General features: G+C 52.7%; 1 protein-coding gene across 1 annotated transcript; it reads left to right on the plus strand.

Moving 5' to 3' along the window:
* Positions 1-33,206: 33,206 nt before the first annotated feature.
* MMP17 (matrix metallopeptidase 17) lies at positions 33,207-56,740 on the plus strand (the record flags this gene model as incomplete). The annotated part of the gene is made up of 9 exons (XM_082007560.1): positions 33,207-33,261; positions 35,160-35,286; positions 42,502-42,785; positions 45,749-45,925; positions 46,060-46,159; positions 48,371-48,453; positions 52,396-52,548; positions 54,886-55,143; positions 56,412-56,740. The coding sequence occupies exons 1-9, from the start codon at positions 33,222-33,224 to the stop codon at positions 56,738-56,740; spliced, it is 1,551 nt and encodes a 516-aa protein (XP_081863686.1). The 5' UTR covers positions 33,207-33,221.
* Positions 56,741-70,318: the final 13,578 nt, after the last annotated feature.

The following is a 70,318-nucleotide window of genomic DNA, read 5'->3' on the forward strand; positions in this document are numbered from 1 at the left end:
GCCTATAATTACGAAACACGTGGAGCTCTGCTTGGCTGAAGGGTGTAACACAAGAAAATGCTCCTTTTGCCCTACCGTAGCTCTTGGGAAACTTGGTTATCGGATCCCAAGGAAAGCATAAGGAGCAAAAAGATATCATGACTGCTAGAGATAATCCCACCATGACTGCAGATCTAATTACCTATAAGCTCTGGAGTTGATGAATTTAGCCTTTGGGAAGGGGTGTCAGGTCTCATTTATCACTGAGCAAGAGAGAAACAAAGCAGTCTTTCCAGTTTTTCTTGAGCCCACCATGTGGGATCTCCTCTGGAGATACTACATCCACTCAACATTAGCTATGTCCTAGCTGGTGCTTGGCTGAGGCTGTGCCTTTGACAAAGCACGTGATGGGGAGCTCCCACCAGCCCGTAGGCTTGTTCCCACCTTGTTTACTTGTGTTTACTTGTTGCTGTTCCTTCTTCATGCTCATAGTGTCCCTCCGGCACGTCCGCCAACAGAAGGGCAGAGTGATGCGGCTTGAGAATCATCTTTGCTCCTTTGATAAATTCTCTGCATTAAATTTGCTTTTATTTTTCTTGTTTGTTCTCCATTTTGTTGCTGCTCAGCAAATTCCCTGTTGCTCTGTACCAAGCCGTGCTGTCTCTACCTTTGCATCCTTCATGTCAGAGATGCATTTTTGTTCAAAAGCAAGAGGAAATTGGGTTCACAAAAGGGAAATCCCTCATAGAGGCATTTGTGAAATGGCAACTTGCTTTATATAAAGGCGCCGCTAAAGAGAGGTAGGTGGTTTGGGACTTTTGCCACATTTTGTTTATGCTGCAGAAATGTATCCTCCAGGTCTGATCAATGAGACTCCGAAATGAGGAATAATCTTGCATGGCCTCAGCTGCCACTAAAGTGTACAGCTATCCCATTCTCCCTCCTGGGCTGGATGCATGTCATATTTCATGACAGAATGACAGCCCCGTCAGACAATCTGTTGCTCTTTTGGCATTTCTAATACACCTCGTGCTTTGGGACGCACTCACTCAGTGTCCAGCAAGATCAAGATAATCTGGATGAAATCGGCTGTCATGCTCCAGGGTCCCATATGGGCGGTGAATGCAGCAACAGTGATTTGAGTAGTCTTCTACAAGCTCACCCGGGTTAAAAATCTCCCCTGAGAAGATACTAAAATTCTCTTCCTAAAACCCAGAACACCAAGTGCCCGATTCACCAGGCTCTGAGAGACGAGATGTAGTATTGACAAAGCAACTGCATCGTGCACTGAAAGGTAACCTGAGCTCCGGGCACCAGGTCTCCAATAGGCAAAGGCTTCCCTTCGTGAAGGGTATCCAATCCAGCCTGGAGTTGGGTGGCTTTCATAGGGTCCCCTCCTTTGACCACCGCTGCAGGTCCCTGGGGCACAGCTCAAGGGGCTCCACGTGAGAGGCGGTTGCTGGGTCGGTGCTTGGCAGCTTTATGTATTTCAGCTCTTAAGAGCTGCTTTGTTCCCCATCAAACCGTGGCGGTGCGGAAGGTCGCGCAGTGGAGGAAGAAGTGCTTGATGTATTTGCTCGGGGTTGCGGTATGCATACAAATGCTGCTGCGTAGGCGCTGGTGGAAGTTTGCGTGTGGTTAGGCGGCACCTCCGCAGGGTTCTGGCAGCGCTGAGTCCGGTCGCCGCTCGTGACGCTGCTGGGAGCCAGAGGCGTTGGGCACCTATGGGAAGTGGCCTGCCCCGGCAGCAGCTGCGGGATGCAGGTGTCCCAGGTGATGCCCCGGAGTGACTTCTGCCTCCTGGGCACTTGCAGGTCCACTGGCTGACCCCGGGCTGGGGCAGGCGGCTGCCCCACCGGCCTGCTTGGCAAAGCCCATCTGCTGAGCTGGGCTGGCTTTTCTCGTCCACGCTTCTCCTGCTGGGGGGGTTTGCTTCCGCTGCTCTCTCTCTTTCCAGCCAGGTCTTTCCCTGCATCAGGGTTTGCCAGGAACCCAACAGCACCCTGCGGACAAAGCCTCTTCCCCAGAGGAGCAGCTCTTCTCTTTGCTGTCCGCAAATCCAACTTCAAATAGTGCCTTGGGCTTTGGGGGTTCGTGCTCCCTGCCTGGGCTGCACGCTGCGATGCAGAGGTTGGAGGAGAGGCGGTGGTGGTGGGTGCCTGCCCACCCAACCTGGTGGAGGTCCTCTGCACCCACCCGGTGCCCGGTCCCCTCCCGCAGCCCCTCAGCATTAGCAAATATTCTAGAAAATCACCTTTCTGAGCAAAAGGGGTTTCTTTCTGCAATAGCAAATGTCTTGGTGAGTCAGGGCTCCAGAACAGATCTCCCCGCTCCCAGCCTTTGCGGGGGGCTCGTACATCGCCCGCTTTTCTTCTGCAGCCAAAACCCCGGGCGAGAGCCGGTCCCGGGGCCCCGGGTGCCCGCGGCGCGGGCGCCGCTCGGGGCCACCCGGGCGCCCCCGTCGGTGTCGTGCCGGTGCCCTCTTGTGGACAGCGGGGAAATAGCCCAGGAAAGGTGCTGGCGCGGGGCTGGGTGCGGGGTTGGAAACCCACCCGTGGGAGCAGGGTGGGGTGCTGGGCTCTCCCCCGGGGCCCGCACCGTGCCCAGCGCTCCAGACTGCTGCCTGGGTGCCTTTGTTATCGCTGTTGTTAATAGAGGGTGAGGGAAATGATGCTAACTTAGCCTGGGAGGCAGGGGCTCCCTGCATTCCAATCCTGCCCCTTGGTGCAGGCCTTTGGTCACTAAAGCACTGCATGGTGACAAGTTCTCCAGGCTTTAAGTGGGTAAAAAGTTAAAAGTTTTAAGTTTGCAAAGTGCTTTCCGCACCTCCTTGCTCTTATTCTGCAGCAACTGCCTTTACCTCGTAGCAAATACCTGTATCAACAATTGCATAAACTTTGACTTTCTTCTTCAAATAGCGTAATGGCAGGGCCGAGCCTGCCGAGAAGTTCCCACAGCCGCAGAGCAGGCACAGACCCACTGTCACCCGTCTGTGGTGGCTCTGCCGCTCTCCTCGGGAAGGCGTTACGCCACTTTGGCCACCTCCTGAAAACGTCAGCAGGCGAACGTGCCCATGGGACCGCAGTGTGAACGTGCTGGCTCTCACTTTCGCAGCCCGCCGCCACCCCTCCGTTGCGCTGGGGCAGCCCCGGACGCAAAGGGCAACGGTTAATAGCTGCCCTGGATCAGACACGCTGGTGCCGAGCGTCTTCTGACCCCGCCAACCGCCTCGCTTCCGGGCCCCTTTGTCATAGCTGGCAGAAATCGTGCTATGCTGTGTAGGACATGCCAGCCTGGCACCGATGGTTTGTTTTCCATCCTCTGTTCTGGTTTCCCAGCCCCGGGGGACCCTGGTGAGCCAGGTGCCCGTCTCCCACCTCCACCATGGGAACAGCTCAGGGCTACGGCTCAGGAAGCCCCAGTCCCACAGCTTCCCTGAGTTAAAGTTCTCCTTATCTTCTCCGCGTTTCCCTCCTATCTCATTAATATCTCATTAATATCCACTTCCTGGAAAAAGAGTCTCTGTTTTAAATTTCTAAAGAATTTTAACTATTAAAACAAACCTGTCTCCTCCTGCGTTTCCCAGGCGCTTGGCAGCTCCTCTTCCTTCCATGCTTTCCTGGAAAGCAGCGTCTATAAAAGCCCAGCCGTGCTGGCGGAGGTCACCGGCGCCAGCCCGAGGCAGGGGCTCTGCGTCGGCAGAGGCGAAAGGGATCCGGAGTTGCGGGAGTTTTGTGTTGAATTCATCCGGAGTCCTTGGGTTGACTTGCTGTCCCTCCTGCATCATGCCTGTCGGTGTGATCACAGATACTCGTTTTTGCTTGTCTTTTCAGAGGAATCAGTTCTCCGAGCAAGGACATTTGCTTTTTTTTTGTAGCTCTGGGATCATCTCTCAGCCTCCAGGTTATCTAGACCCATTCCGTGTCTGAACCCTGACAATCCTGAATTCATTTCCTTCTGGTGAGAAACTGTTCTGTATTTCTGATGTTGCGTACAGGGAATTCAGTCTTGGGAAGCTGGGTTTGAACAGGGATGAGGAGCTGGGCCCTTCCTCACGTGCTCAGAGAGGCTCGGATCTTATTCAGAGCCAAGAGATACAACTGCAGAAATTTAATTAACGTTGCAAAACCCTTTAAAGCTGAGTTTCTGGCAAAATTGCCAGCTCTGCTGTGCAAGTGAGTAGGATGCCTGAGCGGCCTCCACAGGGAACTGTCACAAAATAAAAAATGTTTCTTTGCCCGGATGGTGGTGAGGACAGCAGAGGAAATCGATATGGCACGCTCTCCTCCACCGGGGGAGCCTTGAACCCTAAAGAGAAAACTAATTGGCAGCCAGCTCCCCGGCACACCACCTCGGGATGCTCCCAGGAGCTGGAAGTTGCTGGGTAGCAGCTGGGAGCAGGGTGATGTGATGGCTTAGACCACCTAGGGAAGGGTGTGGGGTCTGGCCGTGTCTGTGGGTGATGAACTGGCACTGGTGTGGAGCCCTGCGCAGGGGCTGGTGCAGAGGCCGTCACCTCCCTTTGCAAATTAGACCTTTATAGCAAACAAAAAAAAGAGTGACTCCTGCAGTCATGATTGAGCCTGGAGAAATAATAATAAAGGCAGTAGCCGGTGGAGTAAAATATACACCCAGTTGGTTCCTCCACGAGGATGAGAGGGGCAAGGGGAATTGCTCTGTTGAGATAATCCTGATACCTCCATTTTTCAAGGGCTTACAGGTCTCCATCCACATCGTCCTGGAGGAGGAGCTTGTTCCTTGAGGGGCCCACATGCCACGGGAGCAACACTGCTTTCTGCCGCGACTGCATCATTGGCGTCCAGACGGGACATGCTCAAGCTATCCAAAAAGGAGGTGACCAGAACTGGCCCTTCTCTGGGGACTGTGTAGAAATAGTCTGTGTTAGACTGAGGGTTCGCTGCCTGTTCCCAGCCAGCCTTACCTCCAAGGAGCATAAGGGCCTACGAGCCAGAAAAAAAGCGAGATTGTGCTCCTCATTAAGCATAAAGGAAATTTATTGTTTCCACAACATCAAAACAGCTGAAGGAAGCTGGTGGACTCCAGTCTCCCTGGGCCTGACTTGCTGGCACGCGGCGGGGCGGGAGGTAACCTCGGCAAGAGCGGCGACCGAAGCAGCTGCAAACAAATCCTTTAAGGATCCTCCTGACATAAATAAACATGGAAAATAAATGATGTCCCCGGCACTCTGCCCTCAACTGATGGGAAACAAGCTGCATTAACATAGGAGTTCAATAACCTGGAAGAGCTTCAAAAGAGACCTGCTTGCCAGCCCCAGGAGGAGGGGGAGCGCTGCCTGCGAGCTTGCAAAACAAGGTTATGAAATGTGGCAGAGCACGGAACGATGGGGTGAGAAAGTACTGGAAAACTGAATTATGAGTGGTGATGGTTTTGCTATGAGGAAGAGCAGAAGGGAGAGGAGGCGTCTGTAGCCGGTGGTGGATGTGCAAGGTGAGGGCAAGGGTGCCAGGCTGGTACCCTGAGCTTTGGAGCTGTGACCGGGGAAAGTCGCCTGTGTTTTCCGTCCATCACACGAGTAGTAATCTTACTTTTTGTGGGAGAATATGGTGAAAGTTAAGATGAGGGCGCATGAAGTCTCCTAGAGGACTTAGTGATGCAAATCCCATCCCCAAAGGTGCAGCAGTAGGTGCCTAGGCAGAGGGGGCTGCCGGGGTGGCTGCTCCCGCCGCTGTGGGCGGCTGCCCCGGCTCTTTGTGGCACAGAAAAACTTGAATTTCACCCCCGGCCCACCCTGCTCTTGATCTGGGCTCCTTCCTGCTTCCCACCGCTTCAGCCCGTCTCCTGCTTCATCCTTTAATTAGACATGACGGGCATTGCCCTGGTATTCAGCGCTCCCTGAAAGCTTCTCTCTTGCGGCAGCGTCGGAGGAGTTACCGCTTCTTTTATTCAGACTGTTGCGTTTCTCAGGCTTCTCTAGAAAATTCCCTTTGTTCATTAAACGACCTGTCTGTTAGGGCCCAGATGGCTGCTTTTCTCTCGGCTTTAGAAATCGCCTGCTTAATTTCCCTGGTGCCCTGCCAGCCCTGCGCCGGGGACGGGGAAGCGGAGCGTGCGGCGGCCGGCTCAGTGGGCACCGACGTGCCGCAGCCCAGAGGCTCTTGCGGGGCTTCCCGGGCGCTGTCCCTGCCCGCGGGGACGGCTCTGGGCAGGGCGGGGAGGAGCAAAAACTACCGCGGTCTGGTGGAGCGACGGCTGGAGGACCCTTCCCGCTTGCTCAGGGTCTCCTGCTGATCCTGTTTCTCCCCCCTGCCCTACAGAAACAGCACCCGGGGGGCTCGGTCCCGGCGCTCACATCTCCGACAGCCTCTTGCCATTTCCAGCGCTGTGCTAGTGCCGTTCCTTGTGTTTCGAACTCTTTGATTTAACCCTGAACGTTAACTCTTGGTTTCGGTGCGCTGTGCGTGTGACGCCAGCGACCCGTGCCTGTGGCAGGCAGCGGGTGCAGGGCACCCCGGGGTGCCGCTGCCCGCGTGTGCCAGCAAAGGGCCGGGCGCCCCGAACGCCCCGCGCCATGGGAGTCAGGACGAGAGAACCGGGCACGGCTGAAAGCGGTGCAGGCGTTTTAGGCAGGTGAGGGGAGCGCTGCGACCCTGGCTGGGTTTGGGGGGATGCAGGGAGGCTTCGCAGGGACCTGCGCTGCTCTGCTGCAGATTCAAGGGCAAGGAAACCAGGCTGAGGGTTTGCTCGGTGCTCGAGGGAAAGTGTGTACGATCAGGCAAGGCCTAAATATTTTTTATACGCTGACTTTTAACATGCAGCTCCATTCCAGAGAAAACGTTGTTTTGGGGGGGGGCCGCCTGAAAGCAGCGCTCCGTCAAGGCGGCCGACAGCAGTGCCTCCCTTGCTGCGGAGGCTGCCGCGGCAGCACCGTGGGGCTTTGCTCACTCGTGCGTTTTGCAGCCCCTTCTGCTCTCTCCGAAAGCTGCTTTTGCAGGAGAGGTTCCTCCAGGAAGGCGAGCCGGCAAAAGTTGGTTTGGTGACTCAACCGACGCGCGCTTGTGTCGATGTCTTAACTGCAGAGGGAGGCTCAGGACTCGCTGAAAGAAATCGCATCTTCAGTTCCTCACGGTTCTTTATTCCTTTGCTGCAGGTAGCACCACAGATAAGTGGCCTCTCGGCTGAGGGGGGGGCAGTGGCTTTTAAGGAATTGCTGATTTTCACTGCCTTATCCACGTCGTGGGGCTGAGACTCCCAGCACTGTGTTTTTTGAGCTTCCAGATGCATGTTGCTGTGTTATGTAGGAAGACAAGTTTGGGCCTGAGATGGGCAAGGGATGCACGGATTGCAAACACATCTGGGGTCTGAGGTGCCGCTGAGGTGCTGGACACCATCGCCCACGGGAGGAGGAGGTTCAGCAGGGGCCTGATGCTGCTGACCCCCTCCAGTCCCCGCCACCGTAGCTGCCCTCCTTGGGGCTACCACCTCCCTCTGCATTTCGGATGCAATGCAGAAAATGCGTCGTCTTGAACGCGTCCTAATGTAGTCGTGTTAAATTTAAAGCTCACCTTGGCAGGGTGGCCCAGCACAGGAGTTGGCTCATTTTGTGTCTTGACACCCCTTGATCACGCCTGGGTTTGGATTAACCTCCCTCATCTCTCTCTGTACCTCTTTTGGGTGGTCCAGATAGCCATCCAACAGGACTGGTCATAGGGTTTGATAGGGTTTGCATCGACTTTTCATGGACTTTAAGAAGGTCCTTTACCTGCTGAGGTCTTTGGCTTCCCCCCATTGCAATAGGCTTGCAATAGTCTTCCACCCTTAGCAAAAGGCTTTGAAATCTTCTGATTTTATGAAAAAATGAGCGCTGGTGGTTACTCCAGAAGGGGTGCCAGAAGCCAGGCGGATTTTCCTGGCACGGCTCCATTTGCTGCGCCCATCAGCAAGGCGGGGCAGAGCCAGGGGCACCCGGACCAGCGGCGAAGCCTGTGCTGGACAAACCTGCCACCCGAAGCAGGGAGGGGACCTCGGCTCTGGCAGCAAAAGCCCTGTCAGGTCTACATTAACCAGCCGTCACCAGCGATGTGACGTTCCCGATAGGTGAGCGGCAAAACAGCTAATGACTTCTGCCATTTGACAAATGTTTCCTGACACTGCTGGGGAGGTCATCGTATTTCCCCCGGAGCCATTCGTCTTGTCCCCGGCGTGTTTGCATTCAAGCCGCGTCCTGCCTTCCCCGGCTTTGCGCAGCAGCCGGTGCCTGGGAGACGCTGCCTGTCCGGGGGGGCCGGGGGCGAGGGAGGGCCGAATTCAGCTCTGTGCACGCCGTGTTTGGTGCTGTTTAAAATCCCAGCTGAGAGAAGGAGGCTGTGGGAGTGATGCCGCTGCCTGCGCCCTCAGAAACAACCCTCTGTGTTGGAGAAGAGCCCAGGGGATGGTGGGGCACGAGAAGACTCCCCCCGCCGCCCCGTGCATGCCCGTCTCCCCTTGCCGCCCTCCTGCCATTGCTGGAAGCCTCCACCCTATTTTTTGAGTTGCTCCGTGGGTCTAACATCCCGGGTGATGCATCTGGCAGCTCTCGGGGGATGTGGCCGTTGTTCCAAGCCCTCTCCGCGCTGTCAGGGGGCCGCGCTCCCGCTCCTGCCCGTGCTTCCTCCGCTCGCGCCAGCCGCTGCCTGGCTCAGTAACTCACCAAAGAGCTGCCGGGCTTCGAGGAGCTGCTGCTGCCTGCCACGCTGTGCCTGTGCTGGGCTGGCTGCTACGGGTCCTGCGGGCAGGGCGCCTGCGGGGAAGCTTTCGCCCGCTGCTGATGGGAGGGCAGGAGGACAGGCAGTGAGCCGGCGGGTCGGCACCTGGAAATCAAAGTCACCCTGTGCCTGGGGGGACGAGCCTGGGCTGGGACCCGCTGCTGCTCCCGGGAGCGGCTGAAGAGCCCGGGTGGGAGCCGGCACTGCTGGGGTTGTGCCGGTGCGAGCCCAGGGCTCGGCTGCCTGGCGTGGGTGCCCTGACCTGAGCAAAACCTCAGCTTTGAGTAAAGCGTCCGGAGCTGCTGCCTGGTGGCATGTAGAAGGAGAATTAGCTTTCCGAGCACTCCCGGTGACCATCGCCAGCGTGCCTCTGCCCATCTGCCCGTACAGAGAGCCTGATGGAGGGTGGCAGCCGAAGGAATTTGCACAGATGCAAAAACCCAGATCCAGCAAGCAACTCCCTCACTACCACCAGCACGAGGCGGCTTTGCTCTGCTGACGTCCCCCTGCACGAGCCAGCCGCCCGCGCTGGAAGGAGCATTCGGGGTGTGATGCCGTGGCCACCGGTCCCGGCGCAGGGCACCGCGCTTCGTGTCGGGCAGGTCTTTGGCGAAAGGTGGAAACCGCAGCGAGCTCCGGGCAGTTTTGCCTGGGAATCCATATTTTTGGCCTCATTCTCAGTTAAAACACTAACTTCAGCCATTTAAAACAAAAGAAAAACAAGGGAATAAACAAAAGTCTGGGAGCAACTGAATAGCAAGACCTTGCAAAGGAGATCAAGTAAGACAGAGGAGTCGGGAATTTTAATGTTGGAGGAAATGCCTTTTCCTGGGTTTATTTCCCCTCGAAAGGGTGAAGCTGCTTCCAGCCAGTGCAGGGGCTGCTTTCCCGGGGGGGGACCCTGCGGTGCCGGCACCCGTGCAGAGTGCAGCAAGGAGAGGCAGGAGGTAGCCAAAGCATTGGGGAAGAGGGGAGGAAGGGCTGGATCCAGCCCCGCTGCAGGGGAGGCAGCGTTGGGTGGGTGCAAAGCCCAACGGCATCGTGCCCGAGACCTCTGGGCTTCGCGCTGAAGGCGCAGAGCGTGGCGATGCCAAAAAGGCGAGCTGAGGTAGAAGTCTTGCAAGATGGAGATTCTCTGCCAGGGAGAGCATCACCGCTCAGGAAGACGATGTGTGTTGGAAACCATTCCCTTTATTATTATTATTATTTTTTTCGCTCCTTGCTGTGCCGTGAGATGGTTGGGCTTTTTCCAAATCGCTCCCATGTGGGTGGAGAGCTGGGGGGGCTGCATTTCACGTTTCATAATCTGTGTGACTTGATTAATTTGGCCGTATGTTAAAACCTCATGAAATTGGCCAATTTTGCTGAGGTTTAAAATAGATTATATCCATCTCCTAACGTCAGTTTTGCAAATAACCACTTGGCGGCTTCTTAAAATGTTAAAGATAGGGAATAGGCTGCACACTGCCAAGGAGAAGGCACATTGAAGAGAGATATGTCTTCTGTGTGAGCTCAAATGAGGAAATAGATGTTTGCGAAGCTCTTCAAAGCATGGTTATGTCAAGAGCAAGAAGATCACATTTGTTTTTCATTTGTATGCAAGGTGAAGAAAGGACAAGCAGGTTTTTTCTTCTCCTCTGAACTCTTACAATCTTCCACCGTAGAAACTGGTGATAATTGCTGCAAAACGACCCAACTGGGTCAAAGTGTAATTTTGAACCTTGAGTATCTTGCGCTCGGCAAGAAGTTCAAATTATTTGATTTTGACACCTTGGCAACCCATCACTGGAACAAATAGGAACATGGAGAGCAGATGCCAGTCGCAAAGCAGCATCGATCCGGGCTCTGCGCAGCCCTGGGAAAGGCCAGCTGCGGCCGTTCCTGACACCCAAGAGCCTTTTCCATCGATTCACCTCTGTTTTGGGTAATTGGCTTTTGTGCATCAGGCTGGGAAGGGCTTTAGAAGCTGCGGTTCATGGGTTTTTTCTTTCCTTCTTTCTGGAAGATTTTCTTAGTTCTGAACAAAGCGAGGATGAGCTTAGAGTTGCAGGGTGAGGGTCCTCAGGACGCGGCTGTGTGCGGGAGCGGGATGCGGCGCAGCGGCCCGGTGACCCTGCGCGGGATGCGGCCGCAGCGTGCCGCGGAGCGGGGCGAGTCGTCGCCTTCTGCGTGTGCAGTCCCTCACGTAGGACAGACCCTCACGTCCCCGCTCACAAATACTGCTCCGCCAACCGCCTGCCTCCCTGGGACAGAGGAAACTCCCGTTTAATTACCACGGCTTTGATTTTTGACAGCACAAATTTCCCTCGCTGCCTTCTGAACCTTCAAGGTTTCCTGCAAGCAAAGATAAAGCCCCTTTGCAAAGGCTGTTTGCTCCCGGGAAGGTCCCAGCGCTCCCAGTCTGGATGAAAGCGTCAGGAGCGGAGGGTGACGTGTGCCGCAGCCGCGGGACCGTCATCTGACAGTCTCCGAGGGCTTCAAAACCGGGAGCTAATCCAGGCTGCCGCAAGGCCCTGTGGTCGTGCATAAACAGGGCTGGAGGGGCGGGGGCCGCGGTTTGGGACGTGCTTGGTGAGCGGCCGACCCTTTGGTTTTCGGGAACGGGGCAGGACGTGAGCCAGCAGGCAGGGGCAAAGCCTGCCCAGCCCTGCCTGCAGCAGCCCGAAACACAAGCCGTGGGCAGGAGCCTGCCTGCACGAGGCTGGATTGGGCCCTCGGCAGAGCGGGCTGGCGCGGGCAGTGCCGGGGCGACCCAGAGCATCCCCCTTCCCCACGTTAGCCCACACGCCGGGCTAGCCTGTGGGAGGGATTTGGAGGAAACTCATCACCCGGGTGATCATGCGGGTGAAGCGCTGCTGGCATTTCACCTGACACCGTCAGCTGCGAGCGTTCTGCTGCTGTGTCATTGCACCGGTTTAGATCCTTGTCAGCACCCAGAATCACTCTCAGTTTAATGCCGGCCGTGGCTTCGTTAGCCCTGCTGGCAAAATCTGATCTTACCTTGGAATATGTCTTGATTTCCCATCTTAGCCTAGAGCAGAAAGCTCGTGCAGTGCCCACGCTGCCTTCCACGTAGCACACGCAGAACTGGAAACGGCGCAGCGTTTCCCACGCCACGCGGATGCGCTCGCCTCCCCGTTGCAATGCAAGCGTCGTCTCGTCGGCAGCTGCTCCTACATCTCCCACCCACCGGAGCCGAAGACGCCCGGGGGAGCTCCCTGCATCGCTCCCCTTCCACTGAGTAACGCAAAAATAATCTGGCTGAGGAGGTCTTGCCTCAGTCGTGGGGAAGCAAAAGGGTACCCTGTGATGGCAGTCAGGCTGATCCAAGTTGATAGCTTAAAAGCACTGATGCAGCGATCAGTAAAATAGGCACATATGTACTCTCTTCAATAACAATTAATTTATTCACACACCTAAAACTTGAGCACCTGCTTATTTCCTATCGACCTCATTGGGTCTCAGATACAAATGCTCACTGCAGCAGGAGAGAGAGAACAAATGAACGAACGTGCTTCCATCTCCAGGTATCTGTTGTTTTAACCTATACATTTTTAATACAGCTTCAGTGTGGGCATAAATGTGATGAAGAAATGTAAGGTAAAAGCCTGGCTGTGTGGGTGCCTGTGGTGAAAGCCGCCTTAGTTCCGTTGGGGTAGAGATTGCATGGGGGGATTTTTCTTTAATTTTATTTTGTTGGAAGGAAAAAGAGAGGTAGGTACATGAAAAATGAAGGTGTTGTGCTGCATATCTTGTGTAATTAGAAAAGCTGACAAACATAATTAGAAAAACCTTTTTATTAAGCAAATGCTGCTTGTGGACTAGGATAACTAGCGGTGTTTCCTCCTGATGCAGCTGGGAGGTGAGGGTCTTACTTTGGCTCTCCTGGGTTTATTTCGCAGGGATCTGCTGCCAGTGCTCGAGACCATCTTCATTGCTCTGTGTGGTTTGGCACGATGAAACGACTCTTCCCCGTCCTAAACATGGTGCCAAAAGGCATTAGTAGGGGAATGTTCTTGCCCAGCCCAATGTGCGTAGCGGGCTATGGGTCTCCAGGGCAGGGAGGACCGTGCAGCTGGAGGTTTCTTTTCTTTCTCTCTGTGCAGCTCTCCTGCTAGCCTTGCAAACTCACTGGCAGGCTCTCCCGCCTTGGTGCGTGCCAGAGACCTCTCTTGTACGTTGATGATCACCAGGAGATGCTCTTCTCGCACAAGCTCCTCCGCTACGGCTTCTAAATGAGCACGTGTAGCTTGGAGGAGCCGTGTATCGCTGCCTCCTGGGCGCTCTGGTGCGACGTTAAAGCGTCAGATGCCGAGAGAGTTTCCAGTAGCCTCATTCCAGGATTGCTACTTTTGGAGGAATTGGTGCCTCGTTGGGGCTGCGTTTGAGAATTAAATTGTATATGCGGAATAGAGGTGTTCAATAATGAAATAAGGTAACAAAAAGATAAAGCTGTTATATGCATCATTAAAATGATGCATAACTACATGTCCTTTATGTAGCTGCTTCAGCATCTCGGCTAGTTTATTAGGCTGAGTAATCAGCCCCTGAAGCCTCTCCCAGGCCGGGTTTACCTCCTGCTCTTGCTAAAGATGCCACAGAGCTGCCAGGAGTGGGGCCCTGGCTGGTCCCTCAGGACCCCGGCGCCCCGGGGAAGCCGCCGCCTCTCGCCGCCCGCCTGCGGGAGGCTTGGGGGGCTGGGGGCGGCGGTCAGCGGTCGGCCATGCGCGCGCAGCCGTGGCAGCGCCCGCGGAGGGTGAGACTTGTCCCAGCGCCGGTTCCCCCTCGAACCCGCCGTCGCCCCAGACGTCCCCGTAACGCCGCTCGCTGCTGCAGGTCTTCTGTCGCGCCAGATCCTCGTCGGGGTCCCTTGCTTTTGGGCTGCCGCTCGCTTTCTCTTAGCGAGCAGTCGGTGATGTTCTTTATCAGGGTGCGCGGTGCCTCTCCGTGCCCTCTCCTTGCATTTCCTAGCCTGCCTCGCATGCTGCTTTTTCATACGCCAGGCTTTGCGGGGGTGACCCGGCGGAGCCCGTGCACCCCAGCGACCCGCTGAGCGGATCCCCAAGCCATCTTTATCTGTCACCCGTGCCCCAAGAGCTGGGAAGCTGCTTTAATGCTCTTTCTAGTACAACACAATGGCATACCATATACTCACTTAAACACAAAGCGAACGAAAAGTCCATTAAAATATGCCCTGGTGGGCTGGGGGTTACCATGGGCATCCGCCTGCTGCCGCCTGTGCGGTCACAGCTTTTAGTCAGATTAAATTGTGTCAGAGCAATCTGAATATATTTTCTTCTGTTCCTCCCTCTCCGTCCATCCATCAGAGGACGCTTCTCGCCGACGTGTTTATTCTCCCACCCGGTGCAAACTGTGGCTGTGGTTGAGGCTGGGTCTCGCTGGGGTGAGGGGTAAGGGAGGAGGAAAGCAACTCCTCAGACCTCCTCGCCTGGGTGATCCCATCTGGGGGAGAAATCCTGGCTTGTTTTGAGCCGTGGTAGCCTTGCCCTGGTTTCGGGGGAGCTGAGATTTCACCCTTCCTTCGCCTGCCCGGTTCCTCCCCAAATCTGCCAGCCCATGAAGTGGCAAACTGGAAGCAAAATGAGATAAGATTTTTGCGGCAGTAGAAGCGTTGCGTCGCGCTCGCTGCTGGCCCTCCGGAGAAAGGCACTTTATAGCCATGGAATTGAGAGAAAAATAGAATCTTCTAATTTTTGCCGTCCTCACTGTGAGAGGGACTTGGTTTCCTGCTGCCCCTCTGCCAGGAGGGCTGGGGGGAGCGCCCAGCGCCGGGCCCGGCTGCCACCCGCCGGCTCCATGCCCAGCAGCCACAGTGCTCCTTCCCACCCATCCAGCAAGCTCAATTAACCTGGTGTATTTTGGCTCCTATAGAATCGTAGAACAGTTTGGGTTGGAAGGGACCTTCAAAGGTCCTCTAGCCCAGCTCCCTGCAGTGAGCAGGGACATCTGCATTAGATCAGGTTCTCAGAGCTCCATCCAGCCTGACCTGGAATGTTTCCTCTTTGATTCTTTAGCCTCTCCGTGCTATTAATTAGCAATATTTTTTTTTCCCCCCCAAGTTGACCACAGAGAAACTCTCTCCCGTGTGTTTTCACATCATGTTTTCACCCTGCTTTCCTCTGGAGCTCTGGCACAAGCTCTGTGCCGGTGACTTTCCCGCTTTATTTGGGTGGTTTGGGCACAGAAACCTGTCTTTCCACCCAGCGTACGGCTGGGCTCGTGCATCCAAGAGGATGCCGGCAGTCAAGAGGAGGGTTGGCTTGGCGGCGGAGGATGCGGGTCAGGCCGGGCAGGGTGCCGGTGCATTGATGTCAAGCGTCCGCAGGAGCACGGGTCTCCGTCTCTGAGCCCATCCCGTGAAGGGCAAGTGCGCTCTTGGCTCCCGCCAGCCATGTCTCTAACAGTGTCTGAAATGCTGCTTCTGAAAGGAAAAAGTCCTTCCTGGCTGTTGTCAGTCAGTAATTAAGGCCTGATATATATGAACTGATTTGATTTCTTTCTTTTTCCGCCCCCCTCTCCGTGCCATTATCTGGCTTTGTATAGCTTGAAATATTCCTGATGGTCATAAAATTATCTTGGCCTTTTTAAAAGTCAATACTTGCTGCTTAGTAAAACTGCGAGCCTACGGGCTGGAAAAGATTCAAGTCTTACTGGCTTAGCTAAAAGGCATTAATTCACAGAATATATACGTAACAATGCTGTCCTGACTTGCGGTGAGTCCTGCCTGTAAGATTTCTTCCCTTGTCTACAAGATGGGCTTTGGACATCTTCTTTTATTGCTTTGGAAGCTCAGCCTGATGGATAGATTGGCCAAAGCCAAGCGAGGTCTTTGTATTAAAGCAAGAAAAGAGACAGACCAAAATTGAGTGTCGGGATGACTGAGATCAGCCTGGTCGGGGTACAGCCGCCCCTCTCCGGGTTGTCTGTCTAAGAGCAGTGGCAGAGGAAGGGGCTCTGCGCTCTGGTTTTGGCCTCTGTGGAGTAACTTCACTCTTGCAGCAGGTCAGTTGTTTCTTCTCCTGCGTGTGTTTCGCTCCCGCTGTACCTGGGTAGCGGAGGGGCCTCGTGCCGCCCGTGGCGGGGCTCATCCAGGGGAGGAAAGAGGAGCCAAAGACGGAGCGGATGCCCTTTCCATTTTTAATCGGACGTGCCGGGGAAGGGGAGCCTCGTGCCGCCCGCGTTTCGTTGCACCAGCAAGTAACGCTCGTCCTGCCGAGCGCCCTCCACGGCTCCGCGTGAAGTGCGGCACGCCTGAGGGTGCCGAACTCGTTTGCTGTCCGCGGCACGGTCGTGTGGCCCTTCTCTCGTGTCGCCCCGGTGCGGCGCTACGCCGTCAGACAGCAGCGGCTCTGAGGGATCCCCGGCCCGAGCCCGGGGCTCGCCCGCCGCCGGAGGAGAGCGCCGCTCGCCCGGGCGCGATCCCGGCCCCGCAGCCGGGTTTGCCCCATCGCCGGAGGGTGACGGAGCCTGGAGCATCGAGGAAATAAGACAGTAGCTGGGAGCGAGTGGGCGGCCGCACCGCGGGCCGGGCATCGCGTCGCGCTCGGGCACCTCCGAGAGTTGTGCGGCGAGGGTTTCCGCTGGCTTCGCTCCCCGCCTCGTCGGGCCAGCGTCCGTCCCCCGGCGCGGGCTGCGGCGTACCCCCGTCTGCAGGGAATCGGGCGACACAGCCCTCGATGGTAAAATTAAAAAAAAAAAAAAAAAAAAAAAAAAAATCGCCCGACTTGCCCACCCTAGAGCTCCATTTCGCCGGGAGCACAAGTGCTTTCACCCGGGGAGCCGCGGCCGCCCTGCGTGCCTCAGTTTCTCTGCTCGCAGCCCCCGGCCGTGGTCGCCGAGCCACGCTGACGGCTTGTTTGCAAAGCAGAGACGAGAGGGAATAGATGACAAATGGCATTCATTTAAGGGCGTAAAGGGGAGAAAGAAAAAGGAAAGGCTCTGGCGAGCCCCTCGCTATTCCCACACAGCCAGCTCTGACATAACCCCTTTAAACACGGGCGCCCGACTGCATCCCCGGTCACTGAAACCTGGTTTCCTGCGGAAAATTCACGGGACGCTCGCGTGCAAACCCCTTGCTTTTCCCAAGGGCCTTAAAAATGATGGCGTTACATACGGAAAAGGGAGCAAAGCGAGGGATACGGGGAGGGGGGGGGTGTTCGTTAGCCATCGTGGCCTGACGCGTGCTGGCGGGGAGCCAGCTGACAGCGTCGCTGCCGCGCCGCCTCCCCGGCAATGCTGGTCGGTTGCAGATACGTCTCAAAAGCTAACAAACCAACCCCCCCCAGTCGAGGTTTTCAACAAAAACGTTGTTTTCTTTTTAACCTCAGGCTTTAGCCAGGAGAAAAGGCCGGCCAGTAACGCGTAATGCAAAGCGCTGCCGTGGGTTGTTGCCGAGCGGCATTGAGGTTCGGTGGCTGGGGCATCTGCCTGGCACGCGGGGGACGCGTCGTGGTCCCCGCGGTGTGACCTCCAGCCCGCTCCTCCTCCCCGCTCCCCTTTGGCCGCCTCTCCTGCTGACATGGAGAGGTCTCTCCGGGGGAAGGACGGGCTCTGCCTGTCTGCACGTGGCCTCTCTGCACTCCTGCAGGACAGCAGCCTCGGAGCCAGAGATGCTATTGCTCGCTGGAAGGCACCGAGGGTTGTTATTTGTACCGTTGCTAGAAGAATGTTAATTTTGGTGCTGCTAGATTAGGCAATGACATAAATATGTGATGGGCAATCAATGCGAAAGCTTAAATTTGCATTAACTTCGGGGTTTACATTTTGATTTCTTTGCTTGTTTTAGCAAGAACAAGATTAATAGCTCGATTGCTGAAACTGGCCTAATTATGCTCTGAAAGTCGCATCCCTGAGGAAGGGGCTGTGGTTTTGCTCGGGGACAGCTGTCTGCTAAAGTGGGTTAATTGCACAGCGGCAGCAGATCTGCTTGCACTGAGATGTCTGCATCCTTGCTATGGAAAAAAATAAAGGATAATGTCTACACTCGTAGCTGTGGCATGTAGAGACAAGAAAAAAAAAACCAAACCACCTCTGAACAAAAAAAAGCTAGTTTGTTATTGTAGCTAGATAGGTCTCAGCATCGAACCTGCTTAAAGCTGTTTGAAAGCTCTCTGTGCTACTTTGGCATTCTAAGGGCTACAGGTACCCCAGAACATCTTCTAAAAGGCAGGGCTGGAGCTGTAGGAAGCTGCAGGTGTCTGGAAAGGTCAAATTGTCTTGTTTCCTGTATTGAAGAGGGAATAACGCTTGTTTACTGATATTTTTATAGCTCTCCTGTGCTTGCTGCCGCCTGAGCATGGCAGCACTCTTCCTTTCCCAAGCAAAGCAGAAGAATTGACGTGTCTGTAAGGAGGAACAAGGAGTCACCCCGCTCTTCATGAAAATGAAACTCATCACCTGCATTTCTGAACGAGCTCGTTGCGTGGTGAAGGCGAAACCCTAAGCAACACAGTCAGCAGAACCCGGCGCTTTGCTTCAGTCCTTCCAAGGACATACGTGTCCTATCTTCTTCGAGCTTTCCGGCAGGTTTTGTTGACCTTTCTCTGTAACGGTGTCTGCTGTAGCATCACTGCTCTGAGTCCTGGAGCCCCAGGGTGCTGCAGCCGTGGCCGTGCCCGGCTCCCCGGCCCCATGGGAAGGTGTTTGGCTCCTTCTGGGGTATTGCCCAGCTTTGTGAGCTTTGGAAATAGATGTGCTGGCGAATTGTGGGCAGTTTGTCTAGTCCAAGTGGCAGTACCTGTAGATTCTATGGCTACAGGATGATGCCGATTACGTTTCTGCACAGGGTTCAGCAGGAGATGAGATCATTCTCACGGCATTTAGGGCAGGAGACAGCAGACCTGGACGGTTGGCATCCATATAGTTAACAAATGGTACTTGATATACACGGCCAAAGAAAACGGCAGCCCACTCAGCATGCCAGCGCATGTCTCTGCTCCTGATGGAGAGCTGTCCCGGTGTTGCAAGGAGAGCAGCTCTGCCCGTGACGTGATACAGATGGTCACTTTGACATTTTCAATCAAATGCATTGACAGAGGTTGTGTCGTGAAGCTGAAGGAGTCAAAATATATGGGCCTTTAAAAAAAAAAAAAAGAAGAGACAAAACAAACCCGGGGTGATTAAATGTACCCAATTTACCAGATGGATTTTCTGCGCTGCTGTGCAGGATGGTCTATTCCAGGAGTTTCTCTGCATTTCATATTCTGCTTATGTAGGAATGTGAGACCTCTCTGTTTAATGAGTTTGGTTGGTATCAAAACTTAGTCTGCATTGTTCCTGCCGTAATAGGTCTTGGGAAGGGGCTAGGGGATGAATTTCGGCATAAATCTCATGAGCGCAGAGCAGCGGCTGCCTGTAATGGTCCTGCTATTACCACCAATACCCACAGCCTTCGCGGAGCCGAAACAATACTTCTAGCAAAGATTCGACACGATAAAAACGTCTGTTTTCCTTTATTGCTTATGCTATAGAGGCAAACCAAGCCTCGAGGGCAGGGAGGCACGGCTGAGGGTTAAGGAGACCAGCGGTAGCTGGGGCGGTTCGGGGGGACCCTTTCGCCTGGGTCTTGGCATGGGGTCTGTGCTGCGAAGCTGAACCCCTTAATCTCAGTATCTGGCTGCACTGCAAGTGGACCTAATAGGTGTATAAAGCCTGGCTGCTCACGTGTGGGAAGGTGAAGGATGCCTCCAGCTGCGTCGGGCTGTATCGGCGCCATAGAGAGGCCACAGAAGATTGGGGATATTTTCCCATTAGAGCTTTTTCAAATATGTAAGTTTTATAATCTTTTTATTTCATCATTTGCCGCCCAGTGGGGGAGAGATGATCTTTGTGCATAAACGTGCCTGTTGCCAGCTGTGCTGGGAAGGGGATGTGCAGAGATGCAGGCTGGAGGGCGGCGGGGAGAGCGGGCTCCCTTATCGCAATCCCGGAGCGGCTTTTGATGTGTAAAATCACCCGCGCTGGCTTTGATTTGCACATCCCACGCTGGTGCGACCAGGACCGCAGTGAGCGAAGAGACGCTGTTGTAATTAAGATCAGGCTTGGATCCGCGGCGCCGCGCGTGGCTGCGGTCGCGCGCGTGGCCGTTGCGTTGGGAAAAGGCTCGTCCCCGCCTAATGGCTTCGGGGCGCCGCTGCCCCCCACCCGTCCAAGCCCACGCGAAAAATAACGCAGGTTCCTGAGGTCTGCGGCCTGGTGAGAAGACGGCGGCAGCGCGGGCACGTGGCACTGGGCCGCCCAGCAGAGACCCGGGGTTGGGATGGCCGGCAGGTGCCCCAGGGGTGCCGGTGCCCCCGGGGGAGCAGCCCCCTGAAGGGGTTACCCGAAGCTGCCGGGGGGTACGTCGGGACAGTCCGTCCTTCAGCTCATGGCTACCCAATCCCCTGTCCCCTCAAATAGACATGAGTCACAACAACAACGCTTTGTACCGTGTTCTTCAAGGGAACATTAAAAGCCACCCAAGTATAATTTATTGTCTGCAGCCTCCGCACAAAGCATCACCTCTGACCGAGCGACGGCCACGCTGCCGCGGCCGGTGCCGTCAGTCACTGCAGGCACCTCCGAGGCTTCTTGCTGCTCCCGGTCGGAGCCGGGAACGAAGGACTCCCTGTCAGGGACATGGTTGTTCACAGGCAATCCTCAGCCAAGCCTGGTCCCCCCGCCAAGCCTTGGTTTTGGGGGACGCTGCAGAATGAGGAGCCCCTTTCCCTGGTGCTCCCCAGGAGCTCTTGCAAGAGCCTGGAGAAGATCCTGAGCGTCCGAAATGCAGGTGCAGCCCAAGGCTGGCACGCGGCTTCCTTCTCCCTCCAGCACATGATCCTGAGCCGCCCTAAGCACAGCAGGGTTGGAAAAACGGGGGGATTTGGGCAAAATGGAAGATTTTCCAAATGGGCAAATTGTTGGTAATGTTTCAGCCAGGGATGCTTCCAGGCGTGTTTTGGTTTTGATCCAGCTGGCCAACCCCTTGCTGTGAAATGCTCTGAAGCTGGTGGGACCTTCTGGGGATGTTTCCAAAGCCAGGTGGGATGAGTGCTGGGGAGACAGAAGTTCTTGGTACTGCAAGTAGGATGTGGTGTTTGGATCTCGTTTTCCTCTGAGCTACCTGGGTAGGACCTGGACGACAGTCCTCTCCTTCCATCTGCGGGGGGCCTGCATCCCAGGGATGGGTAGCGTGGGAACAGCAGCCCCCAGAGCCCCTCGCGCCACTGCCTGCACGGTTACGCGCTGCCGCCAGCGACCCAGCACTCGCCTCCCTGTGCTGCCCCTGCCTCAGTTTCCCCATTGGTAAAACAGGAGCTGTGTGAGGTTCCTGTGCTATGAAGATGCTCCTGATAGCAGCCATGGAGTAAAAGGGACGTGTCTCCTGGCTGCGTGAGTTTTCCCCTGTGTCGTGCCACGTGAGCGAGAGCAATTAAGTGCCAAGCGCCGCTCCTGTCGTCTTACGTAGCCCCGGCAGCGCGTGGGCTCAGAGGGAGCGTCGAGTGCCTCCCGTGTGGATTTGCAGTCCTGGTGGGGCAGGAGAGGCAATTCTCCCTGCCAGCTTCCAAACAGCAACCTGGCTTCTAGCACGGAGGGAAAACCCGGCTTTTCCGGTATCGCGTCAGCTTGCGCTTGACTGGGATGAAGCTGTGCACGACCGGCCCCGGCAAAGCCTGGAAGCAGCTGGGAGGGGGTGAGCAAGGGCAGACAAAACTGGTAGTACGTGCACAAACCAGAGCCTGTACCCACGGTTCTGTTGGGTAAAACATTGCAAAAACTCTGCTCCCAGCCTGTGCCTCGATGTGGCAGAGCCGCAGGAGCCAGCGGTGGCCGGGGGACCCCGCGCTCCCGGGAAGGAGAGCCGGGGAGCGGCCGGGCTGGTTTGCAGGAGGGGATGCGCGGGTCCTCGGCGAGAGGAGGGGTCGGCACCCGCGTCCTTGGCTCTCGCTCTTGTGCGGGAGCCAGTTATTGCGGCTTGCCCAGCCGCGGTGGTCTGGCACATGCGGGAGTGCTGCTGCCTGATTTGGTACGGCTTGTGACGCCTGAAGAGAAAACGGTGTGTATAGAGGTGCAGATTTATTATTATTTAAATTAGCATTTGGGGCGGGGGGCGTGCTGGTAAAAGCAAGTTCTGCGTTGCATGGCTCAGCTCGTTTGCCAAAGCTAGGTACTGTATAATTTGAATCCCTCTGGGGCGGAGGATAATCTGTGGGTTGGTTTGGTTTCTGCTTTGTTCTGGTGGTTTTCTACAAATCTGCTTTGGTCCCAGGTCATGATTAACACCAGTTTAACACCAGTTCTCACTGAAAGCGGAGTCATCCTGGTAGCCACAGGAGAATGCCCTGGACTAGTCAGAGCAGGTTAAATTACTCATTTCAGTTAATTATTAAAACAAACTAAAGAATTTTTGTCACACTCTGCAAATTGTCCAACACTTTGTGGTGATATAGGGCTTTTTTTTTTTTTTTTTGTTTTAATCTGCCGCTCTTCAGTGGGTAATTTCTTCCCAGGTACAGCTTGTGGGGTGCTCCTGAAGTACTTCTGCAGAGTTGCTGGTGTTTGCATCTGAGGGCCGGTCACCTGAGAATTGCGATATTATTGCTTCCTTTGATTTAATAGCCTTGCTCATGAACAGAAGGCTCTCTCTTTTTCTTTTCACCAGTTGCCCACAGCATCAATAATTGTTCAAGACAGTTGTACAGCTAATAGAAAGAGCCTGTCAACAAGAAAAGCTCATTGTAATACTGCTGTTTTAAAGAGATTGGGGGAAGCAGCAAAGCCAACCAGGTAGCAAACGTGTTGTTCCTGTAGTCGCATAGATCCAGGGACAGGAGACATAAGTGGGGCTTAATCCTCTCCCAAATGGATGCTCTATTTCACACCCCAGCACAGCTTCTGATTTATGGATTTCTTAAGTCACAATATTTTCATTGCTAAAAACTAAACGGGAAGACGCAGCTCAGACCAATCTAAAAGCCGCCGAGGTAAACGCAGGGACTGCGGCTGTTGTTAGCAGCCCTGGGACCAGTCCTAGCACAGAGCGTGGCGATAACAGCGTTTGAATTCCCAGTTTGCAGAGGACTGGAGAATTTCTGCAACTGCTTGAAAGGGATATTGAGCCACGCTGTGAGCATATTTAAACAGGCAGCCTGTGTCCTGAGGTTATCTTGAAAACCAAGCCTACCTAGCTAGAGGGAAGCGTGATGCTCCAAGGGGGAGGAAGGAAGCCACTGATCTCTAAGCTAATGAGTGGAGGAGAGATGTGCTGCTGAGCTGATTTATCAAGGTAAAATGTTGTTGGCTGCTGTAAATGGGGAAACAGTTAAGCCGTGCTGGAGGTTCAACTCTGATGCCTGGGATGGAGGCTGAGAGCTGTGAGCGAGGACATGGACAGGCCAAGGCAAACTCTGGTCATGCTGCAGAGACAAAGTCAGGTCTGGACTCCATCCTGAAGAAGACACTGTCCTGATAAAAGATCCAATAAATGGAGTTAGCGAGAGGCTTGTTTTGATGTATAGCAGTCTGTTCAGTTAGCTACCAGACGTGGTTTGTTTAATGACTGAAACCAAAAGAGTAGGAGCTCATCTCGGTGAGACCAGGAGAGAATATAGATTAACGCCACTGTGTTCTCAGTGCGTCATTGACTTTGCCTACGTTCCGCGAGCAAACGTGCCGTTCGGGTCCGATGAGGTGGACAAGCTCATTAAGCAAAACCAGGACCTCTAAAGTCACCCCCTAGGAGAGCCTTGCTGTGTATTCTCACTTTGGTAAAGAGCAATGTGTACTTCTTTTAAAAGAATTCATCATTTTCTTGCTCATCTTGGTCCCAATCCAGCTGGAAGACAAGAACATTTGGAAGTTCTCTGCACGGTCTGCTCGGGTGATGTCAGCAGCCCCATGTCGGATACTCGTGAGGCTCAGAGATCTTAATGAAATGTCCAAACATCTGTGTGCCGAGATGCACCAAACCCCCAGAGAGCCCATCTTGCAGAGCCTCCCCCCTATATGTGGAGCAGGCATCCCAGCTCCTGTGGTGCAGAGGGCTCGGGGAGCCTCCTGACATGGGGTTCCCCTTGGGCAAGGGACGCAGCAGCTGCCCTCCCTGCCCGCCCTCCTGCTGTACGGATGGGACAAGGCGGAGGAGCGCAGGTGGAGAAGGGTCAAGGCACGCTCTGTTCCCTCTGTCCATCTCCAGCAGATGTTTCCTGAGGAGCACTGTCCAGCTGGCTCTGCTCACAGCAGCCCCCAGCAGCTTTCGACTCCGGTGAGCCTTGTACAAAATCATCCAGGAAACCACGGACGTTCCCGTGTCCTGTGCCCAGAAAACCCTGAATTCGCAAAGTCTTGGCTCTGCTTTTTCTTCATACAGAGAGGATGTGATTTCAAGGATGAGGCAACCTTTCACCGTGATTTATTGCGCTGTGTTGAGCAGGGAAACCTCTTCCCTGGCTACGTGTGGACGGCGGCCGGGTACACAGGGAGGAGAGCTCTTCTGAGCTTACAGATGCTTTAAGAACTGTATCTGGCGACATCTAATTTAACCCTGTCACACCAGATCTGAGGTTAGGTTGGGTCCAGCCGTGCCTGCGGGCGTGCTCAGAGCACACCAGTGGGTGATGCCGGCGGGGAAGGCGGGTGCCTGGGGAACGTGCTCCCTGGCTCTGGGCACCTGCTGGCTGCTGGGCTCCAGCACAGAGGGGATCCAGGAGAAACGCCTGTCCTGGGGTTTTGTGTAAGCTGTGAACACCACAGATCATCATCTGCCACCACTTCAAGAGCGGTGGGTGGCAGGTCTCATGGATTCCAGTTGCTCCATCTCTCATGCTGGAGTTGGGCGCTTTTCCTCTACCCAGCTTAGCCGCTGTCTGTCCTACCCAGACTCATCGGTCGAGGCCATGCTCTGGTCTGTCCTGCCGAGCGAGCCCATGAATTACCCCAGCAGCTCCATGATGCAGACGAAGCCAGGCACAGCCCGGGTGCCAGCAGCACAGGCGCTCTAAAGCAGATTTGAAAGCACATCCGAGCTCTGCTGCCGGTATTTATGTGCCGTACGTTGCAACGGTGGTGACTTACTGTGCCTCTCAATGGCGTAGAGTATTGGGGTTGCTTAGATGGCCCCGGAAATGTTAACTGTCCTCTGCGTCCACCAGAGGACTAGAACTCATCGTGTTTTTATTTTAATGCAAACGCTGGCACTTTCCTTTGTAATGAGCAGGGCTGGGGGTGTTCAGGGAGAGCCAAAGTCCCAAGTTTGCTGTTCAGCAACCGGCCGGCAGCATCCATCACCGGGACACGGTGCTGCTGGGTGAGAGCCTCCCGTGCCCACTGCAAACAGCCTCCACCCACACCCGCACCGAGGGAGCGGGGCTGTTCATGAACCCTGCTAAGCAGTGAATTCCATGGTTTAGAGCTATTTTTGTAGCAAGATAAAAGAATGCTAGTTCGGTCATTTACCTAATTTCCCGTCGCAGTTCAACAGACTATTATACGCCAGGACTTTCTTTTCCTTCCTAAATAACTCATTGATGACAAAGGATGGTTCACCGTGACAGGCAGCATTATGCAAAACTAAGGCTGATTTAAAAACAAAAAACTATTCCTGTTGAAACTCCTTTTTGATGGTCATGTGGAGTTTCAATTACACACACATTTTTTGCATCGTTCATTGCCTTCGAGTGGAAATTTTCAGGATGTGCTGGAAAACCTCCAGTGATTGAAGGCCTCGCTAAAGCCCTAGCGTATTAAATCTCCACCAAGAAAAATACACGTTTATGTTGACAATACAGAATAAACTGTACCTTGTTTATGTGTTTTGTCACTTTTTCTTACTCTGAAAAGAAACCTAAACCAGCTGTAGTAAACACTGCTTTGCACTGCACTGTTCTGCCTCCCTTCTATGGGTGGGAATTGGTTCTTTGATCTTCAGTTCAAAGAGGTTGAAGAGGCTGTTTCTGCGGTCTGCAGAGAATTTCTTTCTGCTCCTACAATGTCTCTCGATTAACTCTGTGTTTCTGGGAAGGCTCTCGGTATCCATCCAACCACAGAGATGCTTACGCCTTGTGTAACATCTTCCACAGAGTGGATGAAGTTTGCTTCCAAATCACGATAGCCTTCCTCAGTGCCCAGCCTGCCCGGTGGAGGACATCGTCCCCCCGGCGCCCAGGGGAGCAGTAACGGGAGCAGCGCCCTGCGAGCGAGCGCTTGAGGCTACAGGCGAGACCTGATCACGCCTGACAAGACCCGCAGGCAGCCAAGCTGGCATCCAGTTGCTGACTGGGAAGCGAGCCACGCCGGAGCAGGGGTGCGCTCTCCGCTGGATCTTTAATGATCTGGATGTCCCAGCTCCACTGCCATCGAGTGGTGTGATCTGTCCCCTCCCAAGGGACCTGCTGTCTTCATGACTTGTAGGTTGTGGCCTTTCGCAACGCTGCTGCTGTTAACCTAATCGAACATTTAAAGCAAGGGGGAGGGAGAGGAAATCATTAGCAGCTGCATTAACTTCTACCCTGGATTCTGTGCGAAGCGTTCGCTTGAATTAAATAGCTGTTCGGATTCGGGCGACTCCTCTGGCGTGAGCTAATGAAACTGGTCCCGCAGTTCAGCGGTGGCGGCAACCAAAATCCTGGTTCCAATCCAAACTGCAGGTTTTTTTTTCCTAATGAATTAATCAGCTGATTACATGCGTGCGATAGCTCATTAGAGAGGTGCGTGGCAAACAAAATTATTGGCTTTGCTTGGCCTGAAGGCCGTTACATCGCAGGAGCGCGCTCCGTGGAGTATTGCGGCGCCATATGTGTTGCTCTAATTAATGGGCGTTGTTCCTGGGGTCCTTTGATCTCAGGAAAATGAAGGTTTACAGTATTCAAATTTTTACAGTCAAAAACTTGGAAGAAAAACTCAAACAGCCAAAAGTAATTTCCCTTTAATCTAGTTTGTGGTGGCGGTGATATTTTTTTTTTTTTTTTTAAAAAAAAGCTTCCACCCTATTTAATGGTAGCTGCAGAGATAAAGTGAAGTGTAATTTGGAAATTAGTTCCGGATGTTTGAGTTGTAGCTTTATTTTAGTAATCTGGGTCATTAATTTTGTTGAATAGCGCGTTTGGTTTTTCCTCCCCTGTGCGCGAAAGCGCGACCGCACCCGCGACCGCCAGCAGCGGAGGAGCTTCCCAAGCCCCCCCGCCGGGTGGCCGCACCAGAACAAAGCCCGTCCCCGGCGGTGAAGCGGCGCGGGCCGCAGCAGGCGCGGGGAGGAGCTCCCTGCGGCTGCCCCCGGAAGCCGGGGCCAGGCCGGGTCCGGGGAAGGGTTTAGCCCCTCGCCGTGACAGGTGCCTTTTTACACGGGTGAAAGCAGCGTGTAGCTTGACTAGCGAGAAGAGGCGCGGTTTGGTAAAGCTTTTCAGGGAAGATTAGAGAAGGGGATCTTTTGAGTGAGAAGACATGCTTCTGCTCAAGCCTTTGGGCTGCCCTGGAAATTTAGAAATCGGGATATAGCAGCATCCTCTCCGGGCACGCCGCGCACCCGAAGACTCGCTGGAGCTGTGTCGCAAGTCACCGCGGGCGCGGCTGCTCGCTGCGCAGAGGCGTCCGGAGCGCCGGCCGCGGCACGGGCGGGGAGAGGCGCCCGTGGGCCTCCCACCCGCAGCCCTTGGCAGGGCCTTGTGGGTGCTGCCTGCGCTCCTGACACCGGGCGCCTGAATTTAAACCCAGTTTCCACCTGCAGCTCTGGGGAGACGGGCATGGAGCCGGTCCGGGAGCCGCAGGGGAGCCGGGTAGCTCTCTGCGCTTGGCGATGGGTGGGGTGGAACGACGTCCCCGGGCGAAGGAGCGTTACAAACTCGGCGGGATTAAGCCTGTGTTTTTTGCCGTATGTTTATGCAACATCAAGTAAAAAAACAAAACAAACAAAAAAAACCAAACCCAAAAACCCACCCTGATTTGCTGGGGCTAAGCTTTAGAAACATGGTGATTATAATAACGCAAGGGCAGGCAGGAGCATGGAACTGGCATGGGTAGAGTTTTTCTGCTTATCCTGATTTCTGTTTTGCTGTTTATCCTGTTTATCCTCTCCTTGTTATCCTGAACGAGTTTGTCTTCTTGTAAACGCCAACCTATGACCCTTAAAAAGAAATCATCAGGAAGAAAACTTGCTGAGTCTTTTTTTTTTTGCCTGTGGGAGTTGAATAAGCCCATCAGCTTATATAATATTAATATTTGTAAAAGCAAACTTACAAAGCTTATAAATCTTCTGTAAAAGAGGGACAATATCTACATCTATTTTAAAATGAAGCAGGTAAGTAGGTTCTAGGACAAAAGGGTGTTGATACAAAAGAAGTAGATAGATGAAAGAAATGAAATTGCCATTTTAATCTGAAAATTGGCTCTGCATGAGTGATACCAGAGGCTTCACTGCTGCTGGAGCTGGTGTTTTACTCTGGGTCATCACTTGGCCCCGGAGAGCCACAGTCCCTGGCTACTGCCGCCGCAGCAGCAGCACTCCCTGGTATTCCATTCAAATTGGATAAGGAGTAAAAAAAGTCCAAAATTGAAGCAGATCTGTTTGCAGGGGAGAAGAGGACTTAATGAGGATTCTTTCTAACTTTGTGCCTTCTCCAAAAGGAAAAAAAAAAAAAATTATGTGGCTAAGAAAAAAAAATCTGCTGTTTTAGATGCTGTTTACCATTTTTTAAGGCAAAAGACAGGCTTTTCCCCATTAGGCAATGCCTCAGCAGTACAGGAACCCAGATGAGAAAAAATAATAGGGCTTATTTTTAGCTTCTACCCCTCCAATCTTTCTTCATTTCTTGAGTTGTGTTGTCCATGGATGGCTGATCCCATGAGACCACGGGGGACGGGGTGTGGGCAGCACCCGGGGAGCCTCCGTTCTAGTCCCTCGGTCCCGAGAGGCGAACGTGTTGCGATGGCTTTTCCCCGCTGCCCGGGATGCGGCGAGTCCCGCCACCCCACGCGGGGCGGGGGGGTCCCCAGCCCCGGGGAGGATGGCGTTTTGTCAATAACTGCATTTTTTAAGGGGTATGCATGGGCTTTGCTCGGCGCCGAGCGGTGCGAGGGCTCTCCAGCAGCTGTGTTTATCTGGTGCAGTGGAGGGGAGGTGCAGATGGATGGGTGGCTTTGGATGTTTTCGCCAGTCAGGCAGTTTTTCCTTTTTTCTTTTTTTCTTTCTTTTGTTTTTTCCCAGCCCTGAGCACAATGGGAAACCTTTAATTCTGTACTGCTCGGGGGTGGAGCTGGATCAGAAGATTCATCACGGTCTGGGCTCGGTCCCTCCAGCTTCCCCCAGCCCCGTCTTTGCCAGCTCCCGGCACCGGAGGAGAAGGCCATCGCCGGGCTCCACTTTTGGTGGCGGCAGTGAAACGCGTTGGCCGGGTCCGGCCCGGCGGCCGCTGCAGTCGGGGACGGAGCTCCCAGTGTGAGCAGACAGGACCAATAGATGGGAGACCCGAGCGGTCTGTTGCAAATATTTTATAGGTGAGGAACTGGGGGCCAGGGACGCAATGAGGCGTTTCCCACAAAAACTGAGCTGAGATCCCATGAGCCCCAGACCAGGGTAAGTAGCCCAGGCCATGGCGTGAGCTGTTGTAGTTGTAGTGCAGCCACGCTTGTTCCCAGCTCATCCCGGAGCTGGAAGATGGTCAGACATTGGCTCAATCTGAATTTTTTGGTGAAGCTTTTTTTTTTTTCCCCCCTTTTAAAGCAGGGAGTTGCTGAAGCTGAATCTTCTCATGGGATTAGGTCAATTCATTTAGCACAGCACATTTTTAAGGAAAAGTTTTTATCGTGCCGACTCAGGCAAGAAATATGTTCAAAGAATTTTAGCGTTCAGCTCAAATCACTATTTCCTTTAAACATTTTAAGTTAATGAGAGTTGGGGAAAAAAGCTTTTTTTATTTAAAAAAAAGTGGAAATAAGAAGGGAACGTGTTGAAGTTATCTCAGTGGAAAATGTTTTCGTTTTTTTCACTTATGGAAGTTTATGAGTTTAGCTTTTGTCCTAATTAAGGACAAGAAACTATCTGAAAAGCTTTCACAGGGCACACAGATAATTAACCAGACAATTCTTGCTGGTCTTTCTCATCTTCAAATCCAGCTGCATTTTCCCTAATGAAATTTTCTGCCACAACAAAGTTGGAATGTGAAAGTTCAGTGTTATGGATTAACTTTGCTTATGAGGAGAGAGCAAACAGGCCAGAACCCATACGCTGGAAAAGAGATGAATGAGAGCGATATCACGGAGGTCTATAAAATTATGGAGAACCGGAGGAAGGCATGATAAACATGACTACGTGAAAAATCACATGCAGAGAAGTCAGTGCTTGCAAGGTGGATCCGGTGAAGGGCTTGAGGTATCTGTTCCGTCTTTTGTTTAGGGAGCCCCCAATTTGCTCGGGGGTGTCCAGTTGTGTTTGTGCTTTTTCTGTCCCTTTGGGTTAAGAACGAGAGAAGATCTTGCTCTGGGTGCAGCCAGAGCAGAAGGAACCTCGCTGGACCTCACCGTGCCTTTGCTTTCCCCAGGCTTTTTTCTGCCCGCTCTGTCTCCAGGAGGACCTGAGCAAAGCCGAGTTACGTACCTGCCCAGCGCGGCATCGGCTCCGCTGTCGTTAGAGAACAAATGACACTGTCTCCGTGGCCGGGGAAGAAACCAAATTAAACCCCACCATCCTTGGCAACTGATGGGCTGGCTGCCGCGCTCCGCGTCACAGCCGATGTCTCACAGACAATCGAGGGCAAGTTGTGTCTCTAATTTCTGTCACAAGTGGTTTTGCTATGCAAAGGGACAAATAGGAGCGGGGAAGAAGAGGAGAGGGCACGTGGCCTGGCCGTCAGCCTGGTGGCGCGGGCAGGCTGCGGCGGTGCTAACGCGCTCGTAGCTCGTCGCATTAAGCAACAAGAAGTGGCAGAGGAGCTGCTTTGGCTGTAATAACGCACCCCCCTGCGAAAATGAGGCAACTGTGAGGGAGGGTGAGGAGGGAAGTGAATTGCTGGTGAGAAACCCGGCACAGGAGACCATGTTCCCCAACGGAGAGCCACACCACGCGTGGGAGGGCTGTCAGAAAGCTCTGTAAGTGTGGAATTGTTTAAGTGGGCTTGCCAGAGAGGGGCTGGGGATGCTGTGGCATTCGGGGTGGCCGCTGCAGGGGACACCGAGCTATGAGACGTGCAGATTGTAGTGATAAGGAGGTGCCAACTTTTGGCACTGATGTGACCGCAATACGTTCGTGGCATATTGACTGCGGTGGAAGTCTAGATCAATACCCATCTTCAAGAGGCTCAATGGATCAATGTTTCTTTGATACAGATAAAGAAAATAGAGGGGAGGTGTTTATGGCCTTCCCTGCATGCGGTGTTACCATTCTTTGCTGATCCTTCTGCTGAGGGAGGGGACCAAGAAGGAAGGTAAGAAAGGAGTTAGAAAGATAATTCACCAGGCGTTTAAAAAGCAGTTGTAAGAAGGAGATTTATGGCTTTTTTTTTTTTTAATCAGTTTTAGGCTGAAAAGAGGAAGATCTTCACAAAGATGCATTGTCCTTTGAAAGACAAATTCCTGTCAAATAGCAGGCTGGGTTTTCTGGGTTTTCATGAGGCGCCCGTGGCAGAGGGATCGCTGGCACGTGGCTGTGCTTGCTTAGGCTTTGGCAAAGAGGGACGCGCCAGTGTTTCACAGGTCCCCGCTGCTTTCTGGTGGTAGAGGTACCCATGCCTGGCCCTAAATGCTTTAGGGCAGCTGGCTGAACTAGAGCATGTGGAAATGTTGGAGAGGAGGGTACAGAGAGAAAAGCCATTTCTTTCTCCTCTTGAATAGATCAGCCATTCCTGTTGGGGCTGAGGTTCTGCCAGTCCTGGCTTTCTGGTGCTGCTGGGATGAGTGTGACTCTGCTGATTTATCCCCTTGAACAAATAATCTGAAGTTGAGAAACCTGTACCATTATCAATGGGATTTTCTTACAGTGTTTTTATAAAAATCCATTTATGTCTTCCCCCCCCCACAAATGACGAGGGCCATCAATCACCAGGGATGACTTTTTGGCATTGGCCAAATTTTAGGGGAAGTCTGTCGAAGGGTTTTCCTCTGCTCCCTGTCCTTGTACCCCTCCCTGCCATGGCTGCAGGGCGATGGCACCACTGGGAAACCACCAGGTCTTGCTGGGACAGCGTTTTGGCTCCTGGAGGCTGAGACCTTGCAGCTGCAGCACTCGTGTTGCCTGGGAGCTGGTGGGAAGGGACCAAGCTGAGGCCCTGTGGTGGCAGCTGAGGAAGCGGCATGTTACGTTGCCATGGCGTTTTTCTCCAGTGGGCTCCAGTTTGTGTCAGCACTGAGGTCATCCACTCCGGGTCTCAAATGACCGCCTGGCTCAGGGGCAGGTTGGAAACTTCATGGTTGGGTTTGTTTACAATCAAAAACCTGAAGTTGTGAAGGTCAAGATAAAACAAGTCACCCTCAAGCCATCGGGGTGTATTGAGGGGTCTTGGACCACAGGGACATCCTCAACCTCGTATCCCAGCTCTTCTCCGCCAGGTGAGGGGAGCCTCTCTCAAGCTGTTTGCATCCTTAATGTGCCGTCATCCCACAGCCTGACCACCCCAGCCACGCATGGACTGGAAAGCAGCGGGAGGTCACAGCGGGTCAATTAATGTCACAGCAGGTTGGCTGAAGGGACCTGGGAGAGCGGGCACAGCCCTCATGCCAGCGTGACGGGGGGGAGTTGCAAGGGGTGCTTGATCACAGAGGTATTCCCACGCTGGCGGGGAGGAGGAAAGGTCCCCTCCTGTCACCCCTCATGGGAAGCTGTGACCTTGCTGAGGTCCCCATGAGGGACAGCAGAAAGTTTTAAGCACAGCGCATATGGTCAGAGAGCCCAACTGAGACAAAGTTGGGCAAAACCCAGCTGCTCTGCAGCCTCAGCAGGAGGTCAGCGAGGATCCTCCGTGGGAGCCAGGGACCATCTCCGAGCCCCCCGTGGGCTCCCGCTGGAAGTGAGGTCCCGAGGGAGGCAGCATTGCCCAGCCCTTCCGATGGGCAGTTTTCCTCTGCTCGCCGTGCTCAGCCCTGCAACGTGTTTCCGGGAAGAGCCGCCGGTGTCCGAGGGGAGAATCGAAGGCGCCTGCGTAACCCTCGGGTCGGGGCTGCGCGGCTGCCGCTGTCAAAGATGGTTTGCAGCCGGGTGGGGAGATTAGATGTCACCCTTGGAATGTGTGAAGGTCACCGGAGCCCATCACTCAAGTGACGTACAGGTCCGTCCTGACATGTCCATTCGTTAGCGGAGGCCACGCAGTTCGACAGGGAAGCCGGGTATAAATGTGCGCGTGGGAAAAGTATTTCCAAGCGGAATGGATGGGACCTTCGGAGCATCTTTCCCTGCGTCTATATTTCCTTCCTTTCCTCTTCTCATCCCCCTTTCTCCTTGTTTCACAGGACTGGCTGACGAAATTTGGGTATCTGCCTCCTCCAGATCCCGTCACAGGACAACTGCAGACACAGGAGGAGCTCACCAAGGCCATCACGGCCATGCAGCGCTTCGGGGGGCTCGAGGCGACGGGGGTCCTAGGTCAGTGGCCTGTGAGCCCTCCTGTCTCCGGTGCAGAGGGATGCGGGGATGGCTCCTTGCGGGTCCGGGGAGGAGAGGGAACTTGGCACTGGGTTGTGGAGCAGCAGCATCTCCAGGACAAGCTCACACGGGTGTAACGTACAGCCCAGTCTGCAGCTGTAAGAGCAATTACATGGCTCAGGTGCTTTGTTGCCTTGTGCTTTCAAGAACCTGAGGCAAGCAATTATTTCACCAGACCCACATGCCCTTGGGATTCCCACCGTGTTTAAAATAGCTCAAAAATAGCTCGGTGTGCTCGGCGGGGGGAAAAGAGAAAAAAAAAAAAGAGAGAAACTGAGGCTGATAGGTTGTCCCGTTCAAAGCCTTAATTGCAACATCACACCGAGTTGAACAAAAATCCTGATTAAGCCTCCCAATTTGTACGTGTAGATATTCCGGTTTCTCCACCGCTGGGGCGCAGGGGAGGGAGGAAGACCACGTCACGTCACCCGGCGCCGCTCGCTCCCGCCCATGACGCGCAGAGCCACGAGGCGCCTGCGGAGCTGGCGAGGAGGCTCCCCTTGGCGCTCGCCACGCCGCAGCGGCTCCGGGCGCCTCGCGGCCAGCTGAGAGCCCGTCGCCCTGCCCGGCAGCTCCGGCAGGCAGCGGGACAGGGTGCTGGGTGGCCTCTGCCTGACGCGGCGGCCGCATCTGGCCGGGAGGGAGCAGCCCCGGGCCAGGCTGAAGCCACACGAGTGCCGGCGGGGCCGGGGTGGTTCCTCTCGATGTCCTCCCTGAGGGAAGGAGAACGCCAGCATTAGCCCGGCCCTCGGAAGGGCGCCCGTCTGCTCCCCTCCCCGCCGCCTGGCCGTGACCTGCCGCCGCGCGGCCAGCTCGCTTCTCTGCTCGGGACAGAATTAATGAGAAGCTGCTAATTAGCAGGCCAGTCTGCCCAGCCCAGCACCCCGGCCGCGCTCCCCCGGAGCAGCCGCCGCTCCCCCGGAGCGGCCGCCGCCCCAGCGGCGGCTGGAACTTCCCCTCTCCGCTCCTAACCGAGCGTGTGCAATTGTTCTCTTCCACCGTAACGCGAGCTGCGGGGGGCCCGGGAGCAAGGGCGGCCTCTGAATGCGTTTGCATTTTCATTTCTGGAGGGGGCGTTTGGAACGGGCCGGGGGGGCTGCCCGGGGCAGGTCACGGCTGCAGGTTTGCACCTGAAAACAAAGTTTAAGGAAAGAGGTAAAGCCAGCATGGAAAATGGGTGAATGAAGAGCTTGTCTCCCTTTCAGCAGATGAGAACAGGGACTTCCATTTGCTTTTAAAAATAAATAAGAAGGGATATGAACATTTTCCAAATGAGCTCCTAGCTGAACAGAGATATAGTTTATTTACATGCGAATGTCTCTGTGCTTTGCCAGGGGAATAATAGGAAATTCAGCAAGAGAGAATAAAAGAGAATTATTAAAAATTTATGTTTTAAAATATAATCAAAGCTGGCCACAGATGGCTTTCCACACAAGTTTTCGAGATCTGTAAAGTGTCACACAAGAGGTAACCTGCTGCATTTTCTCCTGAAATCAGTAAAACCGCCCGTCGACGCTAACAGCAGAGCTAACCCCAATCCCCGGCTGAGGGGTGTCGTCTCCCCTTGCTTCCTGGCAGCCCAGCTGGTGGCTGCTTTGAAGAAATGGGCTCTCAGCAGGAGTGGCTGCTGGTGGTGGGTGCAGCCATGGCATGGAGGGGGCTCAGCACCCCATGGGTGTCACCACGGGTGATGCTGGGCTGGCACCGTGCCCCGGTGGGCTCCCAGGCACTGCCTTCCGCTCTGCCGCTGCCGCCTCAGCACTCCCCTTCTCCCTGTCCCCCCTGGGATTTCAGCCCACCGTTCCCCTGATGTCTATTATTGTTTTTTCTGACCCTAGATGAAGCCACGTTGGAGCTGATGAAGACCCCTCGCTGCTCTCTGCCTGACCTCACCGCCGCAGAGACCAGGAGGAAGCGATTCGCACAGGCTGTCACCAAGTGGAGCAAAAGGAACTTGTCCTGGAGGTAGGAATCCATCCTCCCCTTCTGACACGTTGCAGTCAGGGGCTGGTCCTATGCAGACCTGGCCTAAATACAGCTTTGCGATGAGTTTCAGGGAGATGTGCTAAAATGTGTCCCTCCGTGCTCCCACTCTTCTCCTGCCTCTCCCAGCCTTGACTTTCTGGTCCCGCTTGGCCATCGGCTGGGAATGGTGTGGATTTGGCTGGCAGATTAGCTGGGAGTTTAAAAAGCTGCAGAGATGCTGAGAGCATCATTTCCCTTGATTTCCTTGGGACTTTGCGCGCTCTCAAGCAGCTGCCACAGCCTTGGCTCAGCGCAGATCGGGCTGCTTCTCGTGCCCCACCTGAGCCCAAGGGTTGGGAGCATTTTCTGGGTAATAGAGTCACTTTTTTTCTCCTAGCCCTTGCCCCGGGGGAGTATTTTTCCCTTGATGTCAGGGAGCGACACACGTGGGCCACTCTGAACCTGCAACGTGCAGAAGTTCAGGTCCAACTTCCAGAGTCACAGTCGTGCTGTGGGTGAGGGTGGGCAAACAAGCTGATCCCTGTCCCACCAAGACTCGGGCTTTTTGGGACTCATTTTTCCTCCCTCGAAGACCGTGTGCTGCAGCAATTGGTTAATTCCTCCAAGAACCGCTGAAGAAAGGTGAGCACCGTAAGATGCTCGTACTATCCTGAAAATGCATGTGGATGCTATGGAGAGATCTTCTTCTTAATAATAAGCTTCTCTTTGATCCTGACATAGTCCCTAGAGTGAGTCCACCTCCCACTGCAGTAACAAATCTCGACTTGGCTGTCGCTGTTGACATGTGTTGAAACTGTGGCCTTACCAGGGATTTGGTCCGTGTTCCAGCACATCCCTCTGAGACCTTATTTTCAGAAAAGATAAGCATAACTCAGCTTCAGTAAGAAACAATCTTGGCTCACAGATGGTGTCTCATAGCGAAGTGACCCTTGTTATAAAAGCTCAGCCTGTCCCCTGTCGACCAGCCCTGTCTTGATGGGTAAAAGGAGTAAACTTCTTACTTCAGAGAGGAAAAAATCCCTTTGGGTGAGTCAATAAAACCTGCCCTGATGTCCTGCGAGCGGCCAGAGCCAGCGGAGGGGGATGGCTTGTGCACAGCCCGGACCTCGGCAGCTCGGCTGGGCAAACCCGAGCTGCGTCCCGCGGCAGGGCAGGCGCGGTGGCCGGCCGGCGTGCTCGAGCGCCTGGGGCCGCCGGAGTCCGGCCGCGCTGGCGCAGCGTCTGCAGTCCCAGGCTGGAGCGATGCACGGAGGGGGGACGGGGTCAGGCTGTTCTGGGGGATGCCGCCCCGGGATACCCCCTGCCCCCTCGGAAACGCTGATGCTGCAGCAAAGATTGCCATAAAAAAGGGTTTAGGTCTGACACAATTTTATATGTATGACATAAAAAAATCCATCTCCTGACAAACTCATTTCTGCTTTTTACTCGGATCCTTTCCAAGATCTTGGCTTTTGTTCAAGAAAGGGCTGTATTTTATAACTGGAGGTTGTATAAGCCAACAGAAGGCTGTAGCATTATAGAAACTCCAACATAGTATTTACATCCAAGACTTGAGATTGAAATAGCTTTTTTAAAACTGCCATGAAAATCTGCCAATAGACACATAAAGTTTTACATGCTTACCTTTTACACATTGATTGAAGATTTAAAAAAGAGAAAACAAAACCAAATTCTAGTATGCCGTGTGTTTAAAAATTGAAGAAAAGGCTGGAATAAATGGGTAAACAAAGTGTACAAGAGGATGATCTTGGGATAGGCACCTGCACTGGTGGAGAAGGCAGTGTTTGGCAAGCAAAATTTTATAGGCATGCAGGTTGCTCAGGTTTCTTCTTTTTACCCTTGAATACAGCCAGCCTGTGGGACTGGAGGGCTTACGGAGGAAAACAATACAGGCTGCATCCTGCACAGCCTGCGGTACAGCCTCAGAGCATCCCCATACAGCCTCGGAGCATCCCGGTGCAGCCTCAGACACACAGTCTTCTGTGCCTCATCTCCATGGGAAGTTTCCAGGATATTACAGCATATAAATCTTCTTTTCATGGGATTTTTTTTTTAATTATTGTTTTATTTTTTCTGCATTGTACACAAGTACCAGGACGCTCAGTAAGCGGATGAGGTGGCGGTGGGATAGATTTGGGATGTGGCCGGAGCGGGGCGCAGGGAGGGCGTGCTGCAGATGCCATCTGCTGGCGTCGGCGCCGGGAGCTGCCTGCAGCGCGTTCCCTCTCGCTTTTGCAGCCTGGTTTTTCTTTCACCAATTTGGCTTTATTGCTTCTGGTTATGCCCCGCAGAAGGGGAGTTCACAGCTGGTGTCCGTCTCCTCCCCGGCGCTCGCCGTCTCCTTGCGCTCGTGGGAAACGCAGCGTCAGGGCCGTGCCCCCTCTGCATGCTTTAAACTCCCCGGGGCAGGGCGAAGCCGACGAAGCCCGGCTTTCTAAATTTATCAGTTTTTTCTTGCTGAAATCTCAGCCTGGCGCCGAACTGAGCTTACTTTCATCCACCTTTAGTTAAGGGCGAGTCCCTGGTGCTACTTCATCAAAGTTGCCGTCGTTGAAACCGCGACGCTCAGGACACGGGGTGCCGGAGCTGGAGCAAACGCGGGCGGCAGGGGAGCAGTGAAGTCCGCCGGCCGCTGCTCACCATCGCTGCGAGCACCCTCAGCCCAGCCGGCGCGGCAGGGTGGCACTGCCTGAGCCGAGATGTGGATGGAGAGAGGCGTGGAGGGGCGGGTGCCGCTGGGTAAATGCGTGCAACCGGGGTAACCCCCAGTACCACGCTCCCATCCCCACAACCGACCTGATCCTCCGGCTTTCCTCCTCTAACCGGTGGCATCCCACCGCCGGGACCTCCCAGCCCAAGCCCAGCTGGCCACAGACAGCCGTGCCCCCCCACTGCCTGGGGTGACGGGTGCCCAAGGAGGGCAGGAGTGTCACCCCCCACTGCGGAGCTGCTTAAGGGCTGTCATAATGTGCCCGTCGCCCACCGTGGGACCCACAGGAGAAGCCCCGAGCGGCTGGAGGGGAGCGCGGGCAGCTGCCATGCTGGCGTCCACGGCCGGCGCGGGGGCACAAGGGCTGGGGCGGGCGGTGGAGCACGACAGCCCCGCTCCGGCAGCCCCCCAGAGCAGCTGCTCCTCTCACAGCCCGAGAGCTGATTTCACCCACCTCTTCTCCCCGGCACGGAGGGAGAAGCCTGGAGACACGCGTGTAACGAGGGGCAGGAGGAGGATTATCACCCAAAAACGTTGAGTGATTTTTGCAAAGCGCTGGGAGAGCTGTGGCGAGAGGAGCGATGGAGGCTGCGCACCCCCCTGCTGCTTTCCTCTTGTTGCGTTGGGGTTTCGCAGCAGCGCCGCGGTCGCGCCGGATCGTGGCCGTGGGGCCGTGGTTCACGCCACGGGTGGCCCCGGGCAGCTGGGAAAGCGCCTGTGGCACGGTGGCAAGCATCCACCCTGTCAACTGTCTCCTCTTCCCCCCACCAGAAAAATCAATTTGGGTTTATCAGGCAATCCTTAGCCTGCTGTGTTTGGTAGTTATCAGCATTTATTTTATTTCTCTGTGGTTTCAGGGCTGCAGAAGGTGAAGGAGTGCTTTCATTAACCAGCAATTGATTTCTCATACATCAGTATTACTCTTACACCTTTGTCTTTGGGAGGACAAACACCAAAAAGGAAGCCAAAAATCAAAATAACCACGGGTGTGGGTGCCCCTCCGTAGCGAACAGCGGCAGAGCAGCCCTCTCTGGCCTCTACTTTTGAACCGGCTTGGACCCAAAATCTCTTTGGGATGGACAAGCGTCGGAGGGGACTCGGGGGACGCGTGAAGGACTGGCAGCAGCCGGGCGAACGCCAGCTTTCCTTCGTCCGCGCAGCGGTGCCGCCGCCTGGGCGAGCCCCGAAAGCAGAACGGAGATCACAGACGTTCTCCTCGGCGCCCCGGTGTGCCGCGTACCACCACGTGCTGCTCGGCGGCCGCCGTTCCGCGCCGCGCGGCTGATGTCGCCCCGTCCGCCGCGGGGAGAGATGCTCCTGGGGGTGTCCCAGCGCGTGGCCTTGCGGGAGGCTCGGGGCCGTGTTGGTGGGGTGGCCGGGGGGGACGGCGCGGCCCTGTCCTCGTCGCCCTCCCGGTGGCTCGGCAGGGCCAGTCTGGAGCGGGGAGCTTTCTCCCCCATTGCTCACAGCGGGCTTTTGCCCGAGGCTGGAGCTCTGCAAGGGGAGGCTCAGGGGGGATTAGCATCCAAGAAGAAGGAGCGCTGCTCTCCGCTGGGTACCTCGGCACCATTTACTACAAATAATAATAATAATCAAGGTGGGAGGAAGCTTATCTAGTCCTGCGTGCATCCACATGATGTTAGAAACATGCCTCCCTTTCAGTGGAACTGGGTAGCGCGAGGCTGGCGAGCAACCCGTCGGCATAATGGTCTTCTCCTAATCTCATTGAAAACAATTAGCAGAGCTCCAGCAATCAAATCAGATGCTGAATTGAAAAACCCTGATGGGATTCTCTTGAAAAATATCGGTGGTAATGAATAAAAGATGGGGGATTTTTTTACTTACACCTGCAGCATGTTAATAAAATAGTGGGTCAGCTCAGAGGTGCAGGGCCTTTTATAAGCAGCAGAATAAGTATCAATGCTGTTTCTGCCTTAATCTAATGTTTCTGGAGTTAGGGGTTAGGATTAATATTTATAATGCTTGTCTCTTTAGACAGGGCTTTTCATCCACTGTCCTTTTACGAGGGAGATCTGATTTATTATCCTCATTCTACTGCTGGAAAGAGGGGGAAAGGAAAAGGAAAGGAAAGGAAAGGAAGCTCATGCAGTTGAGCAGGGCTTGAGGAGGGAAGAGCAGCTCGTGTCCCCACACCTGAATCCCTGCCCTAGGGCACCATGATTTTGGAGATAGGTCATAATTCCTGGACCAAACATGGTGTGTTTTACACATATAGTGACTTGTTTGGTAGAGATTAAAGTAGCAAAGGGTTTGCCTAAGTCCAGAGGAGTGTTGTGGAAAATGAAGACACATAGTTAAAGAATATCTGGAAACCAGGTGGCCTTTTTTTTCTTTGTATTGTAGACGTTTATATCCAGCCACAGTCTCTTCTATAAATTAAAAATTCCCTGAAAAATTGTCTTTCCTAATCCCACACTCATACTGTTTGTACCTCCATGCTGTCTTCTTTACAAATGTATTTTGTTTGAAGTCCTACGATTACCTGATGCTACATGAATGCTAACTCATTTAGTTTAGTAGATAAGGTCTTTATTTGCCCAGAATAGTTTAGGGATAGGAAAGACGTAGATATGAGTGATTTTTGCTCATCTGGCTGTGATGTGTTCTGCCTGATTCACCCATCTCACTCCCACCATCTCTAGGATGGCGTTCCCAAGCTCTTCAAGGAAACTGTTAGTGAGATTTCTGCTTCTTCTCATGAGTCCCTCTTTGTTCTGTCCTGGATTTAACCCTCACTAGCTTTGCCCAGGTTGGGAGGTGGTACCTATCTTGGGCTGCGTGTCTCTGAGGGCATGGGATATATGCAAATATCTGTGAAAGCAAGAGTACCCAACCTCAGTCAGCAAGTTGCTTCTACTCCCCTTCGCTGACCTATGGTGTCTCTCAGTACCCAAATCACTACTTGTAGGAAGAGCTTGAGTGATGTGACATCCCTTTCTGACACCTGCAATTATCTCTAGAGGTTTAGTTGGGTCATTACTTCACATTGGTGCTGGGGAGTGGTGTAACACTGAGCGATGCTCTCCCAGCTATATTATGCAGGAGGGCAAGTGAGGTGATCATAACTGTTGCTTCAGCCTTTAAAAATGTGTCAAGCCATGCATATTTCATGAACACTTTGGTTAGTGTGCTGGTACACAAGAAATAAAGTAACCATTATTACCAAGGTAGAGCTGGCCAGAAATTTTTCAGCAGAATTGTATTTTGTCAAGAATTACTTGGTCAACAGTACATTTTTCTGGAGTGTGTTTATTTTTGTCAAAATTGTCAATGAAAGATTATCTAAACATACTCTTTTAGAAGCCAAGGTACCTTGTTGTCTTTTCATCTCCTCTATTAAGTCAACAATATTAGGAATTCTTTTTCAAGGTTTGGTTATACGGGAAACACTTGACTTCTTTTCATTCCAGCTCAGAACAAAAGGGAGGTTTGAATCACGCAGCCGCAGGGCAAATGCCAGCATGTGGCCGGTCCCACCTGGCTTCTCGTCCAGGGCAAGGCAGAGCTGGGGACGCGGCGATGCTGCGCTGGTACAGAGGAACCATAACGGCCCTGTGATGTGTGCAGTAGTGTCGTAAGCCCCCGCTCATCCATGCTTTTTGTACCAAGAAGCAAGGCAAGAGCTTCTCAACTGCAGTGCTCCATCAGATAGGCAAGAGGCTGGAGGAATTGTGAATGTGATTTACATCAAATGCATCCTTTCCTCTTCTTCCTTGTTATGGATTGCTGTCTCAGAGATTGCTGGCAGTGTGCTGGTTTCAGAGGTTGTTTTATACCTCCAGCAGACATGCTGGGAAATATACGGAGGCAGCAAATCCGTACTGGATTTCCGTGTGCATGTAATAAGAATGAGCAATGACCTGCTGTTTGTTGCAGGAAAACTGATGGGGCTGTGTGTGGTGCAAAGGCTTCAGAAGTCAATAATCTTTGCATATTTGGTTGCACTTGGAACCAATAAGTGATGAGAAAGTGATTGTCAATAGATCTGAAGAGGAGCTTGAAAAAAGAAGTGGGCAAGCTCTGGAAAGGGACTTCATGGCATTGACATTTCCAGGGCTGGGAAAGGGTGGTAGTCCTGGGCATTAACAGCAGTTCATGCATGAAGTGTGGCTCTGAGGCTGACTGCCACCTGGTACAGCAGGATTGGGAGGTGCCAGGATTGGGAGACTCAGATCCTGGTTGTGTTTCACACCCGCGGGGTGTTTCACACTCTGGTGGGCAACAGTGGCTTGGTATTTCCAGAGACCCCAAACTCAGTCTCTGAAATCATCGTAGCTGTGGAATAGAAGTGATTCAGAAACTTAAATAAAGAAATTGGGGCACTTTGGAGGTGTGCCAAGAGCTCTGGAGGCCTTGCTGAGGCTCCGCGATGCACCAGGCACCCGCAGAGCTGCTCCTCGTGGTCCTTGGCAGAGATCTTTCATGCTACTGCCCTATCCTCTTTTTTTCCCTCTTTGTTTCAGAGTTCGCACCTTCCCAAAGGAGTCCCACCTGGGCCACGACACAGTCCGAGCCCTGATGTACTATGCCCTGAAGGTCTGGAGCGACATTACCCCGCTGAATTTCCATGAAGTGGCAGGTAACAACGCCGACATCCAGATAGACTTCTCCAAGGCAGATCACAACGATGGCTATCCTTTTGATGGACCAGGTGGGACAGTGGCCCATGCTTTCTTCCCTGGAGACCATCACACAGCAGGAGACACCCATTTTGACGATGATGAGTATTGGACCTTCCGATCATCAGGTATGTTGAGGTGGGAGAGCTGCAGCCAAATGCATGTGCTCCCAGCTTCCCTCTTCTGTGCTGGTGGTTAGAGTGGTTTAGGCCTCTGCTATGCCTTCACCCCGGGCTTGCAGGTCCCAACACCTTCTTCTGGTTCCCCATTCAGCCTTGCTAGTGAAACAACAGCAACCAGCGTCAAGGACCTTCTGTGTTCATGGAAGCCTCGATGATATCTCCTTGTTTCTCCCCATTGTATCGGCAGTTGCAGAGCTCCCCATCGCCCGCCCCTTGTCCCCATCTCTTCTGGGACCGGGAAGGTTGCGGTGTGCAGCTGTTGGAGCTGTGTTCTCTGACTTCACCATCTTTTGGGTGGCTTCATTGCCACGTGCCCTGTTTTCCTAGTTTTAAAGCATATTTATTAGCTGACCTGCTTGGAAAGGGCTCTGTGGTCTGCTGGGGAAAAGTCCCTTCCTAGATTTTTCCTGCCATCTTGTGTCCATTACCTGACATCAGGATGGTTACACGGTCCAGTTTTTTTCTTTTATTTCTTCTCATCTGGCTAGAGCAGAGTTTTAATAAGCAGAGGGACTTTCAGAAGCGAGCGTGCCCCAGGTGTGTGAGCCATCTGTGGGGATCAGGTCCCTAGCCTTTGTGTCGGTGCGTTTTGACAGTGTCTCCTCTGCAGTCGCCAGCTGCGAATTTACTTGTCACGCCACCTCCTCCGCCAGCCTCCCTGTGGGCTCCTGCTGTCTCAGCTTAATGATTTCATTTAGACCTAATCATCTTCTCTGAAACCAGCTAATATCTTCTTTCTCCCCACCCTTCTCCTCCCTTCCCACCGGTTGACCTCCGTCTGTCCCCACTGAGTGTTCATGTTCACCAGATGGGCTGGACAAGGTCTGAAGTTAAGGCTAAAGGTCTGGACAGGCTGATTCTTCAGGATCCAACCTGCTCCTTAGTTCATGCTGCTGTCAACCCCAACCGATGTCTTCCGGGGAAGGAAAAAAAGCAGTGGCTCTGCTCTGCAGATGTACAGAGCAGAGGGAAGCGCTGAGGTCTGGCAGCTTGCTGTAGCAGTTATGTTATGTGATGAAGGAAGGAGTGGTGCCCCTTTTGTAGCTGGTGGTTGGAAATGCTCGTTGTGACATGGGCTTGCACGGAGGAGTGGGCTCAGGGCCGGTCGCCCCGCAGGGAGGATCTCTCCAAGCGTCGCCGAGGGACGAGGGGATGAGCCTGATGGCGAGAAAGCTGCCCTCTATTTTGAAGGTCTTGGAGCTATCTGAACTTCATCTTTTATTTATTCTGTTCTCCCTGGTGATTCGAAAATAACAGCTTGGTAGGTGATATAAAAATATCCCCAAGGTTGTCAGTTTGGCATTAAAATGTCAGGAAGCATATGTCTTGCTCTCTCCTAGTGCCGGGCAAAACCAGCACAGGTTATAAAAATCCCAGTTGTTTACAGACACTGTAAATAATAGTCATGAAGGAAAAAACAGAATTCAGCAAAAACATCCCCCCTCAACACCCCAAGCCTGGTGGGGAGTGCAAAGCACCGTGTAGGGTCAGCCACGGCTGCTTCTGCGTGACATCTCCCTTGGCCCCGACTGCGGCTCAGGGAACGTGGGGCTCCCCTGAGCTCCATGGAGGCCTCGGCTTTCCAACCTCACCGCCTTTTTCTTACAACACTTGGAAAAGTGATCTTTGTAAGAACCATAATTAAAGTCCTTGCTGCTCTCTGGTATTGCTCTGCAGGGCACCGCTGTGCAGCGAGGGGCAGCAGTTGCATGGGTGCTTGGCCCAGCCAGTCTGGAGCTGGGCGGTGGGAATGCACCAAGCGGGATCAGTCCCGTACGGCTCCTGGAGGCAGCTCCTCCTTTGCTTTGACAGCGGTGGTGTAGGTCTGGGGCGGCCATTAACCCCTGTTGAGATCAGATCTGAGTGTTGAGGCTCTGGAGAGTAAGGGATGGGTCTCTGTGTGGGTGCGGTCTGAGGCACTAGGGGTTGGGTTGCAAATAAGGAAATTTGGGCAAAATTAATAGAGAGAGCACAGACTGAGGGAAAAAAGTCATCGGAGGGGGTATCAATGGTCAATAAAGTCTCCCTGATGCCCAGTGTGGTGCGTGAGGACCAAAGTGTTTGCCTAAGGGAGCAGACCCCAGAGCTGCAGCCCCACCAGCTCAAGGTGTGGAAGGGAAGGAAGACAGGCAAGTCCTCTGGAAACAAGCTGGACGTGGTCACCTTGCCCCTGCTGCCATTGCCTGTCGGGACAGCAGTTAGTTGAGCAGGGTTGCTGGCCAATGAGCCCGCAAAGAGCTCTGCATCTACGCGTGCAGGAAGGCGTTCGCGGTGGGTTTGGCCAGGAGAGCAGCGTGCGATACCAGTGTTGTGCAGGTGGGGAAAGCCCAGCCGCGCAGCAGAGCACCGCGGGCAGGTGGGCACTGTTGGGCGCTCTCCGGCTCCTTGGCATATGGCTTTGCTCGTTGTTGCAGGCACTGGCAAGCTTCTGGCTGGTGGCAGAAGTTTGGGATTCTGGGCATCACAAAGACGGTGTCTGCAGCTGCTGCAGGGCAGACATGAGAGATGGGAGATGACTGCTCTGGCCCAGCTCCTCAGCGCCGGTTAGCTGGGATGATGGATGGTTGTGCCGAGGTTGCTGTCACAGCTGTTTGTCCAGCTCTTTCTCAGGTGCCATCAGTGGTCTGGGAATAAGCGGGGCCATCCCCAGGCTTGTATGGGGATGAGGACTCGCACTGTGGGCTGATGTCTGGTTTGCTTTCCATTTTCATGTAATACACTTCAGTCTCATTTTTCCAACTGGAGAAAAAATTTCTATCTATCTCAAACTTCACCTATTCCAAAGCTTTTCTTTCCAGCTTCTCCAACATATACCTATATCTTCTCTTACAGCCCTTACAGCCCACCCAAGCCCCCAAAATACAATCAGCAGGTAGTGACTTTTATTTCAATTTTTTCTTTATTTCCAGATGTTCATGGGATGGACCTGTTTGCTGTAGCCGTCCATGAGTTTGGCCATGCCATTGGCTTGACCCACATATCTGCCCTAGAGTCTATCATGAGACCATACTACCAAGGTCCAGTGGGGGATCCTCTGAAGTATGACTTACCTTACGAGGACAAAGTCCGAATCTGGCAGCTCTATGGTAAGTTTGAGTCCCTCACCCGGCTACGGTGCGTTTCTGCCATGGGGCATGCTGGAATAGCTGTTTTCTGGGGTGAGTGGAGAGGGTGGGGAGCATAGTGTACCCCTCTACTGCTTCTTTGTTTTTACACATAGGAGTCAGGGAATCCGTGTCCCCCACAGCCAAGCCTGAAGTAAGCAAAGCTGATGACCATCCTATCCTGCCAGAGCTGCCAGAGAACCGCTCCACTGTCCCGTAAGTCAAGTTCATTTCTTTTCAGCCGTCACTGATGTCCCTGCAAAGGGCATGTAGTAGTGAAGCTCCACTTAAGCATAAGTATCTTGCTTGCCTGCTCACTCTGGCTGCGTTATTTCTCTCTGGACCTCTTGTCTTCTGGAAAACACACACACAGAGTGCCCCTTCTTCCTCACCTCTCCTGAGCATCTCCTGTGTATGCTGCTGCTTTTCTCAAGCTGTATGTGTGGAGACTGGCCAGCTAGCCCACAACTGAAGTGGTTAAGAACAGAAACAAGTGATAGTTGCTATTTATCCCTTAGCCATTTTTTGTCATTCAGGTCACGTCCAGAAATTCTGTATCATCTTGGAATGCTTTGCATTTCCCTAAGACTCAAAATTTTACTCATGTTAATGGAAATTTGTCCCCATCAGCCTTAGGTGAACTCATCCTTGCTGAAATTTGAATCAAACGTCCTCTGCAGTATCCTGAATTGTGCAAGCGTAACTTACCTTAATCTTTCCACGGTGAGCAACTCCCTAATGTACCTGTGGGGGTGAATATTGGAACAAGTGGACCGATAGACTGACTCCAACGCCGTTGGAGTTGGCAAGAGACTGCTTACACTGAGTGTCATCAAGCAACCAGCATGCCCTCATTAAGGGAAGTTCTGGATCTAGCTCATTAATAAATGTTGGAGTTACCAAATTGTTTTGCCACCAGGGCAGCAGGAGAGTTAAAAGAGGAAGGGAGACTGAACGAAAAGGCAGGAGTTCATGGTCACATATATTTTTGCCAGATACCAGGTGCTCCCCAAGGGAGAGCAGCAGAGACAAAGCAGGTCACCTTCACCTCCTGGTCTCCTCCCACTGAGGTGTGACCTTGAGGAAGCCACATCATTTCTCTGTGCTTCAATGCCCCATCTGAAGAGGGGTTAACAGCAGTGAGGCATGAACAACTGCGTTATTCCTACAGCAAGGGGACCACGAAGAATCTAATCTTGAAAAAATATCCCTGTGCTGCAGTTACTTCTACCACTTCAGCACCTTCTTCACCCCACTTTGCCCTGCTTGGTGTGATGCCACAGTACAGAGGTGCTGAGCACCTGCTCTTGGTGGAGGTGTCCCAGCTGCCAGGGGTTGCAGAAAGGCTATGAGGTCCTAAGGGACGCTTTTCTCCTTGAACACGCTGAATGCCATTAGTTATCTTTCTTCCCTGCTTCTAATGCAGTTTGTCCACAAGGCTCTGCGTGGCCGTGTTTTGACGTAGAAACATGAGACCATGTCTCCCTGCTGCTGTAGGAGACCATCGTCTGGCACCGGCAGCAGGAAGAGCAGGCCACTTGTTCATGCCAACCCTTTCTCCCTGCCCCATGTGTGTCTGGGAGGGTAGTCGGGGTTCACCTCCACATCTGTCGTTTTGTGCCCGAAGAGGGCTGTGAAGCTGGTGCTGGCAGCCCGGCACAACCCTTCTCTCAGCAAATTAGATTTATACTTCCCTGTCACCCACAGCAGCTTTTCTGTGCCTGTTCCCAACATCCTCTCCTCGTCCTCCATCAATCATCATTTCTCACATGGGCTTCGTAGCGCTTTCGGTCCTTCATACTCCGTGCCTTTCCCACCCACTCTCTTAAAAGCAGCTCAGTATCTGAGCTGCGACTTGCCAGGTGGCTTTCACCACACACCACATGGCGTTATCTCGCATGTGACGTCGTCTCCCTGTGTTTGGTCTCGTCTGCTTTCTGCTTCGCAGCTCTGTCACTTCTCGCTGGCATTTCGGAGCTCAGCCTCGCAGCAGCAATGTCCCCAGTGTCCCGCTGGAGTGAGACACTGCCAGGCTCCTACCCACCACGTGTCCTGCTGCCCGGGGCAGCCGGCCGAGCCGCGCGGTGCCGCCGGGGAGCGGGAAGCCAGCTCTGCCCTCACCAGTTACAGTAGCTGGTAGATGTAGAGCGTGTCCCCGCTTGACTCGCGGCGCTGGTTTCTGGTGGCCCAGGGAGCATGTCTGCCACAAAGCTGTCTTCAGGCTGCGGGTTGCCCAAGCTTGCCTTGGAAATCCCTGTGCACGTGGCTGGGTTGGAGCGTGAGGAACGACAGACGGATGCGGCCTGTGGTCTTCTGCTGGGAGCTCTGCGGGTGGGGGAGATGCGGCCCGTGGGACGGGGAGCGCCGGGGGGGACACGGCCCCTCGCCGCCCACCCGGGCCGTGCTCACCCGCGCATCTCTCCGCAGGCTCAGGCGGGACGTGCCCAACAGATGCAACACCCACTTTGACGCGGTGGCCCAGATCAGGGGAGAGGCTTTCTTCTTCAAAGGTAAGCGTGCGCTGCCGGCGCACGCATGGGCCCGCGGTGACGTGGTGGGATGATGCAGTGCTGCGGCAGCAGCGTCGGAGGGGCCGGGGCGGGCGATGCGGGTAAGCTGGCTCAGGGTTTGGGGTGCGGGGCCCGCAGGCCCAGGCAGGCATCTCGCGTGCCAGCGAATCCTTTCAGCTCAGGGCAGAGGGCCTAGAGCTTTCACCTGCCCGCAGGCCCGAGGACGGGGCGTAAGGAAGATTCAGTGCCAGTGCGAGTCCTGCCGCCGGGGCAGAAGGAAGCTGTGCGGCTCGTGCCCGGTCCCTCTCAGCGCAGTGGAGCAGGTGCCCATGCAGCCAGCGGCAGGTTGGGGCTCTGGCACGTGGTTAGGAAGGAGAGACCAGAGGAAGCCAATCCGCCTGCCCACATCGCCACGGTGCGTGGCCGGTGTGGGACCCACGAGGGACGTGTGTCCTAACACCAGGGCAGGTGCGTGTCCACATGGCTGCCTGGGAGCCGGGATTTAACGCTTCCCTCTGAAGCGGCCGTGCTGGTGACGACCCAGCACGGCGCTTTGCAATGCGCTCGGAATCCGTTGCACCACACCACCCAAGTGAAGAACTAAAATCTGATATTTGCGCTACCAAAGTCGAAATCTGAGTCGAACCAAGGACGAGCAGAGCAACAACAGCTCTCCACTGATTTTTTTCCCGGATGCCTCCAACTTTCCTTTCGTCTCACGCTTCACCTTTCCTAATGCTGCTTGCTGTGCATCGCTCAAAGACAACGTGCGCCCGATTGCAGAGCGCCTGGCTCCTTGTCAGCAAACACTTGCTGGCCGTGTGTCCCCAGGGCGCCCGGCTGTTGACGAGGATCCCGTCAGTGCCTTCTCAGCTGTACAGAGCCCGTGTAGGCTGGACTCCGTGGGCTTTCTTCCCCGTCTTTCCAAGATGGAAAAATGCCCACTGGGCACTTCTTTCCATCCCTGGCCACCATTTGGTCACCCCAAAGCCATGCAGCAGGGAAGCAGAAGCGTCTCCCCCAGGGAGCAGGAGCAGTGTCCAGGCGCATATAACCCATCCGGGTATCACGGTGCAAGTCTCAGGTCGCAGGCAAGAATGGCGAAAGGGCTCCAGAAAATTCAGTGTTGTCTGTGCCCTCGGGGGAGCACAATATGGAGGCTGTTCCCCTGTAGTATTTGTTCTGATGCTGGCTCCAAAAAGCCACAGTGAAGAAGGGAAAATAAGAGACAAGAACTGATGTCCAGCATAAATGGCTGCCTGTCTTTCAGAGGGGGGAAAAAAAAAAAAAGAGAAATCCATCTCGGTGTCTATTTTTGGATATATTTATTGTGGGCCAAAATGCAAATGTAAAGAGCACAGTGTCGGCGGGTGCCAGCTGCACGGCTGCTTCTGCAGCCCGGCACCTCCCTCAGAGCCCCCCATCGCCGCCACCAAACTGCCCCGGGCACCAAGGAGCGGGGATGTCACCTCTGGGGCAGGATTTTAATGATCTCCAGTGACGAGCTCCCTCCATCGATGGACATTTTGTTCTGGGCTGGTCTGGCTGGCTCCCTAGCTGGAGAGCAGCCTCTCCCACCGCACAGGCACCAGGACCGGAGCTCCCCAGCGCTCCCAGGCTTGTCGTATCGAAGGCAACGGTGGGTTCTCCGTACTTGGGAAACGCTGCTTGCTTTGATTTAGGTGCCTCACTACAGATTCCTGAAGCTTTAAAACAACTTCGGCCTGTGTGTGTGTCTGCATGGTGCGTGCAGCAGTCTTGCCAGAGGCAGCCAAAGTACGGAGAGTGTGGTACACAGCTGGGGTCAAAATCACCTGGTATTAAAGAAAGAAAGCAATTGCCTCAACCCATCATCCATATAAAATGAGACGCTCAGGACAGCAGGACTTTACACTTGGCTTTCATCCTGCTCAGTTTGCCAGCTCAGAGGGTGGTTTTAAATCAAGTTTTTTAAACAAACATGGGGTTGGGAGATATTTTTATTATTGTTATTATACTTCTGCATGTTAATGGCAGCAATTCCCCCATGGAACTGGCTTTGGCTGATGATCTTCTAAGCAACCACAGCACTTTGGCGAGCAGGCTTGGCCATGACAAAACATGAGCACAGGCAGACTCACGTCACGTTAAGAATTCCTTGCTACTTAATTGCTATATTTTTTTGCTTTTTCCTGATAGCTTATCAGAAAAACAACCAAACTAACCAACAGCCAAGGCTATGCCTGACTTTGAGGGTAGATTTAAAACTTGCTTGCTGCAGTTGCACACCCACTGAGCCCATCTCTGGCAAAGGATTGAAATGTCAAAAGCACTGAAGCTTCCCTCGTCTCAAATGAGCCCAGGGCACTCCAAAGTTCAGATACTTATCTGCTAAAGAAGGAATTATGTTGAGCTGTATTTTGTATTAAAAAAGTGAAAATCTGGCTTTGTCTAGTGCCTCGCTAATTAGAGATGCAGAGATCATCTTTATTTAATTACATGTGTTTCCATCGATGTACAATGGCCACCAAATTTGAATCTATTTTTTTTAACATTTTTAAAAAGAATCTGTAATTATGGCAATTCCTACCACATTTGAATGTATTGTTCATTTGTGGGTTTCAGTCAGATAGAGCAAATATGCAAACTGGAGCAGAAGAACAAGAATATGATATAAATCCTTATAATTAGAATAAAACCCCCTCTCTGCAGATGTTTAAGTGTTAGAGTTTCACCTCCTGCATTATTAGGCTAAAATCCAATTTCCATAAAATTTTAAAAGACGGTGTCACAATCTGCCAGCTCTGGAGAAAGGGCTAGGTGTTGTGAATACAGATCTGAAGATGCATCCTTGGTTTCTGTTGCTTATCTCCCCTTGGGAATCCATGCAAGAGCAGATGTAAATAACATGCAGTAATTTCTAGCAGGCAATAACAAATACGAGGCAAAGTTGAGAGCTGGCTCTTAAACATCTTGCTCCAGCTCAGATCTCACTGCGTGGAGCTCCCCGGGGAAAAGGCAGGATGAAGCGTGCTGCAAAAACTCAGGATGAGAATCCCAGAGACCGTGCAGAGTCGGGTTTTGAGTTGCCCCTAAAATCATTAAGACACCTCAGGAAATCCCACATAAGGCTCCTTCAGCAGGAGAATGTTTGGCGTCCTTCCCACAGAGGACAAACCTGTTTCCTTTTTCATTACCCAAAATATTCCAGAAATACCCCAAGCCAAACTCTTTCCTCACTGGGGCAGTGTTGCTGCAGGCACTGGAAGTGCGTTTGCTTATACCGCCGGTACATCCGCCCCGGGGAGCTCCGCAGGACCAAGGTCCCCTGCTTACCTACACCTCTCGATGGTATCAAACCCCTTAATTGTGCCTCCTTCCCACCTCAGCCCCTTCCAGTTTTATTAATGTCGTTTTCCTACTCTCTTTCTTCATTAATAAAACCCCTCTGATATTTACATCTTTCATGGTAACATCATACACATTTCTAAATGTGAAAGCAGCCGAGCACTCTGCGTGCAGGAAGCTGCGGGTGCTCTGGGAGAGGAGAGATAGGGATGTTTCTTCGGAGGCTCTTGCTAAAGGCTGCTGGTGCCTGGTCCGGCTTCAGGCGCTGCCCGGCGCCGCCGGCTCCCCGGAGGACCCGTGCAGAGCAGGGAGGAGGAGATGAAAGGCTCCTCTCACCTGCGCCGGCTCAGCCGTGCAGCTTTACACCACGGCCAGGAGTGTAGCAACTCCAGTGCAATGGCCAGAGGATTATTTTGATCCCAAAAAGGGGATTTCTTCTAATGGCTGCCATGAATGGAGAGCTCTAGCAGCTGCTGCTGGTAAGCAGGATGCCTCTACTTCACAGCTCCCATCTCACGCGCTTCGCTTTCTGCTGCTGCCACGTGCCCAGCGCTCATCTCCCCCGGCGAAGGTGGGTTGCAGTGTGGTTCAGTAATGTCCAGTCTGTTCCTCCAGGCAAGTACTTCTGGAGACTGACTCGCAATAAGCACTTGGTCTCCCTCCAGCCGGCTCAGATCCACCGTTTCTGGCGGGGCTTGCCACTCAACCTGGACAGCCTGGACGCGGTCTATGAGAGAACCAGCGACCACAAGATCGTCTTCTTCAAAGGTGAGAGCCAACGTGGCGCTGGAGGTAGCACTTGTGTCTCCCAGGTGTAGAGCCTGGTGCCAAAGCACCTGGGCAGCGTTTTGTCTTCTGCAGGCAGGAGACACTGGAGTCAGCTGCTGAGCATCTCCCAGGGCAGGTCCAAGACCTGTTGTCCGTGAGCAAGGCCAGGAGAAACCAGCTCGTAGGGAAGGCAGGCAAAAAGTAGCAGTCATGTTCCCCCCAGAAAATGAGGGAAATGTCATTGAAGAAAAACTTCAGCCAAATCTAACTGAAATCTTAGCTTTTCAAGAATAAAATAAGAGCAGGAACCACCCATGCGCACACTTTACAGGTTTTGTGTTCCTTCTTTGGCCTTTTCTGTTTTTAGTATTTGTTGTTGAGAAGAGAAGCAGCAGCAGAGGCGACAAAAATGAAACCTGAAGAGGCTGGTTTTGCTAATTATATTTCTGTTACTGGTTTGTTTGTTTTTTTTAAGTAAGTGGTACAATTCTCTCTTTTTATTTAAAACAACTTGCAAGTTTCTTTTAGAAAAGCTGGAGGAAAGAGATTAGCTCTTGGTTCCTACACAAATGTCTGAATCCCCCACAACCCATCTGCCCTTGCTGGTTAGATGTTACCCATGCACTGAGGGTCTCCCAAGCCCCTGGCAGGCGCTGGCTCTTGTTTCGGAAAGGTTGTGCACTTGAAGAGCCAAGTACATCCCAGCCCTCCGTGCTCCCAGGCTGGAAATTGCTTTTTGTCTCCCAATCGCTCTGCTCTGAGCGTGGTGCAATTACTGGTTTCAGAGGTGCTGAACCAAGCACTTCTGAAAGCAATACTTTGGTTTCAATTCCTCCAGCAAGGAGGAATGGCTTATGTCCCGCGCAAGCCTCTGCGCTCGCAGAAGCGCTGCCAAGCGCAGCCGAAGCCCTTCGGGGCTGCCCGCGCGCTGAGCACTGCAGCCCAAGCCCTGCGTCTCCCCAGGGAACAGCATGCAAAAGGCTCTGCCGCGTGTTTCCAGCTGCCTCGGGCAGCCCACCCCGCTCTGCCTTCCCGCTAATCCAGAGGGAGTGGGGCCAGCTGGAGTGTGGCAGCCCTTACGCCTGGCACCAGAGCCTCCCAGTTAGGTCTGCAGACCACAGCGGCACTCACTGGCTTCTTTCCCTTCTCCCCTTCTCTCCCTGCTGGGGACTGACAGACCTCCAGCAGCGCAGGTTCTCCTGGCTCCTGCCGGCTGCTTGTGAGGCCAGAATTACAGCTGTGCCACAGCTGGGGTCTTGCCCCTGCAAGACACAGCGCGCCGTGGTCACGCATGATGTGTGTGTTAGTCCTGCCTAGCTCCTAAGGTTAAGCTCAAGATTTTCTTTCAGCTATAAAATACTGTCTCGTTCTCTCCCTCCAGTGCTGCTTCATCGATCCCTGGACAGAAACCAAAGCACACAAATTACCCTGGCCTCTAAGGTCCTGCTGCTGATACTTAGGCATGTATTTAAGTGCCTCTTCAGATTTTCTAGAAAACAGAGGGAGGAAAAAGCCTGATCTTTAAAACAGGTTGTGTGATACCTAAAAGGACACTGCAGGTTCCCAAAGAGATGTTGTACAAACAGAATGACCATCTCAGTGTTTAGAGAACTATGTAGGAATTGAGATATCTGGGCTCATTTTCTCGTTCTGCCACAGACCAGGGGCTGGTCATGTTGTGCTTCATTTTTATCAGAGAAAAACCCACCATATTGACAGTTCTGTCCTGGCCAGGGTAGGGCTGGGGTGTGTGGCTGTGTAGGACACCTGAAGAGCAGTGAGCTGCTCAGATGGGATTTGTCCAGCTCCTGTGCATCCTCCTTACACATCCCTTAAAATCTACAGGTCCTTCAGCCCAGGTGGCTCTAAAAAGCGTGGCAATTTCTCTTCCAAAGTGGGACTACACTTTGGTCCCCAGCAGTCGCATAGCAGGCAGAAAGTGTCCAGTTTGCCCATGAAAGCTGCGTGTAATGTTCTGTTTCTTGCAGTTGGATACTAGGCAGAAATCAAAGGGGCAGAAAACCAAATGCCACCACCAAATACATAAAAGTGACAGCCCTACTAACGCTGTCAGTGTGTTTATGTCACACCTGCAGCCGTTCAGGAGCAAAGCGGGGCTGTGCTCCATGGAGAGCCTGACACAAAAAAGCAGCTCTTCAAGGATCGGGGTTCCCCACCGGGCTGCCGCCTTCCCGCCCCCATCCGTCACTGCCAAGAGCTCCGTCCTGAGGATTGTCACAGAAACAGAAAACGAAACATCAGCTGGTCTGCAGGGGAATGCTGGTTTCGGCTGTGAAACAAATGCAATTTTGCTCTGTGCTTCTTTCCTTTCCGCAGGAGACAGATACTGGGTCTTCAAAGACAATAATGTGGAAGAAGGATACCCGCGGCCGATCTCGGACTTCGGTCTGCCACTGGGAGGAATCGATGCCGCTTTCTCCTGGGCCCACAATGACAAGACTTATTTCTTTAAGGACAATCTCTACTGGCGCTACGACGACCACGAGCGGAGGATGGATCCTGGGTACCCTTCAGAGACCATCCTGTGGAAGGGAATACCAAGCCCTTTAGATGATGCCATGAGGTGGTCAGATGGTGAGTCCATATGCCAGTTCAAAAAACACACAAGGAAAAAAAACGGTGCTTCATTTGCACTTGAGCTATAGCCCCTTCTACCGTGCCTGCTGACGTAAACTGCTAAGCCCCGGGTGGGACGGCAGTTCCCAGTGTCTGCAAGCTGAAGAGGGAGGTGGGCTTCCAGCCAGCGCTCCCACACTGCTCACTAAAAGACTTTGTGATTTCAAGCAGGCAACAGAAATATCGTGGGGGCCTAGTAATTTTATTTTGTTAAAAGAACACAGTTGATGTTGTTTTGCAATGATTTTTATCCTAATATGTGCTGATTTGCTCCTCACTGAATTTGTCATCACTGGATTTTTAGCTAGATATATGAGGATGTGGACAGAAAATATTTTTAAAGGAGATGTTCTGCCCAGAGTTAGGACTTATTTTCCAGGGGTGAGATTTCTCAGTGGTTTCTTCCCCCTGAAAAGACCACAACAATTTTGTCACAGGAGATGTTTAAAACCAGCCATTTGCTCACAACAAAGTGGCACTTCCAGGTTTTATTTACTGGTGGCCTAGTGGTGTGATAGCAACTATTAAACCAGGCAGAGGGGAGGGACATTTCCAGAGGCTTTTCAAGCTGAATTTCCAAAGCTGTTGAGAGCGACCAGCCATTCACATGGTTAGGAGTCCTCCATGAGCATGGGACCTGCTTAAAGAATTCACAACCTCCCAGTTCAGAGCAGAAAAAATGCACCCAAGAGCAGAAGGTTCCCAGGGCCCCGCCAGGCTCGGGTTATTTATCTGAGCCCCGGCATAGCAGCATGCACCCCGGGTCATTAACAGGTAGGTGAGGTTGTCTTCAGCCTTACCATGCCCTGTTACAGGGCTGTCTGCTGACGGCCACTGAGAGATGTGTATGGTGTGTCCAGCCGTGGATTTACTAGGGTTTTTACCCTGCACACCCTCAGTACCCGGGGGATGCATCTGCTCTAGGACCTACCACAGGAGAAGCGACATCTCACCACCCACCTCCCATCTGTCTGGTGGCTCCTGGCTGGTGTGAGAGATCCCGGCTGGGCGTAGCATCATCTTTTCGAGCATCCTACCAGCAGCTGCTGTGCCCCTGCAGCGAGAGAGGGTGTTGGCAACCAACAGTGGTATTGCATGTGCCTCTGCTCCCGGGGCTCACCTGGGGTGGGACTGCTCCTCTGCTGCTCCAAGCGCACCTGTGGCCTTTCCACCGGGAGGGCACCCGTTGCCGCTCATCTTGCCTTTGGTCTTTGGTCTCTTTGCAGGTGCAAGTTACTTCTTCAGGGGCAGGGAGTACTGGAAAGTGCTGGACAGTGAGCTGGAGGCCCAGCCTGGTTATCCCCAGTCCATCGCCAGAGACTGGCTGGTGTGCAGCGACATGCAGTCTGACTCCCCAGCAGCAGCTGGGAGCAGCAGGACTGGGGCACGCTCCAAACCAGGGCAGCACGACGAGAGCCGCTCGGAAAACGGCTACGAGGTCTGCTCCTGCACATCGGCCTCCTCATCCCTCCGGGCTCGCCCTGTGCTCAGACTGTCAGCCAGCCTCATGCTGACGGGCGTGTGGACAGCAACACTGATGTGTGCAGCCCTATGACACCTCATCCCACAGAGGAGACAATGCCACGGAGCTCCAGGGAGGGAAGGTGGATACGATCCCGTGATGCTAACCGTCGCAAGCAGAAAAACATTCCTAGGAACATGCCGGTGAAGAGTTTGAATTCTCCATGAGAAATGAACAGTGGTTTTTGTTTTTTCTTTTTAATTTTAGTTTAAAGGTCTAATAACAGATTTTTGAGTTTCTGCACCTTCTTATTCCCCCATCCAGTTAACGATGAGAGCAGCCTAACGTTGAATTTAGAAATGTTCCATAGAGATGTGTTGCTTTGGATGTTTAAACACAGCAAACGAGGGAGGGGAGAGCGACTGTGATTGAATGGGAATGGAAGAGATGCTGCTGAGACAGATGGCAACGTCCCAGAGGAACGGCAGCAAGGCTATAGGCGAGAGGCGGTAGTTATATGCTGACACAATGTACGCATCCTATTGGATGTACTAGGTAGAAAGAAACTTTGACTCCACTAAGATTAACTGCAAGGTGATCATTTTACTGTCAAACCTGCTGTGGTCACTGATGTCTTGGTAACCTGTATCAGTTTCTACGGGTCAGAAACACCTTTGCCTTTCAGAAGGCAGTGCAGCTTATCTTTGTATCCAAGTCATTTGAATTTAACCATTTCTCTAATAAACCTTGGCTGCCCACACAGAGCTCTCCCAGTCCTCTGCCAGACCAAGCCTGCCACCTGCAGTAAGGTGCTGACTACTGAGGCTCGGGAGCAGCCTGGCCTCCGTGCAAGGAGCAACCTTGCTGAGTGCAGCTAAACGAGGTGCAATTATACCCACCGCCCCAGCCTAATCCGTGCGCGTGAACTCCTGCTCTGGGAGTTCCTGTTTCAGGTTGGTTTACGTTTTGGGAGGGATGAAGATGTATCGCATTAATTTGTGACTCTGTCGGACCTGGTTGCACTGCAGAGGATGGGCTGGAGGGAGGAGGGATGCTGCACAGTCGGCCTCAAACTCTTCTTGATGCCTCTGCCAGCAGTTTGGAGCGACAGAAGCAAGGTCAAGCACTGCATTAGGATGTTCCTGGGCTTTTTTCTCACTTCTAATCCATTTTCTGCAGTATAATTTGGGCATCTGAGAGTCCTTGAAAATGGTGAGAACCTGTGCTAGGAACTGCGATAGAGATGTCAGGAAGGCTGGGGTCCTCCAGTCTGGTGTTGTCAATGGGTGTTAAAGCAAAGAGATGGGCAGCAGCCGCTGGGACACACTGTTCTCTGCCCTGCTTCTGTAAAGCTCCGACAGCAATGCCTCCTGCTGCCCCCGCCAGAGCCCGCTCCTGGGGGAGAGCCGGCAGCAGGCAGAAAGCCGCAGGCAGTGTCATTGTGGGACCCAAGGCTGCCCCACTGGCCCTGGTGCCAGCCAGGGCTTTTGCCATGGGGCCGGGCATAACACACAGCCCTCCGTGGCACAGCAGGAAAGGCCGCAGAAGCGCACAGTTGCTTCCTGATAGAAAAAAGGGGTCACCTTGAGGTTCCTTCTCTGCCGTTTGCATTTTTAAATAGTCCCAGTCATTCACAGGGTGCAGCTATTTTCATGACAGTGTGCTACAGTGTGATTTTATGGGGCATGAGGCAATGGAAACCTCCCATTAAACCATGAAATATCCTTTAAAAAAAAAACCCAAACAACAAAACTCCCACGAAGCAGCTCCCTCTGCTGTGTAAAGCTGCCCCTGATGTTCCCACTGCACCGGTCTTGCTCCGCTCAAAGCAGCTCCCCACCCCACCTCTGCCTGCCGGCCCGAGCAGAGGCTGCAGGGGCAGGGCGTTGCGGGTTGCCGTCGTGGGAGATGGGAGTTTCCTTCGGTTCACATCGCTTTTCTTTCTCTTCTCTCTCAAGTCAAGAAGAAACGGCTTTTAGTGCTTGCTGGGGTAGCACTGCATGAATGTCAGCACATTACAGATTCCTCCTGGAGATAAAGCCAGGCAAGAGCACAGCAACTCGGGGAAGACACCCTCTCTCTGAGATTTTTTTTTTCCTCTTTTTCTTTTTTTTTGTCTTCCTCCACAAAAGAACTATCCAGAAGCTGTACCTGAAGGATCAAGAGGAGGCAGGGACATGGCTAGCCCTGCTTCCACAGCTTCTCCAGCCCAACCAAGGAGCCTGTTGCGATGACAAGGTCTGGTGGCCCCACAGCCATGCTGATGTCACAGCGGTGCTGGGACCCACGCTGATGGGACGTCAAGTTAAATTAAGTTTATTTAACATGGGGGACTCTGATTTATAAATAAAGCCTGTGGAAAGGCTTTCAATACGCCCTTCTCTACTTCAGATTACGCATTTTGATGATCAGTAATGGAGCAGGAATCAGGGCTCTGCTGCTGTTCCACAGCCCTTGGGGGGGATGGAGAAACACTGCTGTCTCCTCCCGGCGTGTGGCTTGCTTGGCCGTTCCCCCAGCCGCTGGCAAAGCCGCCCTACAGTTGCCGTCAGCTCCCGATGTGGCCGCAGGAGTCTGGACCTCCCTGAGGATGGAAACAGGAGCTGGAGCTTTTCCCGTCAACGTCGCTGGCTCAGCGCGGGGCCGGCGGGGTCGGCTGGGCTGGGACATTGGGAGCAGATGTCTGCGGCGCAAAGACACTGTTGTAGCGAGCGTGCTGGTGCTCAGGGCGCCGCATCGTTCTCCCATGGGGACGCAGCAGTTCCGCGTGGGTGAAGCAGTGTGGATCCACCGGTGAACGGGTTTCATGCTTTAGAGAGCCAAAGCAGCGCAAGCCCTGTGCCCAGCAGGGTGGGGGGCTCTGCGGCACCTGGGCGGGGGCTGCGCAGGCCACGAGGGCCCCGAAGCTCCCACACAGTGCCTCTGCAGCCACCCCTCTGGGCATGGGTTATTTGGAAATCCCTGGCCAGTTCCAGCCACATTTGCAGATCACTCGTAGGGTAGAGGCAATAGGTGCAACAGCACGAACCTGGTACTTGGGGAACTTACTCTCTTGAGTTTTCCCCTAAAGCGCGGCTCACCAGGTGTTTTTCTGGGCCCGGGGACGATGGGCGCTGTCTCTGAGAGGGGCCGAGCGGGCGCACAGCAAGTAATGGCACACACGGGCAGGGGAGGCTGGAGGCAGCAGGCTGGGCGTCCCGGCGCGGCCGCAGGAGGACGGCAGGGACAGCCGCTGGCCCCGCTCCCGGCCCGGAGAGCTCTGCCTGCAGGGGCACAGTCCCGCTTCCTAGCAGCTTAAAAATAAGAATGTAACACAAATGTGGTCTCTATACTCCAAAATGTTGCTTATGCTCTGCTGCCGGGCTCCCTGGCACCATCCCTGTGCCTGGATTCCTCCGGTCCTACCCAGAGTCCCAGGGCCAGCTCTCCTGCACAACAACATCCTTAGTCTTAGCTGGAAAAGCCACCTCCACCCTCTGAAAAAATAACCTGAGCATCATATTCCTGTTGCATATTGCCCAGTCTGGATATTTTCCGACTATTTAAATTCTCAGAGGATTTTGTGAAGTCATTTCAGAGTTGAAATACTTCTTCTATGGAATAGGAGGGATGAGAATTTAAAGGGTGGGCACTGGCCATCTGAACCCATGGGTATTTAAAGCTGAAAACCTGAGTTTATGGCAGCTATGCTTGCTGGGGCTGCCTCCAGGGTCCAAGTCAAGGTTTTTCCTGGCTCTCACTTCCACTCATCCCCAGGCTCAGCCAGCCCTTGAGGCCTTTTCTGTTTTGCTACCATAAAGAAAAGCAGAAGGGAAAAAAAAAAAAGATTAAGGTGGGCAGGAGCAGTTTTCAAATGACAAAGCCATGGCAATGCCTGGATTTTTAAAAAATTAATAACAAGTCATCTCAGACAAGACCTTGGATTTAACAGCTTGAGAAACAGAACGAGGTTGTTGAGATGAGACTCATCTTTACTTGCTGATTCAAATAATAAGACAGGCATGTGTACTATAAAAGGTTCCTGCCTCCCACAGCCCCCTTACATCTTGCCCTCTGAGGGCAAGACTCTCAGCTCTTACCTCAGATGGCTGTTCTAAAATGGGACTTTCTGCTTTATTGAGAATGACATTTCTCTCCTCAACCCCCAGTTTAATCAGAAGATGCCCTTGCACAGCTGTGGGCCAGGAGAGCAGGTGGTGGGGAGCAGCCCCATAGCTCAGGTGGAGTTGCTCTGGATGATGCCCTATATCAGCAGGTGGGTATGTGCTCTGGAAACTTTCCTGCCTGGTTGCAGGTCCTGGAGATAGAGCTGTCTTTTGCTTCTCAGATGGCAGTTTGGGAGCAAGGACAAATAGCAGAGCTGCCTCCAGCCCTGCCACCTCGCTTTTTCCATCCCCTCTGCCAAATGAGTGTGGTGTACGAGCCAGGGCCGAGCCTGGTGCTGCTGTAAGCCCACGGGATGTTTTGTCCAGGGGAAGGGGGCTTGTCCTGGCTCTCCATGTCCCAGCAGTTCCTGGTAAGCTCGGTGCTGTGGATCACTTACTTGCTTTTCCCTGAAATTTCTGGACAGGGGGAGCTGGCTTGCCCCATGGGACTGGAACGAGCCAGAGAGGGATATAGGACAGCCAGAAATGGGGAGTACACAACTGAGTAATAGTCTATAAGAAGACTATCTTGGGCTAAGAATAGGACAGGGTATTAAAGCTGGATGGTATGTGGAAGATTTCTGTGGGCATGTGATAGGGCTGTAAATGGGGAAGTGGAGGGGCTGTCTCTGGATCTTCTGCAGTACAAGTGATTACTGACTTTGTGGCACTAACAAAATTACTACAAGAGCTGCCAGAGCTATTCCCTGTCCTCCACCCAAATTTCTGGTCCCTGGTTAAAAAAAAAAAAACAAAGCAACAAAAACCCGAAGTCCTGGGATTTTTGGTCCCATCAGCGGTGAAGCCCTAACTCAGCACTAGATTGCCAGCTCTGGTGGGCTTACTTCTCAATGGTATGGAAGGTTCTGGGTTTCCCTTTTTTTTGTTTTGTTTTGTTAAAGGGCTTTGAGCTTGACTGCACACCCAAACCAGTCCAAAAAAAAAAAAAAAAAGAGACCTAGGCCTGGCTTTTTCTGGGATAGGGTCCGTTGTCTTTCATCTGAGCAGCTTTCAGCAAGCGTGGCTTGGCAGGGGAAGAGCTGCACTGACAAAAGGGCCACTCTGTTGCGGTGAGGACAAGGCTTCACACGCTTTCCAAGGAACTGTGTCAAGATTTATGGGTTGTGCTTCTTGGGTTGTGGCAACTTGTCTTTGGCCTTCGTGTGAGGAAACACACATCCTGGGAAGAGGCCTTCCTACCCCTCATCTGACAAGCCAAACTGAGCCAATGTGTGGTGCAGCTGGAAACTTGGGAGCAAGAGAGCTTCTAGCTCCAGATCAGACATTTGGCTGGTCACTGTCAGAACAAGAGGAGGGTTTTGTGGTGATGATTGTGGAATCCTGTTTGTATGCAGGGCCCTTCCACTAAATTTCAAAGAGTGGAAATGCCCTATTTTCCTTCCCACCCCATCTGTACTGCAGAAACAGCCAAGCCAGGATGGCCCTTGGCATGATCTCCCTGTGGAGTAGAGCAGGGAGCTTGGTGGTTACAGGACAACTCAGTGACAATGTCTCCTTCCTCTTCCCAGCCTGAGAAATTGGTGGTTATTCTGGATCTGGAGCTGGGTTTGTCTAGGAAATAGAAAATTATGATGTTGGGTGGTCTTCATCTGCCAATTGTCCATCATCAGCTGTCTTAAAGCACCATGGCCATCTGGCATCCTGGAACTCCTCTGCTCCTAGGGACTCACTCTGCTACTCCATGTTTACTTGGCCAACAGCTACACACTGCACGCATCAGCTCCTGCACATCAGTAAGGAGGCAGCACCATGGGATGGGTTTGCTTGTTTCCAAAGTTGCCAGGTAATGGAGTAACGGTGGCCAAGGAGGGCTCGCTGCGATGAAGCTGTGCTCCTGCCTTGAAACCCTGCCTCTGAGCAGAGCGCACAGCAAGGGGTTTCCACACAAGCGGTAGTAACTGTTTGCCCCACTTATTTGCATTGATGTGCTTGAACTTATCTGAAATGTCATCACTAATGCTCAACCCAAGCTCTTAACTACTCTAATTTCCTGAGCACGCAGGAGCTAAGGGTTTTGTGTTTTACAGCAGTTACCTGCTTTCACCCTCCCTTTTTCCACTGCTATGTTCATCCTCCTTTTCCTCATCTGCTGCCATGATGTTCTCCCTCCCCATTGCAAAAATGCATGGGTTCAGGCTTGAGTTGATAGCCTCTTAGGTAAGAAGATCCTGGAGCTCTGCAGGCACCAGTTGTCAGAGAGCTTCTCGTATCTCTGTATAATGGATGACCACCACCCATTAGAGGATGGCATGACCTCAGCCCAGGATTATGAAGATCAGAAATACCACATCATATTTGGTGAATCTCCAATAGTCTGATCTGGGAATATGAAGTTATGAGAAAGCAGAACTGGAGCGACCTGGAGACATCTACGGAAGGGAGATCTGAGAGATGGGATTTGACAGATGTCTGTGGTGCTCCTTTAAAACAGCTGTCTAAATGTGCCTGCTGGGTAGCAGCAGAGTTCCCAGGCTGCAATGAATATGTGTGTAAGGAGACCACGAAGAAGAGTGGAGCAATTTGGCTGTAACTGTGAATGTTCAACTGGCTCTTTCTCCCGAGGTACCCGAGGAATGAATCCCTGCTTTTCCCATGCCTGTGCCTCAGAGGGGTGCAGATATTTGACTTCCCAGGGAAGACAGTGTGTTTCTGGTACTTGGCAAGAGGTTGCACAGCACTCCTGTGCCCATCTCCATATCCTCCCTTCTTGTCATAGGGGATGTGAGAGGGGGACTTTGAGGTGTCCTTGTCATGTTAAGTCCAGAAACAGGACACGGATCCTATTCTAGCCTTGTGTAGGCTGCTGAGTCTTCTACTGAAGGAGAGGGGGCTGACTCAGGAGGGAGCAGCTCGTCAGGAATGCACTTCCTTCATATCTGTTGGCTCTGGAAGGCTTTCATGATCATGTACAACGAGGATAAACAAGTGAGATCAGAAACCCCTAAGCAAAAGCCATGCTCAGGCGAGTGGAGCTTTGCAGGGCCCATGCTAATCCTATTCTGCAATGCACATGCCAAACACTTGGCACCTCTTGCACTGATAGGAATGAAGTCATGTCCCTGCTGGCCTCCACCTCCTTCAGGGGTACTGATGGGCCCTACCTCTCAAAGCTCTTCTCTCTGTGAGCCTGCCAGGGGAGCAAGCTCGCAGTTGTCCTAGGAAGCCTGTTTCTAGTTTCATTCTGGCAGCATGAGACAGTGGAGCCTGATTGTTATTCTTAACCCTCGGGTCAAGCAAGGTAGCGGTGACGTAATGGAAGAACTTCACTCTGCACGCTCTGTCACGGCAGCTCTGAAGTATGGCTCATCCATCAACTGCCCCACTGTGATCTGCACTGAAACTTGTGTCATTCTGTTGGTTGCTGCAAAGGAGGATGGCCCCAGTGCTTCTCTGCCACTGGCATAAGCCGTTTCTCGTTAGCAAGGTGAAACACTCTACGGTGCCAGAGGCAATCTGCTTGTTTACTGTTGTCCACCCTGCTGGGAGCCAGCACAGGCTTCCTTGCCTCCCACGCTGCCATGAGGGCAGGGCTCCGTGCTTTGCCTTGTTCTACCAGTCCCTTTGGTGTGGGAAGCTGTGTAAGCTGGCACCTCTACAGATCCTGGGCAAAGCCATTTGGGAATAATGTCTCTCCTTCCATGAATATCTGAAGACTGATACAGGCTGACTTGGCAAGTGCTTGCCAGGAGATGTTGATCCCTTTAGTAATTAATGTCTCCTTGGGTCCCAACAGGAGGCTGCCAAGAGAAAAGGGCTTGACAAATAGCCAAAGGGGCTGCTTTACCAGCTTGTAAGAAGCATCCCGCTCTGCTGTGCTCCCAAAGCACGGGAAGTGCTCTAATGCTATCCTGAGCCTTGCAAACACAATTAAGGTGTTGAGTTTTAATCTAAGTCTACTTTCTACTTGCTTGTCTGTGTCACTGAGGGTGAGCAAATACTTGCCAGCAGACTCTGCCAAAAGGCACAGCTGTGTGACTGCCTGCCTGTCCTTGTAACGCGCGTGTGTTTATGCACACGCTATCTCCAGCTTTGTTTGGACTGGGCTGGACCGTGCAGGTGTGCCCAGTGCAGCTCCTGGGGGTATAATCGTGTCGCAGACAGCGGAGGGAGAGTGCGGTATTGTTCCCTGCCCGGTGTCGGGGCTCTCTCCTCATTTGAACCCGGCCTCTGAAGCGTAGTGGCAGAGATGGATGCGAAGAGCTCTGATAAACGTTAAGAAATAATTCAAGCACGTATCGGTGAATATCCATCATAGCACCAAACTTCTCAAGGCTGGTATTTTGGGTTGCTGCTCCCAGCGCCGCAGTAGACGACTGGTTTGTGCAGCCGCTGTGTCTGGTTGAGCCCGTCCTTATAGGCAGAGCAGCAAAGACAACGCTGCTGTTAGACTTTCTCCTTCACTCCTTTCCTCTTGAACCCATGAGTGCAGAGCGGATCTTTTAATGTCAGAACAAAAGCCTAAGCGCAGTATTTAGCAAACCATGCTGAATTAGGGCAGGGTTAGAAGTAGGAGAAATGTTAGAAGTTAATTCTAATCTTGCATTTTATATTTGGTTACAAGTTATGTCACGAGGGGCTCATACTCTAAACTGGAGACAAGCAGCCCCTCGTGATCGCTGGTGAAATCCAGCAGCAGGAGGGAGACTGGAGCAGCAGTGAGCCAGGGAGACGGTGCCTTCACTGCTGCTCCGTGGCTCAGTCCTGGTCCCCTGTGCAAGTCCAGCTCACTGGTCACTAGCTGCTGTGGTGGGTGTCTGACTCAAGGACTGTCTTCTGGATCCTTTGCTCAAGGCTCTCGAGCTTCTCTCCTTGGGCCGTGAGCCAGGGAACTGGGCCTATCAACCGATGGGTTGTTTGTTCTTCCACGGGCTGTTTGAACTGTGCCAGTGCTATCAGTGAAACCAAGTCTGCTCATGGCCTCTTGGTCTGCAGGTGGTGGAGGCCTCCGATCTGCTGCCCCTGTGCTTTTTGAGGATGGGGCAACATCTTGCATGAGTTTCCACAGGACCAAACACAAGGTGACCACACTGTAGCTATTTATAAGGACAAACGAGCCCTACAACAGCAGTGCTGTGTATTTGGACTTAGCAGATGTTCCCCCACCACCGTTTTTACAACTGTGTCGTCGTGCAGCTGTCCTCCCCTCACTCGGAAATAAGGACAGGAAAATGCCATTATTTTGAAGGGTGCTGTTTGTCTGGTTAATGCTTTGCTCTGGCCGAGTGGGATGTGACCAGGCTGGAGGAGTTTTGAGGAAGGTCCAGGTTTGGGCCACCTTGATTTTTGCTCAGATCTGGGGTCTTTTGGTGGTTGGTTCAGTTCTGCTCATACCCCCACAGGCAGAGGATTTACCCGCTGGCATTTCTGCCCTGTGCTGCTCTTCATGATCAACAACATCCTTGATCTATACCCTGATAAGGCTCGAGGAACCAACTCTCCTTGATAAAGCTGCCCGTGCTGGTGCTCCTGCCCTGCACACATGGGCACAGCCCTGGGAAGAGCATCGGCCTCTCCTGTGTGCTGGATTCGGCTCAGACCCAGCTCTGTCTCGATTGCTTCTCCCACCACAGCAAAACCAAATGCAATCTGTTCGCGTGTATGCTGCAAGAGCCCTGCCAGGAACAAAGAGAAGTTCAAATATTTGCGTTGGGTTGTTACTCTTTCCGTCCGGGCGATAAACGGCAGGCTTCAGCAGGGTCTTTTGGTGCTGAGTGCATGATTTCCACCGTACTGGCTCCAGCTCCACAACCTCACCGGGATGAAACACGTACAATTAACAGTTGGGTTTTAGCTTGGGGGAAAATGACTGAGGGTGATTGAAATATAGCCTTTAAAACAAAAAAACAAAACCCCAACAACCTGAAAAAATCATCAGACTTCCCCTGTGATGAATGAGAAGTGTCTGCCCTTTGTGTGTGGTTTCACACGGAACAGCATTTTCGCCATGAACGTGGGAGCTCTGTTCCTGGATTCCACCCTCGTGCCTGGGGTGCAAGCCTCCGGTCTGCACACAAACCTCAGAGCTGCCCTTCCTTGGGAAGTCCCCAAGCTCAAAGCCACGTGGAGGCCCGAATTCCTCTGGGACTGGAGCTCTTCTATTCGTCTGAGCCGACCAAGGAGCCAAAGATGTTTGCTAACAAATTAATTCATGAACTTCAGGTCTCTACTTCTCTGGGAAGCTGCTGTGCTTCAGCACTTGGTGAACCCAGGAACAGAATGGTGAAACAGCCCCAGGTATGAGTTAGCTCAGAAAACAAGCTGGTTCGGTGTCACTGGGCCTGTTCAAAACCCGGGGGATAAGGAAAGGAAAGGCATAATCCAGCCCTGTGGGATTTCACATGCCAACACACCAGATCAGTAGCAAAGTGTTGCAGAGAGTGCAACCATCCAATGCTCTGGCTGCGGCAATACAGAAACGTGATGTAGGTTAAATTCTGTCTTAACAGAGAAGGACAAGGTAAGCAGCCATCAGGGCAATGATGGAGGTTTTTTTTTCTGTCATACTAAAATAGGTGTTGCACAAGTAACTCATGAGTTGAATGTCTGCAGTTCAAAATGAAAAAAAAGTCCTAAGGAAGCCCACACTGCTCTGTCCTGTGGGGTCTGCTTGGCTCTGTGCAACTCACGGTGTCAGGTCAAGAGCAGGGCTCCATGACAGAGGAAGCGATGGCAGATGTTTCTGCCCTGGGGCACTTCTCTACCTGGCTCAGTTCAGAGGGACAGGCATGATGTACTGATGGCACTTTGGCTGTAAAATGAACTGGGAATGCCTCTGGAGTTTTTTTGTGGTGTTTGGGTTTTTTTGCTTTTGTTTTTTTGTAGGCTATGCAAGCGGTTTGCCAGTTCTTGAAAAAAATGATGTAATCTGTGGCAAGGCTTGATCTCTAACCACTGGCATTTCTCAGTAGCCAAGGCCTGGAAATCTCCATGTGCTTTTCTTTGAATTCTACCTTTTTTCCTTTCCCTGCCTCCCCGATCTCTTTCTCTGTATTACTTTGGATTTTCCATCATGCCCAGAAACTCGCAGTGCTGCCAGCCTTTCCTAGCATCAGTCTGGACTGGATAACTACCTGTGCTTGACAAATTCTGATTGCCTTCTCAAGTTAATTCAGTATTTTCCATTAGTCCCACTGTGAGTTTTCTGGCTCAGAAATTTCTTATCAGGAATTCGTTAGCCCTGAAACTTAAAGGACTGACTCTTCAGGCTTAAATACTCTCTATAATTACCTTCTCTTTGTGCTGTACTTTGGAAGGTATATCTAGTGTTTCATTTTACACAGCAGGCAGTACTCCCCTAATATTTTAATATGAAGTTAAATCATGTCTACTTCAGGTAACAGAAAAACTATCAAAAATCTCAAGAGCTTCAGAAAAAAACTGGTGTCGGAGATGAAGCTTTTTCTGTCTTCCTTTTTTGTCCTATTCATTATACACAATGGAGACAAGAAGCACTGTTTCAGTCTGCTTCAGCTGCTGTATGTATTTCCAAAAAGGATCCATTATGGCAGGCTCTTTAAGCTCCCTCCTTACTTAGGTCACTTCTGAGATCATGTAAGAGCTGAGGAATCTCCCAGTAGCCTGCTTCTCAAAGTGCTCTGTGCCGTTTTGCTTCCAGGCTCAGCCTGACACTTGACAGTCATGCCTGTCAGGGCTGTAAAAAAGTAGGTAGACATTCCAGGCAGTGAGTAGAAGGTGGGAGACACTATATTGTCCACATTAGAAATGCTTAAATTCAATTTATTAGCATAGCCTGTCCCTCACAGTCACTGACTGACACTTTTGAGGAGTGGGTAGCAAAGGGCTAAATCCTTTATTGCCCCCGGGTCTCTAGCAGTGGTGGTGGGTAGAGGTCAAAGACACAAGGGCACAAGGAGATAACTTTGCTAAACGTATTTCCTTTTCCAAGATAAATGAAATACAGGTTTCAAACAAACCCTTTGCAGAGGCTATGTATGCATCGTTGTCTATTTAAAAACAGTTGATTGATAACAGTTTTGCAATCAGCACAAGGAGTGCTGTTGGAAACTTCCTGGAAAACACACGTACACAGCAAACCTGTTACAATGAGCTGCGTGAGAAGAGGTATTACACTTTAATGAAGTTAGTGGGTAAACAGTGAAGAGGTTTGACTTCTTGGATAACAGGAGAAAGCAAAAAGCAGATGTTATGTAAGTCAGCAATGTATAAGCTGTGTATTTATTCTGTGTAGTTACAGAATAGGTTTAAGGCTGGCTTTAATCATTGCCCACAGTGAACTTGGAACATCTTAATTACTCACGTTCGCCTGAAATTTTTCACCTCTTCTCCCCCGCCAGAGGTAATCAGACAGGTATTCTGGCAGCCTCGTAGTGCCGCAGCCCAGTGGCCCTTCACTCCCACTTGCAACCTCTGGCACTCCAGCGAGGAGGCATTTATACTGAAATCACCCAGCACTGGCACATCTGTGCTGAAAAGCTAGAGTTAGCAGGAGCTTTGCTGAGGAAAAGCCATGAATGGCTGGCCCAAGTCAAGAGTACGGTGTGCTATACGTGGCGATGCCTTTACGTGGCTGATGCGTGCTGATAACCAGGGGCGGGCAGGACGCTTCCTGTGTGACGCAGACGGCGCGTGCCGCCTCTGTATCATGAGGGAATGGGCTGAACGATCAGGAGGAGGACACTCGATTCATTGTGCAACAACAGATCCTCTATGATTCAGATAAGAGTACGCTTACGTTGTTCAAATGGTATAATTTGCTCCAGGGCCTATTTGTGCACGGCTTTTCTAACTGAACCCAACCACACAGAATTTCTCTGATCAAATTAGGCAGGTTGGTTTGACATGGGTGAGTCTGTGGGTGGCAACGCTCATCCTCAGTGATAGTGCTGTCTTGCAGTGCCTGCTGATGTTTGTGTTTTGTTTCTGGGTTTTTTTAATATTTCTTTAAATGCTGTTGGGCTGTCCTACTTGGATATGGGGGACCCTCCCTCTGAAGCTCACTCTAAGAAAAACTAAACTTCACATCTACAAAGACCTAATCCTCCCAGCTCTCACTCGTATGCAATGATCAGAATGAATACGCATGCATGAGAGAAAATGAGTGTGCATCTTGCTATGGCTATTCCTCCTACTCATGTGCAATGGCTTTTTCTGTGTCAGAGTCACAGGGATAGCCCTTCTGTGCCTTACACAACAGTCTGTACCCATACAGGTATCAGCAGATTTATTTTATTTTATCATGGCCTTAATTTGGTGTCCTGTGACACATTAAACTGATGACACAGTGGTTACACATGTCTTTCAAGTTGATTCTCTTACTAAGCATGTTGGCTGGCATTAGCCAGCAACTCTGCTGGCACAAGTCAATATAATTAGAATTGTTTCATCTGGCTGAAGCTCTAGGTTCCTATACGTGTGATATTAAATTGAGAATGATTGACTATAGTCTTAAAACATACAATCTGAGGACTATGAGAAGCTTGGAATTTTTCATGAAAGATACTATATTAGTTTAGAAGATTAAGTC

This window comes from Phaethon aethereus (assembly GCF_964289735.1).
Source record: "Phaethon aethereus genome assembly, chromosome: 17".
Taxonomy (NCBI): Eukaryota; Metazoa; Chordata; class Aves; order Phaethontiformes; family Phaethontidae; genus Phaethon; species Phaethon aethereus.